Raw genomic sequence first — 52,427 nt, 5'->3', positions numbered from 1 at the left:
ATGTTTAAAATCATATTTTTAAAACAATTCATTCCCAAGTTTCTTAATACCAATCTTAACTCTTAATGGTCGTAAAATTATGGCTTGTCTTTATTCTATAGTAAGTATCGTTATCACTCAACAAGTTTGGCATTGGAGGGTATGTACTTCTTCGTGCATATCTCATGAATCGTACTCCATCAACTTAGCATATACTCCTTCTGACTAACCAATAGCTCTTCTACGCATTCGACCTTATCAATTAGGCAACCCAATGACTCTAGTCTTCCTTGTCTTACTAAAGTAGAGATACGTCCTTTATACTTTTTCCTTAATCAATTATGTCTCTATAAGCATTGATACTTACTTCTCATCTAGGACTCTTTGCTCATCTCTTAATGCTTCTTCACTAAACTGTATTACTAACTCGAACATTCTTCACGAAGATTCTACTACAAAATTCCATGTCCCATGGTTACTGCTCACACTTTACTGACTAACCTCCGTTGCGCTACTCTGATTCCCACCGGTTAGCTTTAACCCATATTCTAATCCGTTAGGACAAGTGAATTTCACACTCCTTCTATCAATACTTAATACCTTCTTAAATTCTTCTCAAGACTTTCTTCGTTGATACCACGTCACAACTTTACACTTACTACCGCTTGCAAGATTAAAACTCATGATAAACTTACCGTATACTCAAAATCGACTCATCTTGCACTTGGGCATACATTTCTCAAACATCTATCCTTGTACCTTAGTATTCTCGCATACTATATTCTGCTTAATCGTTCCTATGCTTGCTCGTTGGTTTTTCTTTTAAAGAAAACTTCATAAACTAGCACACGGGTCATTGACGTTGATGATTTTCCGCTAGATAATATTTATACTGAATCTAGGTCCTAGTCGTCACTCTAAAATCATAGAACGAGTCGATAACACATATGTGCCATCAAATCTTAGTTCTAGTGAGTTTAGCCCACTTTACGTGAGTCGTAACAATCTGGTACCTACAAAATTTTCCTTTGAATTTCAAAACGTTGGAAGCAAAGTTTGATTTGGAATATTGGGCTGGAGGAGATGATGAAGGGAAGGTAGTGTGTGTGTGTAAGCCTTTTCTAGATGCTTCGTGCAATAACATAGCTGATCAGCAAGGCAAAAGACGAGCAATCATTTTGAAATGAAACTGTATCTTCAATCTTGGAAGAAGGTGGGAACTCCATCAAAAAAGATTTGGAGAATTATTACCGCCCTTGTAAAAGCCAAGCTGAGCAATTTCATCCACTTGATTTTTTCTTTACTTGGAATTATCCAGGACTTCTGAGGTGTCGGCGCCTGTTCAACAACCGGCGAAGCGGATTGATGATGAATGGTGATTTCAGACTCATGAGGAATTTAAGTCTGTTGAGTAGTGGAGATTTTCATTGAGGACTGATAAGGGGGAGTGGACATTTCAAAATGAAGTAGGGAGGAATGAAGTAGGGAGGAATGAAGTAGGAATGGATATTTATAACTCCGTTAAGTCATTATACTCCACTAATAGCTGAAAACCTACTAATAATTGAACCCAGTTTCCAGTCATTATGCATGACTAATAAGTAATAGTTGAACCCACTATAATAAGTGTTACCTCTTTTATGATGTAATGCAATATGACATGTAAGATTCTTTTTTGAAGTAATGCAATCTGACATGTAAGTTTCTTGACATATAAAGTTTGATTTAAGTACACAAAGGCTCTGTTCAAAGGATGCATTGATACTCCACGGTTTACTGGAAAGAGTTCAGGGAGCTGGTTAAGAAGCCAGGAGATTGCAAAATTGATTTCACAAGCAACATACACACTACATGTAAAACGAGAAGCACCGTTCGAGCTAATATTACGAGGCTGAATGTTGAAGAAGAAAAACAAAATGAAAAATTTACTTTAGATTATTATTTAGTTAATATGTTGATACAAATACTATTACATCAAGTAGGTAGCACATATATCACAATGTGATCATTTCCAGCAGCAACAAGGCAAATAGAACTGATAAAAATCAACAAAAAGAAATTGTCAAAATTAAGACAAGAAAAACTAAATGTCATGGAACGTTTTGAATCAATTTACTTTAGTGATAAAGCATATCAGAATCCAGATCAAAAACACATTCCCATTCCAATGTTAACACAATTTTGCTAAAAGCATACCTCCATTATCCTAATGTTATCACAATTCTCAATTATCCTATCCTAATGTTAACACAATTATCCCAAAATCCAAGTCACAAACGCATTCACATAATCTAATTTCAAAATTCTTCCAAAATCCATTTCAAAAACACATGCACAACAATTAATTTCAAGAATAACAATACAGTACCTAATTATCACACGCGTATCAAAAAAGAAAAACGTTACATTGTGAGAGTATATCCCCTTTCGTTGTAGTCAACTCCGTTAGTGCGTGACCTTTTTAATATATGTGTGCGTGCACGCGCGTGCGCGCACGTGTATGAGTGGGAAGGTGCGCGCGTGCGTGTGTTGAAACTGCATTGCGGACGGTCTTACCTCTATAAAGCCACAATTATTATTAATGTTCGATCTTATGAACTGACACTAATGGCTAGCAGTACAAACATATTTTTTCTTTACTTGACATTATCCAGGACCTCAGAGGTGTCGACGCCTGTTCAACAACCGGCGAAGCGGATTGATGATGAATGGTGATTGCAGACTCATGAGGAATTTTAGTCTGTTGAGTAGTGGAGATTTCCATTGACGATTGATGAGGGGGAGTGGACATTTCAGAATGAAGTAGGAATGGTGAGGAATGAAATAGGGAGGAATGAAGTAGGAATGGATATTTATAACTCCGTTAAGTCATTATACTCCACGTATAGTTGAAAACCTACTTATAATTGAACCCAGTTTCCAGTCATTATGCATAACTAATAAGTATTAATTGAACCCACTGTAATAAGTGTAACCTCTTTTATGATGTAATGCAATATGACATGTAAGATTCTTTTTTGAAGTAATGCAATCTGACATGTAAGTTTCTTGACATATACAGTTTGAGTTAAGTACACAAAGGCTCCGTTCAAAGGATGTATTGATACTTCACGGTTTATTGAAAATAGTTTAGGGAGCTGGTTAAAAAGCCAGAAGATTGGAAAACAGATTTCACAAGCAACAAACATGCCACATGCAAAACGAGAAGCACTGTTCGAGCTAATACTATGAGGCTGAATGTTGAAAGAAGAAAAACAAAATGAAAAATTTACTTTAGATTAATTATTTAGTTAATATGTTGATTCAAATACTATTACATCAAGTAGGTAGCACATATATCACAATGTGATCAATTCCAGCAGCAACAAGGCAAATAAAACTAATAAAAATCAACGAAAAGAAATTGTCAAAATTAAGACAAGAAAAACTAAATGTCATGGAACGTTTTGAATCAATTTACACATTCACATACACTAATAGTGATAAAGCATATCAGAGTTCAGATCAAAAACACATTCCCATTCTAATGTTAACACAATTTTGCCAAAAGCATACCTCCATCATCCTAATGTTATCACAATTCTCAATTATCCTATCCTAATGTTAACACAATTATCCCAAAATCCAGGTCACAAACGCATTCACATAATCTAATTTCAAAATTCTTCCAAAATCCTTCTCAAAAACACATGCACAACAATTAATTTGAAGAATAACAATACAGTACCTAATTATCACACGCGTATCAAAAAAGAAAAACGTTACATTGTGAGAGTATATCCTCTTTCGTTGTAGTCAACTCCGTTAGTGCATGACCTTTTTAATATATGCGTGCGTGCGCGCTCGTGCGCGCGCGTGTATGAGTGGGAAGGTGCGCGCGTGCGTGTGTTGAAACTGCATTGCAGACGGTCTTACCTCTATAAAGCCATAATTATTATTAATGTTCGATCTTATGAACTGACACTAATGGCTAGCAGTACAAACATATTTTTTCTTTACTTGACATTATCCAGGACCTCAGAGGTGTCGGCGCCTGTTCAACAACCGGCGAAGCGGATTGATGATGAATGGTGATTGCAGACTCATGAGGAATTTTAGTCTGTTGAGTAGTGGAGATTTCCATTGACGATTGATGAGGGGGAGTGGACATTTCAGAATGAAGTAGGAATGGTGAGGAATGAAGTAGGAATGGATATTTATAACTCCGTTAAGTCATTATACTCCACGTATAGTTGAAAACCTACTTATAATTGAACCCAGTTTCCAGTCATTATGCATGACTAATAAGTATTAATTGAACCCACTGTAATAAGTGTAACCTCTTTTATGATGTAATGCAATATGACATGTAAGATTCTTTTTTGAAGTAATGCAATCTGACATGTAAGTTTCTTGACATATAAAGTTTGAGTTAAGTACACAAAGGCTCCGTTCAAAGGATGTATTGATACTTCACGGTTTATTGAAAATAGTTTAGGGAGCTGGTTAAAAAGCCAGAAGATTGCAAAACAGATTTCACAAGCAACATACATGCCACATGCAAAACGAGAAGCACCGTTCGAGCTAATACTATGAGGCTGAATGTTGAAAGAAGAAAAACAAAATGAAAAATTTACTTTAGATTAATTATTTAGTTAATATGTTGATTCAAATACTATTACATCAAGTAGGTAGCACATATATCACAATGTGATCAATTCCAGCAGCAACAAGGCAAATAAAACCAATAAAAATCAACGAAAAGAAATTGTCAAAATTAAGACAAGAAAAACTAAATGTCATGGAATGTTTTGAATTGATTTACACATTCACATACACTAATAGTGATAAAGCATATCAGAGTCCAGATCAAAAACACATTCCCATTCTAATGTTAACACAATTTTGCCAAAAGCATACCTCCATTATCCTAATGTCATCACAATTCTCAATTATCCTATCCTAATGTTAACATAATTATCCCAAAATCCAGGTCACAAACGCATTCACATAATCTAATTTCAAAATTCTTCCAAAATCCATTTCAAAAACACATGCACAACAATTAATTTCAAGAATAACAATACAATACCTAATTATCACACGCGTATCAAAAAAGAAAAAAGTTACATTGTGAGAGTATATTCTCTTTCGTTGTAGTCAACTTCGTTAGTGCGTGACCTTATTAATATATGTGTGTGCGCGCGCACAATGAGTGGGAAGGTGCGCGCGTGCGTGTGCTGAAACTGCATTGCGGACGGTCTTACCTCTATAAAGCCACAATTATTATTAATTTTCAATCTTATGAATTGACACTAATGGCTAGCAGTACAAGCGTTTGAAAGTAATAACAAGTTATAATATAAACAATTATTTGTGGGGTATCTTTTATTGTTGTAGGATTAATATGAAAAAGTTGCATATAGGTAACCAGGAAGAGATCTCAACCATTGAATTAAAATATTAATATATCAATGGTTTAAAGATCCTTTTTCTAATGGTGGGAAAAGATCACCTTTCTCATCTTAAACTCCACCGCATATACAACAATTTTTTTTGGTCAGGGTTGGAAAAAAAAAACTCTTCGAGTGCTTGCCTCAAATGTTCCAAATGTTTCACTAGAATTTGAACTAGTTAATGTCTTTGGTACTAGAATAATTAACTAGCTGGATTTTTATTACTTTTTTTTTTGGTTCTAAATTCTTAAACATGAAAAATCTAAGGATCCAAACTAAAACAAACAACTAATGTCATAAATACTCTTGACATATTAATTCATTGTAGTGAGATGTAAGTGTAATTCCAACCCAAATACTATTCACTTAGCGAAGTAGAGGCAGTGACATAGGCTAACCCCTCATAGTACATAATTATGCGCTAGTGTTTGTTATACTAGATGAACAAACCAAAAGGTGATATGAAAACTTGATAGTATCATCTTCACACGTAACGAACATTAGAGAATAATAAATTTTTCGATTATATTCTTTGTTATCATCAAAACATGTTAAAGATTCCTTAAAAAAAAATGTTAAAGATTAATGTTCTCAAACTAACTTCGTTACAATATATGGCATGTCACATGTGATTCGAAGGCTCACATAAACCACAATAAATTTGGAATATGATTGTATATGTTAAGGATATAATGTTATTGATAACCTTAAAAACCGGCGAGGACTAGTTTCTTACACAAAGAGAATCCTTAAATTAGCCCACTCAAATTAGCAGTAGAGAGAATCGAACCTGAAACCTCAAGGAAGAGCACACTCCTAGGTCCCAAGTCAATAAATAAACAACCAAGATTGATCAAGCACAACCAAGATAGTTTAAACTTTGAATAGTTAAAATTACAAATAATATCGTCATAGTAAAAGGATGAGTTTTATTAATATAATTACTTAATAAAAAACCAAGCCAAGCATGTATTCAATGCTTAGTGCAATCTGTAGGCTTAAAAGACACGGTATTCTTTTGGAGATCGAATCCAACTAAAAAGTTTTGTTGGGCTATGTTCCCAAAGGTGACACCAGGATAAATATCATTGGTTACAAAAGCAAAGCACATAACCTCACGATCAACTTTAATAAATGTGTTAACATCATTTAAATGAACATCTGCACCAGTAAAATGTGCAGTTATTATTGGAACCTCCAACATTTTTTGTTTTGTTTCGTATCAAAGGCTCATTTGATGAGTAGGATCCTTAACACGCTTTAACTTAATCATAGATGCTATAGCAGATTCCAACCTAGAGTAAATAGCATGTGGCAAATATGTTAATGTTGATCCTGAATCAATAAAGGTATTTCCTTGTTTACCGGGTCCAAAAGTTGAATGCTCTAGTTTTATAATTAGGTCTCCCAGACTAAGTGCTTCCAAATTTGTGTAGTAAAGGCTCTCGATCATACCTTTTACTAATGGGGTTGAGACAACCCCTCTACCAAAAACCGTTGCTTTATCTCCAAAATTTAGTTTGCTTGATATGTTAGCATTCAAAAAGAATGGAACCAAACAGTAGAAAAATTTTCTATCAATTGAAGAACCCAATTGAGAGATCAACGACAAAGGTCCACGTCCAAGGCCAATAATGCCAGATATTTTCCCATCAACCGACAACCAATTTTTGTGCCCACATCCTAATAGAATTCTGGAAAATGATATTGGAGAGCCACCATTAGAGGTCAAAGTAAGTGTTTCCACACTAAGATCACCTTGTGAATGTGAATTATCTGCATATACATATTTATATTCACATTTTCTTTTATTATCATACGAACAATTGGCTATTTTGGAATTCTTACATGTGGGAGAAGTACAAGAAATTGTTTTGTAGGTTGAGGATTTTGAAGGGTCAAAAATCTGCGATGTTTGGTTGAAACATGGTTTACAGGGCTTGCATTGGAACCAAATCAAGTCACTTCCTGTATCAATCTAACCATAAAGCTGAAATGGTGGGCTACCGATTGCATAGCTCATGACATAACATTGACCCACATATGGTGTTATAATAGTGCTTTCAGAAATGTTATTTGGGGAAGCAAAAAAGACATGGTTTAACGGTTGATAGAATGGTTCAAGATATTTTATATTCGTTGAAATTGAGTTTCTTTGGCATTGTAGAATGGTGATCTTTGAGATACTTCACCAAAACAAAGAAATAGAAAAACAAGAGATGAAAAGAATTTCATGATAGTAATGACTAAATGGAATCACTATTTGTTGTTACTAACAACTAAATCATTTTAAGCTGGTTTTTATAGGATCACATTCATCGTGTATCTTATCTTATTGGATTAATTTTCTTAATTCTACTTAATTAAATTAAAAATATTAAAAGTAAAAAATACTATAAAATAATAATTTTTTTAATTATTTTTCCTTTATACGTGCTACCAACGTGCATGTAACTAACAATAATTTTGGATAAGTGTTGTCAACCTTGCTGGAAAACTGAATTTTACTGACAGTACATGCTTTTCATTTGGTTTACAAAAAGTGAAATATCTATACGTATATACAAGTTTTATTACTGTATAAAAGAAAACTTCAATTATTAATATTTATCAATACATGTATTAAATAGAAAAATAAACAAAAATTTAAATGGTATAATTATATTTTCGATTTCCTAAAAAAAAAAATGATGAAATTTTTTTTGAACAAGTATTTTTGATGAATTATTAAATATATAAAACATTAAAACTAATAAATATAACAAATAAAAAATGATATTCTTATATATTTTAAATTTCGTTATTCAATTTATATTTGAGATCATCCTGTAATTCCACTTCAATAGACGAAAGTTAGCGAACATTTGATATGTTGGGGTGTGATCGTACCTGATCAAAAGGGGACTGCCGGTGCTTTGAGTGCGGTGGTTGTGACGGTGGTGGAATGCGTCTGAATGCTTCTTGGAGCGGATGGGGGGTATGTACCTGCAGGCACTCCGACGCTTAAGTCAGTAGAGATCAGAGAGTGAGGGTTTTAGAGGGAGATAAAGTTCTACCTTGGGGACTGCGGTGAGTCCCCTATTTATAGAGGTGGAGGGCTGCAGAGCCGTTGAGGAGGCACACCTGGCTCTGGCGGTTACGAAATCGTGGGAAGTGTAACCGCCAGAGATTTTATTGCGGGAACGTGCACAACGTGCAAGAGAGACGTTGGGGTTCGTTTGAACCGGTCTCTTTGCTTTGTGCACCCCCTTCAGGCGAGGGGGTATGTTGTGAGCAATAATGCCAAACGTGGAGTTTGGGCTTTGAATGATATTGGGCCTAAGTAAATGGGCCAAGAATCTCTTTGGCCGGTCCAGAACAGTAGCCCCCCAAGTCGTTGCTCTTGATAAAGAGTGATGACTTAAGTGCGGGCGTTTTGCTCGTCAGGAGCCGAACTCAAGGAAAATTCAGTTGGTACGTATCCTCGTGCTAGAGGAAGAGATGGATCTCGTTTAGCGGACTTATGCCTGCCTTGATATGGAAAATCGTTTGCGAGGCGGACTGAGAATGCTGAGACTTTGGGCCAGATAGGCTCGCCTGTCTCGAAGCGTTTGTTCTCCCTCTAACGATGTAAGCTCGCCTGTCAATGTGGCGGGGTCCAGCATACGTATGTCCGGCGATGAGATCGGATGGAAAGATTCCCTCGTCAGGAAGTTTGGTCGGATGTCATTCCGTAATTAATGCCAACATCTCGAGAAAGAAGTTGAGGGGACATGACCTTTGGTTTCTGAGTGACACGTGTGTAGGCTCTTAGTAGCACTTGAGTGCCTATAGTTTCCAGCGTGTTCTCGGGTTGTATTTCCGAGGTGTCATCATCACCGTTGATTGGATCCTGACGTTTGAAGAAACGTAGTGAAGGATCATAGCCCTTGGATGAAGGGGTATGATTGAATCTAGGCCGTCGAAGCAGCGCTTTAGAGGAGGAGCAGCGAGTGAGGAGATGCATCGGATAGACTTTGTGACTTTTGGGTGGTTCGTGCAACGAGTATAAATAGCTCCACTGTTGTTTTGGAGAGCCATTGTATTTTCGAATTTCTCAGAGACTTAGAGATTTCCCAAAGTTTCCAAAGGCAAAGTTCTTCCGAGTTTTTGCATCCCAACCGCAACTTCAATCTCTTCTTCCTCACAGGTAGAGTTCTAAGACTCGTTTCTTTTACTTTTGTAATTTAGTTTCTGTTTTGCTTTTAGAAACCGTAGGAATGCATGCTTCTTGGGCAGAAGTAGTTTGACTCGGTGGTTTCCGCCGTTGGTTCAGGCGTTTTCTACCGTGCATCAAGAAGTTTTGTAGGTATGCTGTCTGTTTTCTTTTTAGTGTTTAGAGAAACATTGGCGACATGCTTAGGTTTTAGGGTTGGGGTTAGCTATATTGTAGGTTTTGGCATATTCCCCGTCCCTTAGATTTTCTTCGTGATGGAACCTCATGGTTCTGGAGGAGACGATAGTGACCTTCTCTGTATTTTCCTCCTTCCAGGTCTGATCGTGGTGAGAAACCTAGGAAAGGATAGAAGAGCAATGTCCGTTGATTCCTTGATAAGCGGGATGATCTTAGGAACGGCGTCCCAGTACGCAGCGGACGGCGTTGGGGTAGCTCCGCGCTGTCCAATAGGGAGGAAAGAAGATTGGGAGATCCTCCTCCCTAAAGTAGCGGACCGAGTGTGCTCGCGCTTCCCCAGAGATCGTTTTCCCATGTATGAAGCAACTTTTAAGGAAGTGGGTTTTAGGCTTCCCTTTTCCCCTTTCCAGGTCTGCGTTCTAGAGTGGCTGGAGGTGTGTCCTTCCCAGTTGAGACCCGACTGCTTCGCCTATATGTCGGCTTTTGAGTCGGTATGTCGTTTCCTCCGGCTTCCCGTCTCAAAAGACCTCTTCTTTGCTATCTTCGCTGTCCGGCAAAATTTGGACAATGATGGCGGCTGCGGCTGGGTGTCGTTTCATCAACGTACCTCTCTCTTTGAGGTTTTCAGTGCTGGTGTTGCCGATTTTCGCGAGAGGTTCTTCTTGGTGAGGCCTCAGACGGAAGCAGCACTTCAAAGTGTCTTGAAGATTGTTGACCGACCCAGCGGGGAGGGTGGTGTCGCGCCCGTGCGTGTCCCTCAGATTCGTTTTAACTGGAGTCGCGACCATCTGAAGCATGAGCTCACCATGTATAGGATTAGCTATGACAAGTTGACCGAGCGGGACAAAGATAGTTTCGCCAAACTAGTGAGGTTTGTAAACTCTTTTTCTCGATCGGTGGTGGTCGATGATGGCGGCGATCAGGTGATGGATTTGCGAGGAAATCCTGTTACTAAGCCCCGATTAATTAATACCCGTTCTTTGGTGTTTTCCAAGGATCCTCTAGCTCTTCTAGGTATGCTAGTGCTGTTGTGTTTTCTTTACTGCTTGTCTCCTTGAGTTTTCTGACTAACGATTCGTCCTTGTTTTTCACGTGCAGGAAAGATGTCCCATATCCGTTCCCTAGTGAACAAGGCTAACCAGAAAGTAACCGGGCAAGGTAGTGGCAGCAGAAAGAGAGATGAGCAGCGGGAGAGGACGGCAGATGCGTGGTTCCCTGCTCGTTTGACAGATGATCCAGTGGAGGAGGAGGAAGCCCCCTTGAAGAGGTGAAGGATTGCTGCCCTTGACAAGGGTAAGCAGGTTCAGGTTCAGGATGCTGCTCCTTCACGGGGTGTTCCTCCTGCTAGTGAAGGTTTGTTTCAGTTGCCGAAGGTGTGGTCTCAGTTGGATCACTTTGGTCCTCAGGCTTCCTTGTACCTTGGTGACTCTGAATCGAAAGCCATCCGTGATTTGGGGACCGCTGGCCGGACTCGTGCTGTGACCAAGGGGGTCGTAGGTGCTATGAGGGCCTTGGAGGTCGCCGTGTTTCTCAACAACTCATCCATGGAGGAAGCTGTTCGAGCAGATGCTCTTGCTCGCGAACGGGAGGCGACGACCAAGAGAATAGCTGAGCTTGAGGCGGAAGTGGCCGCACTAAAAGCGAGCGCTTCTGAGAATGGCAAGTTAATAGCCTTCCTGGAGGAGAAAGCCGAAGTGGGGTCTCGCTGTCGTCGTGAGCTGACCGAGGTCCGTGCCAAGTTTGCTGCAGAGAAGAGGGCTCTGGAAGATGCTCTTCGTGATGCAACCCAGCCTGGTGAGGACGAGACCGAGGACACGGCGGTGCTGGGCCGTCCTGCCTTGGTGTATAGACTTGAAGAACTGGAGAGGAACCTTGTAGGTGCTGCTCGTCATGGTTTTGACAACGCTATCGAGCAACTCAAGGTAGTGAACCCTGGCGTACAGCTCTGTGAGGACGGGCTTAGCTTTCTAAAGTATGTGCGGAATGGTGAAATTGTTGACCAAGACGACGAGGGGCATGTCTGAAAAGCCCGGGCTTTGTGTTGCCCTGTAATATATTTTGCTTTTGCTTGACTGGCCTTCGTGCCTTTGACATTATACGTTCCTTTGTGGCTCGTATGTTTATTTTCCCTTTAAACATTTGCTTCCAAAATGCATGATTTATTTTCCGGTATGATGTTTTGAATTTTGCATGCTCGTTGCGTGAGGCTTTACTACTGCTTGAAGTATTTGTTGAGAGCGAATTATCTATCTATCTTGTATGTTTGACAGATTGTAACAATTCGTACGCTCTTAGCTGCTGTCGAGAGCGGATTATCTATCTGCCTTGTGTTTTTGACAGATTGCAATAATTCGTATGCTCTTAGTTGTTCAACTTTCGAACTTGTCTGCTCTTGGATCGAAAAGTTCTTTAAGTTGAGTGTAGCGGGACGGGCTACCCCCCCCGTAGTCATTATTTCGACGAAGTGACTTAATGACTGGGGAGTCTTGTGCGCCCGCCTGGCGTTTGGTAGCTTTGACTTGATGAAATCAAAGTTGTGCCTTTTGCTTCCCAGGTAATAATTGACTTTGCTTCGAAAGTTTTTACCTTTGCGTAGTTTTGCAAGGAAGAGCTCAGGCAAGAAGTTTTCTAACTGTTTACGCGGAGTTTTGCACATTCAAGAGATCGTTTATCTGAATGTGTGTCCAAAGTTATGGACGTGTAATAGCGGATGAACGAGAGAAATTTTTCTAACATGCCGAGCTGAGGCGTGAAACACCCATCGCGAGCTGGGGTTCTACCTAACATGCCGAGCAGTGATGTCGCAGCGGTAAGCGTACATACTGAGGAGTAAGAGAATTTGTCATGTAAAATCCTCTCATCCTTTTTCTTTTTGGATTCGGAGTGGCACGACTTTCCTCTTCCGTTTATTTGCTCGACGGGGAGAAGTGAGTTCGTTGTATCGAACTAAGTACATACATTAGAGTGAGTTGGCGTTGTTTGCCATTTAAGTGTAGTACTTTTTGAGTTTTTCTGCATTCCAAGTCCTTGGAATTGCGTTTTGATGGAGGTCTTCGAGTCCGTAAGCTCCTGTCCCGGTCTTCATCCGGATCCTGAAGGGGCCGTCCCAGTTGGCGGCGAGCTTCCCTTATTCGGAGTCCTTCTGGTTTCGCTGGAGGACGAGGTCGCCTACTTCGAATTCTCTTTTGATGACTTTCTTGCTGTGGCGAGCAGTTATTTTCTGTTTTAGTGCTGCCTCTCGCAAGGTTGCCCCTATCCTGACTTCGTCGACGAATTCGAGTTCTTCACGTAGATTTGCCGTGTTGGCCGGGAAGTTAGTGCTGGCGTCCATACGCCATGTGAGTTCAATTAGCTCAATGGGTAAGATCGCTTCCGTCCCGTACGTGAGTCGAAAAGGTGACTCACCAGTTGTGGAATGGGGAGTAGTTCTATAGGCCCAGAGGACTGCATGTAATTCCTCCGCCCACTGTGTTTTGGCCGCGTCTAGCGTTCTTCGTATTCCTCGCAGAACTACCCTGTTTGCAGCTTCGGCGAGGCCGTTGGCTTGAGGGTGTTCGACGGAGGTGAAGCTTTGCTTGATGCCGATATTCCTTAGGTAGTCCTGGAACCGTTGGTCCGTGAATTGTGTACCATTGTCGGATATCACTAATGCTGGCACTCCGAATCTTGCTAAGATGTTTCTCTTGAAGAAGCGGAGTACGTTTTTAGCCGTGATTTTGGCCAATGGTTCTGCTTCGATCCATTTGGTTGAATAGTCGATTGCGACGACCAAATATTTTAGTTGCCCAGCGGCTTTGGGGAATGGTCCCAGAAGGTCGATGCCCCACCATGCGAAAGGCCAAGGTGAGACCAAGGACGTTAGCTCAGCAGGGGGTGCTAGGTACATGTCCCCGTGTCGCTGGCATTTATCGCAGAGGTTCACGTAGTCTTGGGCGTCTTTCAGCATGGTAGGCCAGTAGTATCCTGCTCGTAGGGCCTTCTTCGCGAGAGCTTTTGCACCAAGATGTTGTCCGCAGATGCCGTCGTGGATGTCGGCGAGGACTTCTTGGGTCTCGTTGGGTCCCAGGCACTTGATTAGTGGAATGTTGAAACCTCTTTTGTACAAGGTTCCTTCCACCAACGTGAATGAGCAGGCCCTCCGTTTCAACCTTGTCTGTTCTTGCTGCGGTGGGGAGCTCACCATTCTCTATGTATCGAGAGATGGGTCCCCTCCAATCTTCCAGTCCGATGATCGAGTTGACCTCTTGATGCAGAGTCCCTCTATTCTGGATGCTTGGCTCGCCGAGGACCTCTTGTATTACTGTCTTATTTCCGTTCGCAGTTCGTGTACCTGCGAGTTTTGAAAGAATGTCTGCCCGAGTATTCTGTTTGCGGGGAACGTGGATTACTTCTACGACGTCGAATTCTTTCATTTTCTCTAGTACTAACTGGACGTACTTTTGAAGGTGGTCTTCTTTTACCTGGAACTCTCCTGTGACTTGGGAAGCCATTAGTTGCGAGTCGGTAAAGATTTTCACCTTTTTGGCCCCCATGTCTTTGGCGGTTCGCAAGCCAGCTAGGAAGGCTTCGTACTCTGCAGTGTTATTGGTAACAGGAAAAGACAAAGCGAGGGAAATTTCGACAACGATACCTTTGTTGTCTTCGATGATTATTCCCGCTCCGCTTCCTTTGGCGTTAGATGACCCGTCTACGAAGACAGTCCATTCTTCAGGGCTTTCCTCAGCTGGGAAAGTCATCTCGGCGAGGAAGTCGGCGAACACCTGAGCCTTTAGTGCCTTTCTGGATTCGTAATGAATGCCGAACTTGGATAGCTCGAGTGACTATTTCATCATTCGACCAGCCACGTCTAGACGACCCAGGATCTGCCTGATGGGTTGGTCCGTTCGGACTACCACCGTGTGCGCTAGGAAGTACTGCCTTAGTCTTCTGGCTGCGGTGAGGAGTGCGAGGGCCACCTTTTCGATCCTTTGGTACCTTGTTTCAGGTCCCAACAATGCTTTGCTGGTGAAGTATACTGGTTTCTGCCCCTCTGCCATTTCTCTGATGAGGACGGCGCTTACCACGTCAGAGGAAACGGAGAGATATAGGTACAGTACTTCACCTTGATCTGGTCGTGATAGCACTGGTGGCATAGAAAGCGTTTCTTTGAGGTGCTGTAAGGCAGCTTCGCACTCGTCAGTCCATTCGAACTTTGTTTCTTTCCTCAAGAGTTTGAAGAAAGGAAGTGCGTGTTGAGCGGACTTGGCCACGAACCTGGAGAGAGCGGTCAACATTCTGTTGAGTGTTTGGATGCACTTTTTGGAGTGGGGTGTTGGAAGCTCAGTAAATGTGCGGCATTTGTCTGGGTTTGCTTCAATTCCTCTTTCTATAAGATAGAAACTGAGGAATTTACTCGCTTGGACTCCGAACGTGCATATTTCTGGGTTGAGTCTCATGTTGTATTTCCGAGTTTGCTCGAACACTCTTTTGAGATGAGCGGCATGATCCACCTCTTGTTGGGATTTTACGATCATGTCGTCCATGTAAACCTCTAGAATGTCGCCCAGAAGTGCCTTGTCGTAAACTCTGTTCATCATCCGTTGATAAGTAGCTCCCGCGTTTCGTAGACTGAAGGGCATTACGTTGTAGTAATAGTTCCTTGATTCGGTCATGAAGGCTGTTTTATTTTATCTTCTTTAGCCATGGGTATCTGGTTGTACCCAGAATAGGCGTCCATGAAGGATAAAAGTTTATAGCCAGAGGAATTATCAACGAGTTTGTCGATGTTAGGAAGAGGATATGCGTCTTTAGGGCAGGCCCTGTTAAGATCGGTATAGTCAACACACATACGCCATTTTCCATTGGATTTTTTTGACAAGTACAACATTGGAGAGCCAGGTAGTGTATTTGGCCTCGGAAATAAACTTTGCCTCTAGGAGGTCTTTTACAGCTTTTTCTGCAGGCTCCGACCAAGTTGGCGTCCAGGGTACTCGCAGCAGCTTTCCCTTTGTCCTTAGTAGGTTTGCTGGGTCGGGAAACCGAGTTCTGGGTTTTGTTGGCTTGGAGGAAACATCTTCTTGCAGCTTTGATGTCTCCGCTGAGTAAGGAGATGATGCCGTCTCTTGCATGGTATTTCAACTTCAGATGAGCGGTTGAACATGCGGCCCCTAGCTGGGCGAGCCCAGTTCTCCCTATAATGCAATTATAGAGAGAAGGGTAGTCGATCACCAGGAACGGGATCTTTATTGTCTTTTTGGCCTCCTCTTCGCTGAAGGTGACCAGTAGCTCCACGTATCCCCATGGTTGAGTGGATGAGCCGTTGAAGCCATAGAGTTCATCCCCAACGTAGGGAGAAAGGTTTTTCTCCGTCAGTTAGAGACTTTTGAACAGGCTGGTGTACATGATGTCGCATGAGGCCCCTGTGTCTATCAGGACTCGTCGGACATCTGCATTGGCCATCGATGCTCGCACGAGCAAAGGAATGGCTGAATTTGAAGCTCCACCAGGCAGTTCAGAGTCATAGAAGGCCAAGGGTGTCCTTCCTCCTCGGATGGATGGGGCCATGATGTTGACGTCCATGAGCTTTTGGAACTTCCTCTTCATGCTGCCCATGGAGATGTTCAACGTCCCTCCAGTGATGATGTTGGCGGTTGGGAACTGTTCCCAGGTGCATGAATAGGGGGTGATTTCCACGTTGTCTGGGAAATCACCTAGATGTTCCACGGACATGGCGATGGTCCGGCCAGGTTCAGAACTGTCACCGACGAGATCGACAGCTTTCCTTTCTGATTCTGGAATTTTGACGTACTGCTTGAGTCGACCCCTTTGGATGAGGAGTTCGATGGCGTCCTTCAGATGGATGCAGTCGGCTGTGGTGTGTCTGTGGCACTTGTGGAACCGACAATATTTTGTTTTGTCGATTCCCTTCCTCTCCTGAGATGGAGCCTTTGGCGGCTTGATGCCGACTTCTGCTAGATCGGCTACAGCGATCTCAGCGAGGATTTTCTCCCTTGACATAGCCAGCGGAGTGTACTCGGTGAAGTGACCGTTTGGTCTCTTGCTTTCGTGAGCAGCTTTGCCTTCCCTCTTTTTCTCATGGAAGGGCTTTTTAGAGGATTCAGCAGCAGGTTCCTCCTTCCTGACCTTGTTGAGGTTGTCCGCGTACAAAGCCTCTTCTTAGGCGATGTAAATCTTGGCGATCGCTAGGAACTCGTTGAGAGTCCTTGGGAGATCTAGGAGGACATCTTTCTTGACATCTGTCTCGTCACGTAGGCCTTTGGCAATGAGGTATAGCTTCATTGTCTCATTTGCGCCCCGGACCTGGACGGCTTCTTTGTTGAACCTCTCGATGGAGTCTCGGAGAGGTTCACTTCTTCCTTGGACGATGGCTTAGAGGGAAGCCACCGTTTTTGGTTGCGTCCTTGACGCAGTGAAGTGGGTGGTGAACTCGTTGTAGAGGTCGCTCCAAGAGTCGATGGAGTTTCTCCTCAAGTTCTTGAACCACGTAACGGCTCCTCGCCTCAGAGTAGTGACGAAGAGCTTGCATTTGACGGTGCCCCGTACCGATCGGTAAGTGAGAACTGCTTCGATGTTCTCAATGTGCTCGTCCGGATCGGTAGTCCCGTCGTATGAGTCCATCTGCGGCGGCTTTTCCAGTCCGCGAGGGATAGGAGCTTCTCAGATACGCCGTGTGAACGGACCGTAAGCATTACGATCTGTTTGGGTATCGTGAGTGTCCAAAGAACTGGAAGGTGACCGTGAGAATCTACTGCGCCTGGGTGGAGACCTCCTGGGTGGAGTGCGGTGCACAAGGCATCTTCGTGACGGGGCCCTTCTGGGAGGGAATCTCCTTGGTGGAGACCGTTGGGGGGACCTTCTTGTTGACCTCCGGGAGTAGGATGGAGATCCGATGCTCACCGAATGTCGTAGCTGAGGGTTTTCCCTGGGTGTATCCACAGGTGAAGGTGAGGATGTTACGCCATCCCGTAGAGGAATGCGCACCTCACTTCGTAGCTGGGATTTGGCACCGTTGGCAGCCATGGTAGTTTTTTGTGAAATGCTTTGGTTTTTAGGGATAAAAACGGGGAAGCTTGTGATTTCCCACAGACGGCGCCATTGATCGTACCTGATCAGAAGGGGACTGCCGGTGCTTTGAGTGCGGTGGTTGTGACGGTGGTGGAATGCGTCTGAATGCTTCTTGGAGCGGATGGGGGTGTGTACCTGCAGGCACTCCGACGCTCAAGTCAGTAGAGATCAGAGAGTGAGGGTTTTAGAGGGAGATAGAGTTCTACCTTGGGGACTGCGGTGAGCTCCTATTTATAGAGGTGGAGGGTTGCAGAGCCGTTGAGGAGGCACACCTGGCTCTGGCGGTTACGAAATCGTGGGAAGTGTAACCGCCAGAGATTTTATTGCGGGAACGTGCACAGCGTGCAAGAGAGACGTTGGGGTTCGTTTGAACCGGTCTCTTTGCTTTGTGCACCCCCCTTCAGGCGAGGGGGTATGTTGTGAGCAATAATGCCAAACATGGAGTTTGGGCTTTGAATGATATTGGGCCTAAGTAAATGGGCCAAGAATCTCTTTGGCCGGTCCAGAACAGGGTGCCTGTTCTAATTTGCAATATATATTTTTTTTTTTACATTAAATGTGTGTGAGTTTCGTAGCACATGACATTATCTATATTATTTTACCAAAAAAAAAAATTATCTATACTATCTAATAGACTAATACTCGTTTGACAATTCTAATATTTAGTCAATAAAAAGTTAATTATTATAAGTAATAGTACTTTTTTGACCAAAAAGTTAATATATTATATTTTAATATATAAAGTTACTATACAAAAAAAATTTTATAAATAAAACTTTGCAATAAGGAATTATAACATTATATAATTAAAATTATTTTAGTTATTATATTATATACTTACTATAAAATAATTTAGAAAATAATATTTATTGTTTATAAACATTTCTTTTATAAATGGAAAAATGTATTATAATAATGACTAAAATTATTTGGTTGAATGATTGTTTGAATAACTATAATAGAATAATACTATAAAATTATTTTATCCTTATAAATTCAATTTGAAATTGATTCAGTTGAAATTCATATCGAGAATAGTAATAAATATTATATTAAGCTTTGTAATAAAATAAATGGAAAATTTAATTATATAAGTAATATATCTGAGATTATATTAAATATTATATTCCATTTTGATTATAAGAATATTTATTAAACTTTTTAGAATTAATTTTATCCCTGATTTGACTAATTTAAAGATAACAAACCTTGACGATTAAGGAATTAATGGACTTTGACTAATTTCTTAGGATTTAATTTATGCTCGTGAGTGTTTAACTTGTTGGAACAAAATGTGTTTAACATTACCCTTTAGAATTTTGATGATAACAAGGTATTAAAAATTGTCAATTGGATATGCTAATATTTGTTCAAGTGTACATGACCATAGACAAAAATTTGGTATCTTTATTAGGTTCTGGAAGAACAAAAGAGAGCAATGGAATCAACAAGAATGAAGCTTGAAGCATCTGAAGAAAAGTGCTTCTGAAGTCAAGTGCTCCTGTAGTGATGACGTCATCATCAGAAGCAAGTTCATCAGAAACACCTCATCAGAAGCAATATCACCAGAAGCTGAAGTTCATCAGAAGATGAGAGACTTAAAGCTTCAAAGGTTGTTCAAAGGATTTAATCACGCCTATCATTGCAGAAGACCAGAAGAGTGAAGCAACAGCTAATTCAAATGAATTTCAAGGCATTGGATGTTTGTTCTTTGAAGAGCGTTGACAAAGAACAATTGTACGAAGTGTACAACCACTACCTCCACTACTCTGTTTTGTCTCTGCTACAGGACAAGAATAAGAGTTTGCCTGCAACGATGTTCCTTCATACTTGAAATGGATTTGAAATTGATCCTTCATAAGACAGTAACCATATCAGGCAAAAGATCATTGGTGATTGATCAAAGCTTCAAACGACTCTATTTTGTTGTGCTGGCAATTCACAACGTCTCTTTCACACCTCTATATAAAGGAGTGAAGACTTAGAGAATGGCAAGACTCTACAACAATTTACAAGCGCCAAAACTCTGCTGAAATTGTTCTGCATCAAAAGTTCACCTAGAATTTCTTATCAAAGTTCATATCTTAGAAATTCTAGAGGCTTTAGAGTCTGTATTTGATTTGTATTATGAACACCACTGATTGTATATCAAGTGTTCAATCTCAAACAATTTTCTTTGTAATTCTGTTTGAATATAAGTCTCTTGCAGTTGTGCTTGAGCATTAGGAAGTCTCTTGATTGTGTTCAGGAGCATATGAAATCTCTTGCAGTTGTGCTTGAGTAATTTGAAGTCTCTTGCTAAGTTTAACAATGAGCATTTGTAATCAGATATTACATTTTAGTGAACTCTCCTTGGAAGTGCAAGGGGGACAGGACTACTTCCGGTTTGTGGAAGGAACATGTATAATTGCTTTGTGTCTTTCTTCTCTCTCTCTCTCTCCCTCCCTCTCTCTCTCTCTGTTTTATCTGCTGCATTTAGATCCTGAACATCACTTCAGAAGTGGAACTCTATCTGCTTCTGATCTGTGTTTTCAGCTTAGGAGAATACGAAGAAAAAGCTAACACAATTCAACCCCCCTTCTTGTGTTTTTCTCACCTTTAATTGGTATCTAGAGCCTTGGTCTGTTGTCTTAACATTTAACAGTGTAACAGAAAAAGATCTGAGAAAAACATGTCTGGTGATGAACCTGGTTCCAGTCAGAACAACAACAATGTTGTTCCATATGATTATGGTAACAACAAGAAATCTGACTCTGGAAAAGTTCCAAAGTTCAGTGGAGATCCTGAAGAATTCTCTTGGTGGAAAACCAACTTCTATAGTCATGTCATGGGTTTAGATGAAGAACTATGGGACATACTTGAAGATGGTGTTGGTGACATGGTCGTTGATGAAGAAGGAGCTGCTATTGATAGAAGAAAACATACTCCTGCTCAGAAGAAACTCTACAAGAAGCATCACACGATCAGAGGAGCACTTGTCAAAGCTATACCTAAAGTAGAGTATATGAAAATGAGTGACAAATCTACTGCTAAAGCAATGTTTGCTTCTCTCTGTGCAAACTATGAAGGTATTAAGAAAGTCAGAGAAGCAAAAGCTCTTATCTTTGTTGATCAGTATAAGTTGTTCAAAATGAAGGATGATGAAAGTATTGAGCAAATGTACTCAAGATTTCAGACTCTAGTTTCTGGACTTGAAATATTGAAGAAAAGCTATGTAGCTTCTGATCATGTGAGCAAGATACTAAGAAGCTTACCTACAAGATGGAGACCTAAGGTTACTGCTATTGAGGAAGCTAAAGACTTAAACACTTTAAGTGTTGAAGATCTTGTCAGCTCTCTCAGAGTTCATGAGATAAGTCTAAATGAACGTGAGCATGCTAAGTAGAGTAAATCAATTGCTCTACCATCTAAAGGAAAAGATCTTACTGAGAAGATGACTATGCTCTCCAACAAGCTTTAGTATCTGGAAAAGAAGAACAGGAAGTTTCTGAGTAAGAGAGGTGGCTACAAGAGCTCCAAGAAGGAAGATCAGAAGGGATGCTTCAAATGTAAGAAGCCTGGACATTTCATTGTTGATTACCCTGATCTTCAGAAGGAGAAATCAAAAGACAAGTCAAAGAAGTCAAGTTTCAACCCAAGGAAATTCAGGAAGTAGATTAAGCAGAGTTTAATGGCAGCCTGGGAAGATTTAGACAGTGAACCAAGTTAAGTAGGGCAGGCTAGATTTCAAAGTTGTCATCCTCAACCATTGGGTACACAGTAATAGCGTGTGGCTCAGCCGTAGACGGCGTTGCATACTCCTTGAGAGTGCGATCATCCATGGCGGTATTATTTCATGCGTCTCTCTTTCTTTTATGTAAAAACCTTTCGATCTCGGGAATGAATACCACTCGATTTCGGGTCTTTCGCATAAAAAATTGAGAACCCAAGAAGTTAACGATAACAGAAAAATAAGAAAAAGGAAAAGAAGAAAAGAAAAAGAGGAGGAAAAGAGAAGAACTCTAATCAAAGAGAAAAGGCTAATTAAATTAATTAAATCCCCGACAATGGCGCCAAAAACTTGATAGGCCAAACCGCAAGTGCACGGTCTATCGAAGTAGTAGTAAAAGAGAGTATCGTTCCGCTAGGGAGTTGTTCAATTTAACAAACTTTAAGAGAATGATTAGAGGAGAAGAAAGTTTATAAAAGAGGAGGTTCAGTTGGTTGAAGGTAAATAACAATAATAAAAAGAGCCTTGGGATCATTGGTTCGTCATAATAACAAGTCCTTCACTAGCCAAGACTTAACTTCTAATTTCATGTTTTACACCTTAATTTCTAAAGACCGATTTCCCTTAGCCCCTCACCTTTTCGATCAAGTTCGGTGAGAGTTTACCCCTAGCAACCAAGCCTATTTCGCTGACTTGATTACTAGAAGAAGCTTTTAGGATTGAAACTACACATGTCTCAAGAATTGCAAAGACTATTTCTCTGCCTTTGCAATTCTTGTCTAGATTCACTTGTTCCAATATTAAAGCTCCTCTTTAAAATTATGAATTGATATTTGAGATGATGGATTAACAATTATCAAACCCTCCACTTTCGTTTCCAAAGTTTGATAATGGTTAATTCATGTTAAAACGGTTAATCTAGATTAGAAATTATGATTACATGAAATTAAGGTTAAAGCTTGGTTCGATTAGGATTATGTCATTAGACTTATCCAACAATCCCAAGACAAGAGAAGTCTACTCACTCATGTTCATCGTAGACATGGGGAAGAAGAGAGAAAGCATAAAATAAATAACAAGAAAGTAAATAAAAGATGAACTTTATTAAGAAAACAATTGTCACTATTGAATTCCAAGAATAAAGATGAATATTTGTGATGGGAGGCTACTCTATTTATATCTTACAATCGACTTAAAATCTAAGCAATTACAAGGGTTTTTTTGATAAAACTAAAACAGAGTAGCTTAAGTCCTAAGCAAAAGCAGCAAGAGGGCATCCTGGAGGGTGGCACTGCCGTGCCACATGTTGGCACGGGCCGTGCCAAGCTTCTGACTTGGGGGAATATATTTTTGTTCCCGAATCTTTCGTATTTTCGCTTCGAATCAGTTCCAGACACCTTCCATCCAATATTCATTCCTGAAATATAAAAATAGGCAATTGAAGTAAAATAGCTCAAAAAGGAAACAATATTAAAATAAAATAAAACCAAATCTAAATAAAACAAAACTAAATAACATATAAAAATAGACTAAATATTGACTCATCATTGATTACTGTGCAATTGGTCTTTCCAAACATCACATCATAACCATTGTCAAAAAACTGACTAATACTCAAAAGGTTATGTTCAAGACCATCTACCAACCACACATTATTAATAGAGATAGAGGAGTTACCAATAGTTCCTGTACCAATGAACTTGCCAGACTGGTTGCCTCCAAACTTCCCACTTCCTCCTTCTTTCATTATGAGGGTGAGGAACATAGACTTCTCTCCTGTCATATGCCTTGAGCAACTGCTGCCTAGGTACCATGATTTTTGCTTTTCTCTTGCTCTTAGACATATCTGTAACATTGACATTTCCAGATTTAGGTACCCATTGTTTTATGGGTCCTCTGAGGTTAGTACTAGAAGTTTTACTCTTCACTTCTTGTACCTTGTGATGTAAGTTTGATAGCTTCTGGTTACTCAGTGCCTTAGGTTTAATACCCTTTGGTTCTGATTCCCAAGTAGCAACAACTGTTTTCTTCTTCTGAAACTTAGACTTAAGATATCAGATTCTGGTTTCAACAGACTCTGAGGAACAGGTTTTGATCTCTTCAGAATCTTGATCTTTGAGGTCTTAGAGCCAGAGTTTATCATTGCCTTTGACTTAGAGTTCTTTGGCTTTGAAGTAATCTTAGCCTCAGAGCTAGAAGCTTTAGGTTCTGACTGAACTACAGGTTCAAACTTAGCACCTTCAGGTACAAAGAAGGTTTTCAATCCTTCCTTGATGCATTCACAACATGATTTAAGACTGATTTCATTAGGTTTCCCTTCTGAAAATCCAATCCTTTTACCATTGTTTCTGTAAATGTTATAAATCATAGAAGCAACTTTGCTTCTGTCAATACCAGACATAATAAATTCTTCAATAGCAATTTCATGTTTACTTAAAGATTTTCCATTACACTTTTCTTATAGCTTCTGACAAAGATGCTTCAGTTTTTCTTCATAAGTTTTACAGATGAAGTCAAACCCTCTAAGTCCTTCTTCAGAAGCTTTCAAATCCAATAGAGTTGATTCTTGTTGTTTCTTCAAAACAATATATCTTTCTCTCAAATCTTTCAACTCATTTGTTTTGTACTAAAAGTGTGTAAGAAGTTCTTTAAGAGACTCAACAAGTTCTTATCTGGGAATTGTAGAATATACCTCATTTTCATCTTCAGAGTCTGAGTCAGGTTCTGCTTCTGAAGTCACTGTAGTCACTAACCCCATAGCTATATTTGCTTCTTCTTCTGCTTCTTCCTTTTCAGACCCAGATTCAGCAAAATCAGTTTTCGGGATCCCCCGCCGAGGATCCCAATCTTCACATCTCCGTGTTCCTACGAATTAGAAGAACCATAAAGGAGAACCAAGAGGCCGTAAGACTTCATCTCTTTCCCTTTTCCTTAAGGGATAGAGCTAGCGCTTGGTTCCATTCCCTTGAAGTTGGTTCCATTACTTCATGGGATCAAATGAGGCAAGCATTCCTTGCTCGATTCTTTCCCCCTCTAAAACTGCTAGACTAAGGGACCAAATTACACGGTTCAATAAAAAAGATGGGGAATCTCTCTATGAGGCGTGGGAGCGTATCAAGGAAATGCTTGGACTTTGTCCCCACCATGGCCTAGAGAAGTGGCTTATAGTCCACACTTTTTATAATGGCTTGTCTTATACCACTAAGATGTATGTTGATGCAGCTGCAGGTGGATCTCTAATGAACAAGAACTATACGGAGGCATACACCTTGATTGAAGACATGGCTCAATATCATTACAAGTGGACCGACGAGAGAGCCGTCACTAGTTCTTCACCCTCCAAAAAGGAGGCAGGTATGTACGAAGTCTCTAACTATGATCACCTTGCTGCTAAGCTTTATGCACTAACCCAAAAATTTGAAAAATTAAATGTTAGTGCTATCACTTCTGCTTCTACATCCCCTTCTTGTGAAATTGGTGGTATAACTGGTCATGCTGGTATTGATTGCCAACTAGGTAGTGCTATTAACGATGTTGAGCAAATGAACTATGCTCAATACAAACAAGGGATGAGGCAAAACCAGAACTTTTATAAAAACCCTCAAAATCCCTATGGACAAGTAGCACCACCAGGCTATGCAATCAACCGTCAGAAATCTAATTTGGAAATCTTGTTGGAAAATTCTATTGCAAATCAAACTAAACAACTTCAAGAACTTAAAAACCAAACCGGATTTCTGAACGATTCTCTTTCCAAACTCACTACTAAAGTTGATTCTATTGCTACTCATTCTAAAATGCTTGAAACCCAAATCTGCCATGTGGCCCAACAAGTGGCCACCCTTTCTCAAACACCGGGAGTTTTTCCTGGTCAAACCGAAGCCAACCCTAAAGCTCATGTTAATGTTATTTCTTTTGGGGGTAGTAAGTTAGGCTATTGCTAAGGTTAAAAACATTGAGAAAGAAATTGTCAAGCTTTTAGGAGAGAAAACTGTGAAACCGCTTGGTGAGACCCAAACTCCTTCCCCTTTAAAACTTGCTAAGCTCAATTTGAAGGGTCAATTTAATAAATTTGTCAACATCCTTAAGAAAATTTGCATTAAGATCCCCTTTGCGGAAGCTTTGTCTAGGATGCCTCTATATGCTAAGTTTTTAAAGGAAATTTTTTCAAAGAAAAGAGCTATAGAGCATAGTGAGACAATAGCTTTAGCTAAGAACACTAGTGCAATCATCCAAAAGACACCCCCTAAGCTTAGAGATCCAGGTAGCTTTGCCATACCTTGTGAAATTGGGAATGAAATCATTAACAAGGCCTTGTGTGACTTAGGAGCTAGTGTTAGTTTGCTTCCTTTGTCCCTCTTTAAGAGGACGGGGATACGAGAGTTGAAACCTACCGAGTTAGTGTTGAAGTTAGCTGATCGTTCTACCATGAAACTAGTCGGATTTGTTGAGGACATACCTGTTAAGATCGAAGGGATATACATCCCAACTGATTTTGTGGTCCTTGACATTGAAGAGGAGGATGACGTCTCTATAATCCTAGGTAGACCTTTCCTCGCCACTGCGGGAGCTCTTGTTGATGTTAAAAATGGTAGGTTTGTCTTTCAAGTGAGTGATAAAATGGTAGGATTTTAGTTGGAAAATGTTATGAAAGGTCCCACTCTTTACTCTTGTTGCATGCTTAAAGATCATGATGTGAAAAAACGTTCCATAGCGTCATCTACACAACATGATCTCTTTGATCCATTCTAAGGACACTTTCTAACCGTCAAGCTAATGACTCTAAAAGAGCGCTTCGTGGGAGGCAACCCACACATTTAATTGCTTTTGTTTTGTTTGTTTTCCTTTTTTTGAAGTTGTTTTGTAGGTAATTGTCCAAGTATGATTCAAGAAAAAAACAGAAAATTTTGAACCCCCTTGACCGGAAGGTTGGTACTGCCCGTGCTAAGGCTGGCACGTCTGTGCCAGTTTTTGAAAAAACAAAAATGCCAGAGTTCCAGAATGTTGGCACGGCCCGTGCCAAGGTTGGCACGGCCGTGCCCGATATCTACACCCTATAACACCAAAATTTTTCTTTCTTCTTCCTCATTCTAAACCATAAACTTCTTTCATCTTTCAAACTTCTCTCTAAAACCTCCATAACCATCCACCTTCAAACCTTCATACCCCCATCAAACCTTCACCAAACCAATCAAATTCTTCCCCAATTCACTTCTAAACATCGTTCCAAACACAACCCACCAATCAAAAACAACTTTCATCCACCCAAACCCATAAGTGTATGATACACTTGTTGATATGAACTTGGAATGATGATGTTGAATGATATGAATATTGTGAATGCTTGTAAGTACATATATGATTTGTAGTCATTGTTCCTGGAATGTACCTTTCATTATCAATATTCTTGTTAATTCTTTTTGGATTATGATGATGTAATGCTAACCCTCAGTGGTTTACCACATACCTTTCCGTATGGACGGGTAGATGGAGTGCAGGATGCTTAGATTGTTCTGCTTGATGTCGCCGAGGAGTGGAGTTCCTCTTTTATGTGCAAGTGTCTAGATTAGGGCTCTGATCTAGGGTAGTACTTACATGATGGATTTTATTTGTCTATGTATTTTGGAGTTGAGATGTTATTTGTATTTGAGGTTTGGAGAATATAATTTTATTATATTGAGATTTGAAGATGTTTATGGATTATAGGTATGTTCCGCTGCTATGTTATGTAACATGATCTTTATGCATGTAAGTTTTATTTGAAGACGTAGCATCTATTTCTAGAATATATTCGTATGTTCGCGCGTTTTACCGCTTAATTGAAGTAGGGTGTTAGAGGATCCAATCATACCTTCTTTCATTTAAACACAAGAACTCATCTTGAAAGAAAATAACAAACTTCAACATTAATTCAAAAGAACGTCTTCAAAAAAAATAATAGTAATGCATAGTTGGATATGTTGAAGCATTTCCACGAACATCAGAGGCATATACAGTGAAATAGAGATAGAACCCAGCCTCACAGAGAAACCCAGGGAGAAATAAACTCCCACAAGCAACCAATTTCAGAGAAAAATAAATTCTCACAATAGGTTGTTAGAACATATGGTACGACATCAGTTCACCAGAATACACATACCCACATCCAACCATACTTTAATAAACCAGTAGCATGACATCACCAGGCTAGTTAAAAATAATGCTCCCCCTCAACGGCAGATTATCAAAACAAAACATAATACTCCTCTTTAATAGGCATATATATGAATAAAAGAACAACTCAAATACCTCCTTCCTTGAATCTGTCCATGAGTCCAGAATTTATCTTCCCTGGAGCTGTTTTTATGTGATGTTTCAATTCCAGATGCGCAGAAAGCAGATGTTCCGTTGAATGTTCCAACATCGTGCTAGCAGTAAGCATAAACAAACAGCAAAATAAAAGACAAGAAAGTAAAAGGAACAGGGAGTTTGTTCACCCAGTTCGGTACAACCCACCTACATCTGGGGCTACCAAGCCAGGAAGGAAATCCACCAGTGTAGTCCTTATTCAATATCTCTCAGCAAACTCCTCGTTTACACTATATGACCTAGGACCTACCCGTATAGACTTCAACCTAGGAACTCCTAGATCTGAGATCTCATCTCACTATCCTAATGGTCAGTCACAGCTACTGTGACCTATCAGACCTAAACCAAAACAAAAGTAGAAGTTACCTTCAAACAAACTACCTAACACCTTGTTTCACAACTTTAGTGTAGTACACAATCTACCTAGCTCCTTGCTTCACAGCTTCGGAGTAGTGAACACGACAACCAGTCCTAGACTTGCATCACAAACGATACAAGAGAAAAACACATAGGGAAGATGACTCAAAACCCTAAAAATCTATTCTTTTGACAATCTATGGTTTTGATCCATTACAACTCAACTAAGGGTCCATCTCAATGCATCAAGGTGATACAAAGAGAGGCTCACAAATAAAGCACGAGTTGAAACCCTAAAGACTCAATTCAATATTCTTGAATTGGTGAATAAAACTAGGGTACAAATCTTCCTTATATAGCCTTTCAAAGCATGGGCATTTTCGTCATAGTGATCCGAGAGAGGCGGAGGAGCGGAGGCTTGATCGTTTCTTGCGAAACAGTCCGCCGACGTTCAAGGGTAGGTATGACCCGGATGGAGCTCAGACATGGATGCAGGCCATGGAAAGGATCTTTCGTGCTATGGTGACTGGTGAGGATCAGAAGGTCAGATTGGCTACTCACATGCTTGCGGAGGAGGCTGAGTATTGGTGGACCAATGCTAAGAGAAGGCTTGAGGCTGGTGGAGCTGTGACTTGGGCTAGGTTCAAGACTGAGTTTTTGGGGAAGTACTTTCCTGAGGATTTGAGGACCAAGAAGGAAGTAGAGTTCTTGAACTTGAAGCAAGAGAACCGTTCAGTGGCTGAGTATACAGCGAAGTTTGAGGAGCTTTCGAGGTTTTATCCGTACATCAATTGGCTGAAAGTGTTGCTTCAATCAAGGGTGGCCGACAACGTCGCCATCCAGACTATGATGATGACTCTGACACTGATGCTGACTCTGTTGACAGCGTAGAGGATTGAATTATGCTTTAGTATTACTTTGACATCCACACTATGTTTTATTGAAGACTTGTTTTATCTTTTGTTTAACTTCATGTCAAACTGATTGCTTTATTAATGTTAATTTCATTCTGAGAATTGTGTATTGATAATGATTGAGACTTGTTTATGTTAAAATCCATTGTAGTTATGAAAGTTATTGAATTTTGATTTTATTTTAGCTTTTGTTGTTTACATAAAGGTCAATGTGATATATATATATATAGGTGGTTCTAAAAATATAGCAATCTAGAAGGCTATATATGAAACAAAAGAGAAAAAAATATTACATTACTGAAGGCTTAGTCGTGGGTATTAATGATTGAAGCTCAAAGCATACAAAAGAATTACAGACGGCTTAGGTAAAGTTACTGACGGCTAAGCCGTGGGTAATATTACTGATGGTTAAGCCGTGGGTAATGTTATAGACGGCTAAGCCGTGGGTAATGCTACCGACGGCTAAGCCGTGGATAATATATGACCAAAAATTTGTTGTTGAAACCACGATTACCCACAAATTATGCATGGTGTGGCCGACGGTAAATACAGAGGGCTTAAATGGCCGTGGGTAACGTTACCGACGAGGCATTTTCCCACGGCCTCGGAACCGTCGGTAAGCCGTGGATAATTAAGATTACCCAAGGCTTTTTGCTCCTATAGACGGATTTTGTCCCTGGGTAATAGGAGATTTTCTTGTAGTGAATGCGGAGGATGCTATGGTTTCCAAGTGTGTGAAGTTCGAGAGCGGTTTGAGGCCCGACATCTACCAGTACATGTGTATTCAGGAGATCCGTGATTTTGATACTTTGGTGCATAAGTGTCGTATGTTTGATGATGCTGGAAGGGCTAAGGTTAATCACTACAAGGCTCAGAATGAGAAGAAGGGAAAGGGTCATGGATTTGGGAAGCCGTACAACAAGGATAAAGGAAAGAAGAAAGAATCTGGTGGAGGCTCTAAGTCGAATGTTGCTGAGGTGAGGTGCTACAAGTGTGGCACGATGGGTCATTTTGCTAATGATTGCAAGAGTGGTGAGAAGTGCTACAAGTGTGGGGAAGCAGGTCACAAGACTTTTGAGTGCAAGAAGGAGATCACTTGCTACAATTGTGGTGAGAAGGGGCATAAGTACTAAGTGTACCAAGCCGAAGAAGGCAGCAGGGAAGGTGTTTACATTGAATGCGGAAGAGGTGGAGCATCCGGATAATCTCATCCGAGGTATTTGTTTTATCAATAGTACTCCTTTGATTGCAATTATTGATACTGGTGCTACTCATTCTTTTATCGCGGCTAGTTGTGTTGAGCGTTTGGGTTTGGTTATGACTCCGTTGTCTCGAGGGATGGTTATCGATACCCCGACTAGTGGTTCAGTGACTACTTCTTTTATGTGTGCTAAGTGTCCTGTTAGCTTTGGTAATGTTGATTTTGAGTTGGATCTTGTGTGTCTTCTGTTGAAGCATATGGATGTGATTTTCAGTATGGACTGGAAGTTGACTTTTGGTGTTAACATTAATTGTTTGACCAAGAGTGTAACGTTTTCTAAGCCGGTAGTTGAGGAAGGTGGGAAGTTCTTGACCGCGGAGCAAGTGAAGAAGTCTTTGGATGGCGAAGCTAGTGTGTTCATGATGTTTGCTTCCTTGAAGGAAAGTAGTGAGAAAGGAGTTGGTGATTTTGCCGGTAGTGCAAGAGTTTCCAGAAGTTTTTCCGGACGACATTGCCAAGTTACCGCCGGAGATGTAAGTTGAGTTTGCAATTGATTTGGTACCAGGAACGAGTCCTATTTCGATTGCGCCGTATCGGATGTCTGCATCAGAGTTGGGTGAGTTGATGATGAGTGTCGCGGAACCGTCGGAAGCAAATTATGAATAATGTTGGTGGAAATGGTGAAAAGACTAAAAAAAATGAAGAAATGGAATGGATAGACAGGGACGCCACACTTTCTAATCCAAGAAAGTGATAAGTCTATGGATGCGAGGATCGCCACAAGAAAAGAAATTCTTGATAAGATCAAGGATGGTTCAATCCAGAACCACAAAGAAGCAAAGCTTCACAACACACAAAGTGTATTTTTTTACTCAAAATTCTACATATCTTATTTCATAATAAAACTTACAATTTATAGAGCTCTTGCATGAATTCAAAGGACACTAATAAATTAAAATATACCTAATATTAATCTAAAGAAAATAAATAAATGGTTGATTAGCCTTACATTTATTTATTAAAAATAGAAAGAACTAAACAAAAGCACACGTAGCATTTTATTAGGAGTTTTTGTAGTGCTTTCCAATCCAAAGATCTAGCCAAGCAACACCAATGAATAGCCAAAATTGATTAGTTTTAAAATGTTGAATGCTGGTTGCATCAAAATTCCATAACCGCTAGTTTATATTTGCCTTCTATATATTCAAATGAATTCAACCATTAATATATCAGCTGCATCAATTTAATGTGAGTTGAAATCATGCCAATTACAATTCAAAACCATTGAAGAGCTAGTAAACATCATATGCCAATAACGAGCCATTCCTTCATCTCCATAATTGTCAATTTCATCCCAGCCCAATATCAACAGCATGTGTATACTACATCCACTAGAAATTCCATAGTGTAATTGAGTACAATGTAATTATATCAAATATTATGTGATTCAAAGAACCATATGCTGCCCAAAAACTAAAACCATGAAACAAAATATCAGGACAAATTTATTGTAGGATAATTTTTTTTATAAGTTTCCTTCCACATGCTTAATGAACTCATGATCTCATCATTCTCCCTCTCTTCAAAAGGATTTGTCCTCAAATCCAAACTTGCATACAATGGGACTGAATTATGTAAAAATGATTTTCCTTTTTTCTCTCTCCCTGTATTTTTATGTTTACCTCCTTCATTTCTCTCACACTTTTCCTTCTCCTCTACTTCTTTCTTCTCATTTTCTTTTCTTTCTATTTCTTTTCTTTCTTGCTCATATTTTTCTCTCAATTTCTTTTGATCTTCTCTCACCTCACTAGGACTCAATGGTGCAAGAATAACCTTTTTGCCATGATGAACAAAAGAATATTTATTTGAATATCCATCATGATTAGTTTTTCTATCAAATTGCCATGGCCTCGCAAACAATAAGTGACTAGCCTCCATTGGTATTACATCACACAAAACAACATCCTCATATTTTCCAATTTTAAAACAAACCTCCACTTGCTTATTAACCATCATTTCGACAGTTTCATTAAGCCATTGGAGTTTGTAAGGTTTAGGATGAGATTTTTTGTCCAAATTAAGTTTAGACACTGATCGAGTACTAGCAAAATTACTACAACTCCCTCCATCAATAATTAAAGCACATACCTTTCCTTGCACTAGACATCTTGTTTGGAAAAGATTTTGTAATATCCCGCCTGACAGTATCGGTATATTACCCGTGATCGTGTCAGAGGAATTAAATTCATGGAAAAGTAAGTTAATGGAAATATTTTATGACATGTCAGCTTTTTACGGGAAAAGAATCAGAGTCGTTTTAAACACGTTCAAGGCAAGGGCAAAATGGTAATTTCACGTGAAATGGATATTTAATTGGTTTTAACCCAAAAATATCTCATTTCCAATTCTCTTTCTCTCTCTAAGATTGGCAAAAGCTTTTCTCTCTTCCTTCTCTCTTCTCCTCCACGCCTCCTTCCTTCCTTCTCACTATCAAATCTTTCCAAAACTTCTTCTTTCCATGGGAAGCTTTAAGTTTATGTTTCCTCTTGATCTCTTTATTAAGGGAAGGGTGTTTTTGGTTTATTTCTCTACTTCTCATCTCAATAAAGGTTTCAAGGAGTTAGGGTTTTGGATTGAGCAAGAAGTTGGAGTTGGTTTTATGGTACTCTCAAGATCAAGGAACAAGTAGAAGCTTGATTGAGCTTGTTTTTCCAACTCTATCTTTACAAGGGAAAAATCATGGAATTAGGGTTTTGTTGGAAGAAGCCTTGGATTGGATTAGAGATGATCTAGCAAAGGTCATGATGCTATGAATTGCAAGAGAGGACAACAAGAATGTATGGTTTGAGCAAAGGAAGCAAGTGATCACAAACTAGGGGTTTGCCATGTTTGAGCTTGGAGCTTGTTGATGCTTCAAGAACTTGATTAGGTGAGTTCCATTGATAGAATTCCCACCCTTTGGGATTATGATTATGTCATGTGTGTTTAATATGAATAACATGTAATTCTAGGTTTTATGTATTAGTCTAGTTGCCCCTTTTCTTGCCATGCTTACTAAACATGTTTATACTTGCCAAATGAATGTTTTACAAGTATTCTATGATCAAATATGTACCAATATGTTTAGAGACACTTGGTTTGAGGTTTTTGGGTCAAAAATGCCATTTTTAGGGGTGCTGAACTGTCCTAACTCGCCACGGCGAGTAAATAGCTCGCTAGGCGAGCTAGAAGGTCGAACAGGGGGTTCTGCACGCCTTCTACTCGCCATGGCGAGTAGTTGCTCGCCTCCCCAGCAAGTTCACTCGCCTAGGTGATGAGTCATAGATAGTCTAATTTATTGCCTTATTTAGTTTAGTTTTATTTTAGATTTAATTTTATTTTATTGCATCTTATTTTCTTTTAGAATATTTTACTTTAAATTGTCTTTTATTTTATTTTAGGAATGAATATATAGTGGAAGGTGCCTTGGAGCGAAAGAAAGAGGACTGGAGCAAATGTAGCGCAAGAATACGAAGATACGGGACAAAAATATGTTCCCCAAAACTCAGAAGCTTGGCTCGGCCCGTGCCAACATGTGGCACGGCCGTGCCCGTCCCCAGGATGCTCTTTTGCTGCTTTTCTTCGGGCCCAAGTTACCCTGTTGCAGCTTTACTGTTTTATCCCTTTAGTTGCTTAGTTTCTAAGTCAATTGTAAAGCTATAAATAGAGTAGCTCTCCACCATAAAACATTCACCCTTTACTTTGTTTATTTCAAGTATTATTTCAATAAAAAGTCTTTATTTCCCTTTTACTTTCTTTGCAATTTATTTTACTATTTTTCTCTCTTCTTCCCCCATGTCTACGATGAACATGAGTGAGTAGACTTCTTCGTCTTGGGATTGTTGGGGAGTCTAATGACTCAATCCTAAACAAAACAAGCCTAAACCCTAATTTCTATGTAACCCTAATTTCTAATCTAGATTCACCGTCTTAACGTGGATTAACAATTATCAAAATGTGGAAGCGAAAGCGGAGGGTTTGATAATCGTTAATCCATCATCCCAAACATCAATTCATAAAGCGAGAGCGGAGTCTTGATGTTGGAACAAGTGAATCTAGACAATAATTGCAAAACAGTGAAATAGTCTTTGCAATTATTGAGACAAAGAGTAGTTTCAATCCTCTATGCATCTTCTAGTAATCATGTCAGCGAAATAGGCTTGGTTGCTAGAAGTAAACTCTCACCGGACTTTCATCGGAAAGGTGAGGGGCTAAGGGAAACCGGTCTTTAGAAATTAGTGTGTAAACCATGAAATTAGATGTTTAGGTCTTGTCTATTGAAGGATTTGTCATTATGATGAACCAATGATCCCGAGGCTTTTTATTAATATTGTTTTTATCTTCAGCAATCAAAACCCCTTTTTACTAAACTTTCTCTCCCTCTAATCATTCACTAAAGGTTATTTAAGTTGAACAACTCCCTAGCGGAACGATACTTTTACTTACTACTATTACTTCAATAGGCCGTGCACTTGCGGTTTGGCCCTATCACTAGGCGGGTAAGTTGTGCCATCTGGTGCTGCTTGCTCGTTTCAGGCAGATTCGATGATTTCCGTTCCGGATCTTTTGTGCAGTCTGTTATAAATGTAAACCCGTCAAACCAAGGTCCTAAATGATGATCAAAGAACGCATGATTCTTATGATGTGAAGCAAGCATTAAGCATGTTAGTAAGGCATGGTATACGAGAGAAATCATGTCAAGAGACGGGTAGTGAGTTATCCATAAGTAAGGGAAAAACTAGAGCCTCGACATAGTTGTCGAGAACTAGCAAGTTAGCAAGACTCCTAGAATGCTAAGACGCGAAGTATAAACTCTTCGCATATGTTTAAGAGTGTTTAGCAAGTATGATAAGTTGTGGGTTGATTAGTTAATCACTCCACCATGTTTAGGAATTTACACGCATGAACAAGTATAAGTTTACCGTTAATCAGATCGATTCAAGGGTCCGAGGTAATAAGCAAGCAAGTATGAATATGTTTAAATATACGTATACGACAAGACCATGACTAATAAGTAGGTGGCATGTCTCTTGTTATCCACATCAGGGGGATACAAGAGGTTCTCGATCTAAGGGGAACGATTCAAGCCGTAAGGGACCCGCATGTCACTGAAATTAACAAGACGTAGGTGCTCGTGTCTCTTGTTATCCACGCCAGGGGATACGGGAGGTTCTCGACCTAAGGGGAATGGTTCAAGCCACAAGGAACCTGCACGACACCGAGGGAGTCCGATGTACGTACATCGGTCATGTATGGGATTGTACTCGGGGTTACTCCACCCTGGACTTTCCATAAAATGAATCAAGATAATAATTGTTTGTTCAACGCTAACCTAATGAATGAACTTAGATACGTTTATGTACGATATGAATATGATTATGTTTCTCATAAATATGATTATGATATGTTCGCGATCAAGCGAGAATGAATCCATGCACGTTTATGTTTAAGAACAAGAGCATTAGATGCAATATGACAAGTATAAGGCATGGAATAGAGTAAGTAAAGAACATGATACCGATGACGATCTTAGGTTTCCCCTAATCGTCCGGTTTAGAGTCGTGTCATGATTATGTTATGTTTAGGCCTCGATACATAGAGTGTATTCTTGGCAACGCGGTTCTAGGTTCCCCTCAACCGCCATGACACATATAGGAAGTGAAGCCTATAACAAGTTAAGATATGATTATGACGGCTCTAGTATGCACTACCGTCTAAGTATGCAAGTCCCCACACACGTATAATCAACCGTCAGGTTGTAATGTAGACACGTGGTGACCGTAGGTTTCCCTTGAGGTTGCCTATAGCCTAGGATTTAGGGGAACTCACTGAGACATTATGTCTCATCCCAATCCTTATTTGTTTCAGATAAGCAGGATGAGTATGCATGTTCGTAGCTGGATGGATATTACTTCAAGGGTTCGTTCGTACCACTGCAGAACATTATGGATTTCAAGAATGTATTTTTATGTATGGATGAGTTGTATTGTATTATGATTTATACGAACGTGACTTGATGTAAATATTATTCATTCGTTAAAATTTTATGTTGTATATTTTTAATGTTTCTAGTATCAATTTAACGCACATGCTGGGCTTTCTAAATACGTCTAGTATGGGTGTTACAATTGGTATCAGAGCAGGTCGATTCAGACCGTGCCTTGGGTCATTAAATTACAACTAAGGTAGTGGGACCATTGGGTTCCAGGTAAATGTTCTAATTGTTGTTGTTAGTTGAGCCTGATCAACTCAATTTAGCATTCGACGATTGGAATGGATGCCTGAGAGCTGAATAGGACCCAGGAGGAACGAAGTATGTGATGGAGATGCACTGGTAAGTGTGAACTCATAAGTAAGAACTCAGATAAGTATTAGTAAGAGTTTGATCGTGCCAAAAGGTGGCCGATGAACTAATCAAGCACAAGTGTGAATCCTCCGGGTATGTAAGGCATGTTAAGAAAGAACGTTCCGACAAATCCGAGTATGATGTTAGTGATACTTCATGTATCCGTAAGTGAAGAAGTTGGATATATATATATATATATATATATATATATATATATATATATATATATATATATATTCTGGAACGTAAGTACAAGACTACAAGTTAAGGATAAGTCGATATGTGTTGATGGAGTTAGTAAGCTCTCAGGGATTGAGATATAATAACGGAAGATAAAGATTTATATGTTTAGCGGGAGTAAGATTCTAGCAGTGAATGAATTAGCAGAGAAATCAGTTAAGTCGTTCGTAGTGAATGAAGTTGAACTTTTATGTGAAAGTTTATGTTAAGTGCTAGGATGACAAGATATCAGTTTCTAATGTGCCGTGAATTGAATCGATTGATGTTAATGCTTGCCATGCAAAGGTTATAGAATTGTTTTTAAAACAATCGAAAGGAATGATATGCATTGGGATACTTGAGGAAATAAGTTTTTATGTAAAATATGTTTTTTGGAAAACTGTGTTGAAGAAAGCACGCCAATAGCGAAAATTTCGCCAATAGCGAAATTACTCCAGAGGATTACGCTAATAGCGAAACTGGGGCGAAAATCTTCAGTTTTTCTAAAAACTGTCATTTCGTCTCTAGGGCCTTAGTAGCTATTGGGGGTTGTTTACACAATCTTTTATGTAACAAACACTCTCTATAACATCAAGTATCGAATGCACATCACACCCTATGATTTCTAAGGAAGAAAATGCATGGACAACTATTAACGGAATCAATCCGATTCAAGGTAACATTAGAAGTCAACGTGGCAAGAACTGGCAAAGAGCATGGGTCAAGAGTTTTAAGGTTTCGAATTATGGAATGGATTAAGTGGATGCAAAGACATGAGATGGAAAGTAAAGTGGTAGAGAATTATGCGAAGTCACAAGATTTTCAGGTTTTATGAAGTCATGAGTACCCCCGGATCTATGTTTTGCTTAATTGAATTGCTAAAGCCCGTTAAGATGTTGAATTCAAAAGTTTACAAGATTTTTGAAAGGTAGACACATATGGGTGATTGGAGTTGATGTTTATAGATTTTAAAATGGAAATTTTGTAGGTAACGGTTGTTACGACTCACGTAGAGTGGGCTAAACTCGCCGAAACTAAGGTTGGATGACACAGTTGTGTTGTCAACTTATTCCGTGGCTTTAGAGCAACTACTGGGCCCAAATTTATTACATTTTTATATAAAGAGAAATCGTCAACGCCAATGACCCGTGTTAAATTATGATGTTTTCTTAAAGAAAGAAATTAACGAGCAAGCATTAGTTTGATTACGCAAAACATAGTATGTGAGAATACAAGAATACAATGGAGTATGATCAAGAAAAGTATGTATGAATTTATGATGAGTCCCCTATGGGAATTCGAGATGTACTCGGAAACAAGTTAAGTATGATAAGTATATGTCATAAGGTAAACTCAACCAGTGAGAAAGTAAGGTCTATCCTCAAGTAAAATGATATGGTAATTCGACAAGTCTACCGTGAGATCCAATTTTGCAAGGTATTGTGAAGTGCAAGTTTATGGCATTGAATGCCACACGAAAGGTCTTGACAAGAGTTCAAGAAGATGATGTTTATATGTAAAGTTCGGTTGTCCTAATGAATTAGAGTATTGGTTAAGGCCAACTAGTGGGAATCAGAGTGGCGCAACGAAAGTTAATTGGTGTAGTTGCTAACAGTAATCTTGGAACATGGAATGTGATAGTAAGAGCCTTCGTTAGAAGCATTATGGGACAAGCGAGAAATTCTCGAAATGTTAAGTAAGAAAGGAGACTTATGTAGTTAATCATGAAAAGGGTTAAGGTATGTAGATGTGTCTTCATCTAAGTAAGATAGGAAAGGCTAAAGTCACCACAAATGAAGGGTATGTGCTATGATAAGAGAAATACATGTAAAAGTCGAGAGGTTACTTTTTGTGACTCAAAGTCATGATTGAATTATCAAGTGTGGAACCGGTATTAAAAGAAGAAGTGTTATGCATGATAAGGTAATAATATGTGATCGTAACAAGTTATGATGTTTTGGAGATTCGAGTTTATTGTTCCTAGAACAAGGAAACGAGATAATGGTATGGGGGTCAAGGATCCTATATGATTTATGTCATGCATTTATGTGAGTCTTCAAGATATGTATGTAAGTCAAGGAAGAATAATAAAGAAGTTACTTCTGAAGTTCAAGAATTTCATTATGGATGGAGATAAATCATGAGTTATGCACGATGAAGTGCATACTCTCTTATGTCAAACTTGTTAAATGGTCACGATACTTGCTATGAAGATTCCGAACTATGATTTATAACTTTTAAAGTTAAAACGGGAAGTAAGGGACTTTGGAACGATGATTATTTTAAAAACATGATTTCATAATGTTTTCTTTTAAGTTATGCAATTATTCGTTCCAAGGACCCAAATACCAAAGTTTAGAAAATTTTCTTAATCAAGATGTTAGAACAAGTATCGTTATTATCTAACAAGATGCGACACTTGAGAGTATGTAGGACACCATGTAAGGTAAGATTTGATGAAGTAAACAACAGTTTTTCGAAAAGTCTTATGAGACGGACAAGTGTATGTTAAGAGTACTCCAAATGCAAGAGGTTTAAGTTGGAAGTTTTCAGAGCATGTAATTTACAAGATGGGTTGATGAATGTTATATGTATAGGCGTAATTAATTTCACCTCTCTACGACAAGTTATATGAGTCATCCATGAATTTGGGTGCAATAGGAATGGTTTATGTTAAGCGGGTAAGATCCGAGTCTGAGACAATAAGTTTATGTGTTGCAAGGTAAGTGCTGAATCATATATGCTAAGAAAACTCTAAGTTTGAGTGATATTAAGATCAAGAAGGCTAAGTTCAGTAACATGTGGATTAAGAAATAAGATGACGACATAAAACGATAAACCCTTTGAATATGAATGAATGGAAAATGTTTGGTTCAGACCATAGATGGTAAGTTTTTACCATGATGATTGGTAGTCGATCTCTAAATTTCGAGGACAAAATTTTTTAAGGGGGGTAGAATGTAATATCCCGCCTGACAGTATCGGTATATTACCCGTGATCGTGTCAAAGGAATTAAATTCATGGAAAAGTAAGTTAATGGAAATATTTTATGACATGTCAGCTTTTTACGGGAAAAGAATCAGAGTCGTTTTAAACACGTTCAAGGCAAGGGCAAAATGGTAATTTCACGTGAAATGGATATTTAATTGGTTTTAACCCAAAAATATCTCATTTCCAATTCTCTTTCTCTCTCTAAGATTGGCAAAAGCTTTTCTCTCTTCCTTCTCTCTTCTCCTCCACGCCTCCTTCCTTCCTTCTCACTATCAAATCTTTCCAAAACTTCTTCTTTCCATGGGAAGCTTTAAGTTTATGTTTCCTCTTGATCTCTTTATTAAGGGAAGGGTGTTTTTGGTTTATTTCTCTACTTCTCATCTCAATAAAGGTTTCAAGGAGTTAGGGTTTTGGATTGAGCAAGAAGTTGGAGTTGGTTTTATGGTACTCTCAAGATCAAGGAACAAGTAAAAGCTTGATTGAGCTTGTTTTTCCAACTCTATCTTTACAAGGGAAAAATCATGGAATTAGGGTTTTGATGGAAGAAGCCTTGGATTGGATTAGAGATGAGCTAGCAAAGGTCATGATGCTATGAATTTCAAGAGAGGACAACAAGAATGTATGGTTTGAGCAAAGGAAGCAAGTGATCACAAACTAGGGTTTTGCCATGTTTGAGCTTGGAGCTTGTTGATGCTTCAAGAACTTGATTAGGTGAGTTCCATTGATAGAATTCCCACCCTTTGGGATTATGATTATTTCATGTGTGTTTAATATGAATAACATGTAATTCTAGGTTTTATGTATTAGTCTAGTCGCCCTTTTTCTTACCATGCTTACTAAACATGTTTATACTTGCCAAATGAATGTTTTACAAGTATTCTATGATCAAATATGTACTAATATGTTTAGAGACACTTGGTTTGAGGTTTTTGGGTCAAAAATGCCATTTTTAGGGGTGCTGGACTGTCCTAACTCGCCACGGCGAGTAAATAGCTCGCTAGGCGAGCTAGAAGGTCGAACAGGGGGTTCTGCTCGCCTTCTACTCGCCATGGTGAGAAGTAGCACGCCTCCCCAGCAAGTTCACTCGCCTAGGCGAGTAAGTAGTGCCATCTGGTGCTGCTTGCTCGTTTCAGGCAGATTCGGTGATTTCCGTTTCGGATCTTTTGTGTAGTCTGTTATAAATGTAAACCCCTCAAACCAAGGTCCTAAATGATGATCAAAGAAAGCATGATTCATATGATGTGAAGCAATCATTAAGCATGTTAGTAAGGCATGGCATACGAGAGAAATCATGTCAAGAGACAGGTAGTGAGTTATCCATAAGTAAGGGAAAAACTAGAGCGTCGACATAGTTGTTGAGAACTAGCAAGTTAGCAAGACTTCTAGAATGCTAAGACGCGAAGTATAAACTCTTCGCATATGTTTAAGAGTGTTTAGCAGGTATGATATGTTGTGGGTTGATTAGTTAATCACTCCACCATGTTTAGGAATTTACACGCATGAACAAGTATAAGTTTACCGTTAATCGGATCGATTCAAGGGTCCGAGGTAATAAGCAAGCAAGTATGAATATGTTTAAATATACGTATACGACAAGACCATGACTAATAAGTAGGTGGCATGTATGGGTGTTACAGATTTTCTCTTTGAGTTGTATCCTCCTCCTTGACCTGATTTTCAAACATTCTCCTTACCATGAGAAGCTCTCTCATATCTAATTCTGGAAACATTTTTTTTAAATTTTTTTTTCTTTCTAATACTTCAAAAAGAAAATGAAATTAAGGAATTGCATTGATAAAATGGAAAACGAAGATGATGATGATTTCGAAATTGAAACAAAAATTGTCCCAAACGAAACCGTGCTCTGATACCACTAGATGAGTGTCACGAAGCCGTCGGAAGCGAAATATGAATTTTGTTGGTAGAAAAGACTCAAAAATGAAGAAATGGAATGGATAGACAGGGGCGCCACACTCTTTCTAATCCAAGAAAGATTGATAAGCCGGTGGATGCGAGGATCGCCACAAGAAATATGTTGGATAAAATATGATAATAAAAAGTGAAGAATAGTGGAAATAGACAGAAATGGTAACCAAACAAATTCCCAATCCAAGGAAGATGTTTAATTTCGTAGAGGATCGCCACAAGAAACGTGGTTTCTTGATAAGATCAATGCATGGTTCAATCCAGAACCAAAAAGAAGCAAAGCTTCCAAATTCAAATAAAGTGACTTTTTTATCAAAATTCTACATATCTTACATATCATTTTCGTGCTCTATTTATATGAGCTTAATACATGATGATTTTGACTCTAAAACTCTTAGAAAATGAAAGGAAATGCAGCCACTAATTGCAATAATGTTTTGGTGGCTGATTAATGCAAGTTAAAGGTTACAAAATGACTTTAAGGTGGGTGGCTGCATCAATTCATGGAGTTGTTATACATTCATTTGCTCATTGATTTGTGAAGGATTATCATGTCTAGACGTTACAATTCCACAAACACCACCTTTAATTCTTCAGCTTACACACTTTAACCACGTCTTCAACTTCCAACTCGTTATACACCATTAAATATTCCGAATTTGCTCTTGAGTCCAAAAGACGAAATGTAGAGAATTTCGTAAGCTTTCCAACGAGTTAAAGATCACCTCAAACGGACATCCAGAGCTCCAGATATAGCCAAAACAAGACAGACATATCATGACCTGCGAAAATAAAACTTTGAACCCAAAATTAATTCGGTTCTTTTATTCCACAATGATTTTATTATTCTTGTCAAGAGAGAGAATTTTAGGATCACATCAGTTGAAGAAGCAGTTAGAAGAGTTGCTTGAGAAGCAGTTTATCAGGCCGAGTGTTTCTCCGTGGGGTGCTCCAGTGTTGTTAGTTAAGAAGATGGACGGAAGCATGAGGTTGTGTGTGGATTATCGGCAGTTGAATAAAGTGACGGTTAAGAATCGGTATCCGCTTCCGAGGATTGATGACTTGATGGATCAGTTGGTTGGTGCGGAAGTGTTCAGCAAGATTGATTTGAGGTTAGTATATCATCAGATTAGAGTGAAGGCGGAAGATATATCCAAAACTGTGTTCCGAACGATATGAGTATTCTGTGATGCCATTTGGAGTGTCTAATGCGCCAGGTGTCTTCATGGAATATATGAATAGAATATTTCATCCTTTTCTGGACCGTTTTGTGGTGGTGTTTATAGATGATATTTTGGTGTATTCGAAGTCGAAAGAAGAGCATGCCGAGAATTTGAGGATTGTGTTGGGAGTTTTGAAGGAGAAGAAGTTGATTGCTAAGTTGTCGAAGTGTGAGTTTTGGCTGCGTGAAGTGAGTTTCCTTGGTCATGTGATTTCTAAAGGTGGTATTGTCGTGGATCTGTCGAAAGATGATGCCGTGTTGTAGTGGGAATCACCTAAGTCTGTTTTTGAAGTTAGAAGCTTTCTTGGATTGGCAGGTTATTATCGGAGGTTCATTGAGGGATTCTCTAAGTTGGCGTTGCCATTAACGCAGTTGACTCGGAAAGGACAAGCTTATGTTTGGGATGCTAAGTGTGAGAAGAGTTTCCAAGAGTTGAAGAAGAGGTTGACGTCAGCTCCAGTTTTAATCTTGCCGAATCCGAAGGAATCGTATGTTGTGTATTGTGATGCTTCTAAGATGGGTCTTGGTGGTGTGCTTATGCAGAATCGTCAGGTTGTGGCTTATGCTTCGAGACAGTTGAAAGTGCATGAGAAGAATTATCCGACTCACGACTTGGAATTGGCAGCCGTTGCGTATGTGTTGAAGATTTGGAGGCATTATCTGTATGGTTTTAAGTTTGAGGTGTTCAGTGATCACAAGAGTTTGAAGTATTTGTTTGCCCAGAAGGAGTTGAATATGAGGCAGAGAAGGTGGTTGGAGTATCTTAAGGATTTTGATTTTCAGTTGAGTTATCACCCTGTGAAGGCTAATGTCGTTGCTGATGCTTTGAGTAGGAAGTCGTTGCATATGTCTGCTTTGATGGTGAAGGAGCTGGAGTTGATTGAGCAGTTTTGAGATTTGAGTTTGGTTAGTAAGTTGACGCCGGATGGTGTGAGGTTGGGTATGTTGAAGCTAACGAGTAATATTTTGGAAGAGATTAAGAATGAACAGAAGGAAGATTTGGAATTGGTTAATCGAGTGGTGTTGGTTAATCAAGGTAAGAGTGGAGACTTCAGGTTGGATGAGAACGGTGTTTTGATGTTTCGTGATCGTGTTTGTGTGCCAAGTGTTCTTGAGCTTAAGAGACAAATTTTGGAAGAGGGTCACAGGAGTAGTTTGAGTATTCATCCAGGAGCGACTAAGATGTATCAGGATTTGAAGAGGTTGTTTTGGTGGCCTGGAATGAAGAAGGAGATTGCAGAGTTTATGTATGCTTGTTTGGTTTGTCAGAAGTCTAAGATTGAACATCAGAGACCGTCAGGTTTGATGCAGCCGTTGTTTGTGCCGGAGTGGAAGTGGGCTAGTATATCAATGGACTTTGTTGGAGCGTTGTCGAAGACTGTTAAGGGTTTTGATTCTATTTGGGTGATTGTCGATCGGTTGACGAAGTCGGCACATTTTGTTCCTATCAAGACCGGTATGTCTGTGGCGAAGTTGGCTGAGATCTACATTGAGCAGATTGTTAGATTGCATGGTATTCCTTGTAGTATTGTGTCGGATCGGGATCCGAGGTTTACTTCTAAGTTTTGGGAGAGTTTGCAAGTTGGTTTGGGGACTAAGTTGAGGTAGAGTTCGTCTTATCATCCCCGGATGGATGGTCAGACGGAGAGGACTATTAAGAGTTTGGAAGATTTGTTGAAAGCTTGTGTGTTGGAGCAAGGTGTCAGTTGGGTTGAATGTTTATCGTTGATTGATTTTACTTACAACAACAGTTTTCATTCTAGTATCGGGATGACACCGTTCGAGGCTTTGTATGGTCGGAGGTGTATGACCCCTTTGTGTTGGTATGAGTCAGGTGAAAGTGCCTTGTTAGGACCAGATGTTGTGCAGGAGATTACGGAAAAGGTTAAGATGATTCAAGAGAAGATGAGAGCGTCTCAGAGTAGGCAGAAAAGTTATCATGATAAGAGGAGGAAGGACATTGAGTTCCAGGTTGGTGATCATGTGTTTTTGAGAGTGAATCCTATAACCGGTGTTGGTCGTGCTTTGAAGTGTCGGAAGTTGACTCCTCGTTTTGTTGGACCGTTTGAGATTGTTGAGAAGGTTGGGGTTATAGCGTATCGGATTGTGTTACCACCGTCTTTGTCGAATCTTCATGATGTATTTCATGTGTCTCAGTTGCGGAAGTACGTGTATGATGCGTCTCATGTGATTCAAGTGGAAGATTTGGAGGTAAGAGATAATTTGACCGTTGAGACTTGGCCAGTTAGGATCGAGGATCATGAAGTGAAGCGTTTGCGTGGCAAGGAGATCGTTTTGGTTAAAGTGATTTGGGTTGGACCGACTGGTGAGAGTGCCACTTGGGAATCAGAGAGTAGGATGAAGGTTTCATACCCGGAGTTGTTTTCTTCAGGTGATTTTCGAGGGCGAAAATTCTTTTTAGTGGGGGAGAGTTGTAACAGCCCGATTTTTCATTAGATTTATTTAATTATTTATTTATTTGTGTTGTGTGTGCTCTTATGTGATTATTTGCCTTGGTGTGTATTTTTGGTTGGGATTCGTAGAATTCGGTGTTAGAAGGGTATTTTAGTCATTTTGGACTTATGGGCATTTTGGTCATTTTGAGAGAAGGGGGTAATTTAGTAATTTTGATGAGGATTATTTTAGTGCTTAGTGAGAGTTATTATTTTACTAAGTGTTGGAGAGTGTAGTAATTATTTTATTTATCGGTAAATGACCGTTAGTGTTGTATTTTACCGTTAAGTGAGTAATAACATTTTTGGGGTTAGAATAGTAATGGGTTAGGCCCATTAAGGTGTTGTGAATTAAGCCCAATTAAAGGGAGCCTATATAAACTAATGTTAGTAGAGAGATAAGGTCTTACCACATTTTTCAATTGAGAAGAGAATAGATAGAGGCTAGAGAGAAGAACAATAACAAGGGTTAGAGCTAGAAGAGGGGATTCATCATCTAGGAGCTAAATTGAAGCTTGGGTTAGAGAATCTTGGTGCTAGAGGTAAGAGGGTTAGATTTCAACCATAATTCATAATTTTTCCTTTTTACCCATTTTGTGAAATTGATGAATTGAATCTAAATGTTGTAAATTCGTGCATGATTGTTGCTGTTATGTTTGAGAACATGATTTGAATGATAATTGTATGTTAGTATGTGAATTAACATGTTGAAATGCATAATTGTTGGTTAATTGTGTTCTTGAGCAAATTTGATGAAAAATGAAGTTGTGGTGATGATTTGTGCATGAATTCATATTCATTAGTTGTTGTTGATGATTGTTGAACTGTTGGAATCAAATTATTGTGACTGGAATTGTTGTTGATGGATTTGTGGTTGTGTTGGTGTTTTGAGAAAATTTTATGATTTTGATGAAATGAGCCAATTTGTTGTTTCTAATGCATGATTCATGTTTGTTTAGATGCATTATAACTATTTTGACCCATAAACACTTTCTGGAACTTGGTTTGGGAGTTGGGGATTTGAAAAATGGGATTTTGGGTGAAAATGGTGTGAAACCCGTAACTATTGAAGAAATTTGCTAGAACTGCGCTATTAGCGAAACTGTCTGGAGTTGTTTCGCTAATAGCTTATGTAACCTCTGCTGCATGTGTAAGTGACTTGTGAGAATACATGGCATAGGCAATTGAGCTTGTAGAATTGGTTTTGGTTCATAACCTCTAGTATTTTTAAGTTGTGACTTTTGGAGACGAACTCGGTAGAAAAAGACTTTAAGAGTTAATTGTCTTGTGAGTCCTTTATAGATAGTTGATATATTATAAGTGAAGATGATTAATGGTGTATATATGTGACAACTACATGTTAATTGGAATATGGATGTTGTTGGTGATTGTATATATGTTATGTGGTGGTGAATTGTTGTTGATTGCATATATAATAAATGTTGGTGATGTTGAGGTAATTTGTATGTGTGAATATATGCATTTGGAGTTGAGTCATATGTCCATGCATTCATGACTGATGGTGGTGGATTTTATATCCAATTGAGGAGATTACGATGTTTTTGTTGCATCGGAGGTGACGACCTTGGAGGTGACTCGGTACCGCATGCATCTAGATGAGTCTAGAACCATTGCATATATTGTTGGTGAATGGAAGTGCATTTGAATTGTGGATGATGATTGATTTTGTTAATTGTTGACTAACTTGGTTGAATTTGTGATATGTGTATGATACACTTGTTGATATGAACTTGGGATGATGATGTTGAATGATATGAATATTGTGAATGCTTGTAAGTACATATATGATTTGTAGTCATTGTTCCTGGAATGTACCTTTCATTTTCAATATTCTTGTTAATTCTTTTTGGATTATGATGATGTAATGCTAACCCTCAGTGGTTTACCACATACCTTTCTGTATGGACGGGTAGATGGAGTGCAGGATGCTTAGATTGTTCTGCTTGATGTCACCGAGGAGTGGAGTTCCTGTTTTATGTGCAAGTGTCTAGATTAGGGCTCTGATCTAGGGTAGTACTTGCATGATGGATTTTATTTGTCTATGTATTTTGGAGTTGAGATGTTATTTGTATTTGAGGTTTGGAGAATATAATTTTATTATATTGAGATTTGAAGATGTTTATGAATTATATGTATGTTTCGCTGCTATGTTATGTAACATGATCTTTATGCATGTATGTTTTATTTGAAGACATAGCATCTATTTCTAGAATATATTCGTATGTTCGCGCGTTTTACCGCTTAATTGAAGTAGGGTGTTACATGATACAATCATACCTTCTTTCATTTAAACACAAGAACTCATCTTGAAAGAAAATAACAAACTTCAGCATTAATTCAAAAGAACGTCTTCAAAAAAATAATAGTAATGCATAGTTGGATATGTTGAAGCATTTCCACGAACATCAGAGGCATATACAGCGAAATAGAGATAGAACCCAGTCTCACAGAGAAACCCAGGGAGAAATAAACTCCCACAAGCAACCAATTTCAGAGAAAAATAAATTCTCACAATAGGTTGTTAGAACATATGGTACGACATCAGTTCACCAGAATACACATACCCACATCCAACCATACTTTAATAAACCAGTAGCATGACATCTCCAGGCTAGTTAAAAATAATGCTCCCCCTCAACGGCAGATTATCAAAACAAAACATACTACTCCTCTTTAATAGGCATATATATGAATAAAAGAACAACTCAAATACCTTCTTCCTTGAATCTGTCCATGAGTCCAGAATTTATCTTCCCTGGAGCTGTTTTTATGTGATGTTTCAATTCCAGATGCGCAGAAAGCAGATGTTCCGTTGAATGTTCCAACATTGTGCTAGCAGTAAGCATAAACAAACAGCAAAATAAAAGACAAGAGAGTAAAAGGCACAGAGAGTTTGTTCACCCAGTTCGGCACAACTCACCTACATTTGGGGCTACCAAGCCAGGAAGGAAATCCATCAGTGTAGTCCTTATTCAATATCTCTCAGCAAACTCCTCGTTTACACTATATGACCTAGGACCTACCCGTATAGACTTCAACCTAGGAGCTCCTAGATCTGAGATCCCATCTCACTATCCTAATGGTCAGTCACAGCTACTGTGACCTATCAGACCTAAACCAAAACAAAAGTAGAAGTTACCTTCAAACAAACTACCTAACACCATGTTTCACAACTTTAGTGTAGTACAAAATCTACCTAGCTCCTTGGTTCACAGCTTCGGAGTAGTGAACACGACAACCAGTCCTAGACTTGCATCACAAACGATACAAGAGAAAAACACATAGGGAAGATGACTCAAAACCCTAAAAATCTATTCTTTTGACAATCTATGGTTTTGATCCATTATAACTCAACTATGGGTCCATCTCAATGCATCAAGGTGATACAAAGAGAGGCTCACAAATAAAGCACGAGTTGAAACCCTAAAGACTCAATTCAATATTCTTGAATTGGTGAATAAAACTAGGGTACAAATCTTCCTTATATAGCCTTTCAAAGCATGGGCATTTTCGTCATAGGCTAAACATATATTTGTATCAAATATTCTCTTCAGAAATATATTGAAACAAATATTCTATAGAAAATATATTTTCCAAAATCTCTTTTGAAAATATATTTTACAATTATGGTAACTCCTAAAAAGTAGGAACAATTTTAGGAACCACCAAGCACACCACCAAGGAATCCTAAAATATTGTTTATATTTTAGAAACAAATCTTCCAGTTGATTCTGGGCAAAAACGCGCTGCTTGGTGAACAAGAAATAGGGCGTGGTTTCCATACTGAGATTAAGATTGCGTAAACCAAGCCACATAAACAGGGCACACTGAACCGTGCGAAGATGTTGAAACATCATATCCAACATACATGAGTATTTGTTTTAGCAACAATGAAGCCAATACCCAAATACCCAACACAGGTTTCAGATTGCAAGCAAAAAGCAATGTAAATAAAATTACAGGATAAAAAAGATAATAAAAGGTTTACGAACGTAAACTCAAAAGAAAGGTAAAATGCATTGCATTAAAAATAAAGGTCTGTGGTCTACAAATCAATTTACATACATTCTGTATAACTCGTTTCCCTAGACGCAGGTAGTTTGAGTGTTGTAGAAATCTATAAATGATTTGCGACCCATTTTCCAACTTGAAAACACTTATTTATACTAAAAAAGCCTAACTGGAGAACCGCTTGTTAAAGTTAATGGTAAATTCTAGTTTTTATTATACTATAGTCTTTATTCATAGATTTTGTCCATGTATGCGTCTTTAGATCCATTTAACATTCTCCATAGCACCAACAACATAAATCGTCCCTGCACCTGCCACTATATTTGTGCTCTTTGTTCTTGCAGTAGTTGTCACAACGATTATCCATAAAGGGAGGGAGGCATGGTCCCTTGAATGTACCAGACAAAGACATACATACTCGATCAGACAAAACCTCAAAAGCCCTTGTTTCAATCACCACATTTTTCTCTGCATACAAGTACCAAATCGAATATTAATTTGATTGCATATTTAACTTTTTGATAAATATACGAGAATGACTAGATTTTATTTTAAGTCAAATGAAATGTGTATATCTTAAAGTATGGCCACCATCCGTTGTGGGATCGCTGAAGTTCATCCGCCTCCCTTTCTGCGGTGAAGGATTCCACCGCCAACCGAGCACTACCAACCAACCACTATATAGACTGGGGGCGTAAAATGGGTGAATGGCAAATAGATGGATTCATTTACAAGAACTGTATCTTAAAGTTGGTGAATTTACATAACATTATGCGGTCAATTTTTTTTGCAAAAATAACCATTAAAAAAAAGTGTATAAAGAATGATGCCTTACGTGCAACAAAGAAAACGAGGAAGAGGAAACACAAGTCTGCTAGTGATTTCTTCTCCATGGTTTAGTGATGAATTATAAATTTATATGACTCCCATCACTTGTTTAAATGTGTGTGATGACCTTAAGACACATATTTATAGCCCCAAGGGGATTTGCCTAGTAAAAGCTATCACAATGCTTTAAATGCAGGTCAAAATAAAAGATTAAATATTTTAATGCTCGTCAAGATTAGTTATGATGTGTGGCAAAGTAGTCAAGTAGTACTTTTCTTGGTTGTCAACTACTCCCTCCGTTTCAAAATGAATATCACTTTAACAAAAATAATTTGTTTTAAAATGAATGTCATTCTCACTTTTCAATGTACTATTAATTACTTTTTTCCAATAGTATCTTTAATTATTATTATCCACACAACTTTCAAAGTATCATTTTGTACTTTAATTTATAATGATGACAAATGCACCAATAACTAGCGAGGCTATTTCAGTAAAAGTATCATATCTTTGGACAACATTATTTCATTCCTTAATCTGTATGCAATTTGTTAAAACGACACTCATTTTAAAACGGAGGGAGTAGTACAAACTTTTTATTTTTGAGAGGATAACTAGTTCACTTTTAGATACTTGGATACTTTTTTTTAATCTACTTTCACTTAAAAAATGTCAAATATCCAGCTATAATCCAGTTATAATGTCTTACATGTCTTGGTGTGATATTTTAGAATTTCCATATTCACTTAAAATTTTTTAATACAATTTAAGTTACAATGAATGACGTGACTATGTTGACAAGAAGATCCATTATACTTGTCGAAATCTGGCATTTTGAACTTCTTAGGGATCTCAAATTGGGACACCAAGCATAGATCACGAGCTTTAGCAGAAACACCGTTCCCACGGCTAGCCTTGACCTCACGGAGCTCTCCAGCTAGCTCTCTCAACTGTTCTTTCATAGCCTCCATTACGGGGTCCTGTCCGCGCGGAGTGTCAACTTCGATTACCTGAGGTGCAGTGTGTACAACAGGGTTGGTAACAACGGTAGTCACTTGAGGCATAGAAGTGTTTGCAGAAGCAAAGTTTGTGGCAGGATTCTGTCCTTGATTGGCAACACCAGAAACACCGGCTGCAGTATTTGGAGCATAGAAAGCCGAGAGTCCATAAGGACGCCCATTGGGCATAACAAAACGAGCATCAGAAGCCACAGTAGACAGTGGGATAGATGGAATCCCTTCAGTAGATAGGGAGAATCTGAATCACATACATAAAATAATAAATTAGGTAGTATGGTTATGACCTCCTAATGCGTAAGAATTAAATAAACTACTTTATTACAATTCTTTGACCCTCGAACAAACTTCACAAGCTTCTCCATCGGAATCATCTTTTGGCGTCGTCCTCTCTTCAACTTGAGCAATTACAATATTTAACTTTTAAATAAAATAAACTACGACACGCAGGCCGTATTTTAAAAATAAAATAAATCACGACACGCAGGTCGTATTTAAATAAATGAAACACCAAAACTAAGGTCATAACCATATACCACAACAAATAATAATAAATCCTTTTATTATTCTTTTATTAAATAATTTGAATTGTGACGCTGTTATGGCATTCTAGCTGACACCGACGGTTCACTATATTTATGGCAATTTAAACTGAAATCAAAGCAAAATCTGTGATCCACCGCATGATACTCTAATTGCCAATTCAAAACTGATTTCACGGTATATTGAATTTAATAACACTTTATGAAAATTCATGAATTGTTTCAATAATTAAGAAATGGTACCTTTATCAAATTCCTTCAAAAAGTACCTTTATCAAATCAAATTTGATAAAAGAGAACACGGATTGAAATCAGAATTTGATTCTAAGAACCAAACAATATTACTCTAAGATAAAAGTCAAAACAATTTAAGAAAATTAATATACCGTGAAATTCTAAAACAATTTTCCATATGTTTCTAGTAGATAAACAG

General features: G+C 38.9%; 1 non-coding gene and 1 pseudogene across 1 annotated transcript; both read right to left on the bottom strand.

Moving 5' to 3' along the window:
* Window positions 1–6,387: 6,387 nt before the first annotated feature.
* On the bottom strand, window positions 6,388–7,649 carry LOC146922205 (aspartic proteinase CDR1 pseudogene; annotated as a pseudogene).
* A 16,954-nt stretch (window positions 7,650–24,603) lies between these two features.
* Window positions 24,604–24,710, bottom strand: LOC146922204 (small nucleolar RNA R71). Its single transcript, XR_015012965.1, has one exon. It is a non-coding gene; the product is annotated as a small nucleolar RNA R71 (small nucleolar RNA).
* Window positions 24,711–52,427: the final 27,717 nt, after the last annotated feature.

Source organism: Medicago sativa, chromosome 5, assembly GCF_051527215.1.
Source record: "Medicago sativa cultivar Bolivia chromosome 5, Bolivia_mono, whole genome shotgun sequence".
Taxonomy (NCBI): Eukaryota; Viridiplantae; Streptophyta; class Magnoliopsida; order Fabales; family Fabaceae; genus Medicago; species Medicago sativa.
The sequence above is the reverse complement of the archived record's forward strand: the minus strand, read 5'-3'. Positions and strand labels throughout refer to the sequence as shown.